This window comes from Jaculus jaculus, chromosome 2 (assembly GCF_020740685.1).
Source record: "Jaculus jaculus isolate mJacJac1 chromosome 2, mJacJac1.mat.Y.cur, whole genome shotgun sequence".
NCBI classification, from domain to species: domain Eukaryota; kingdom Metazoa; phylum Chordata; class Mammalia; order Rodentia; family Dipodidae; genus Jaculus; species Jaculus jaculus.
In genome coordinates this window covers 8,688,748-8,760,836 of record NC_059103.1, presented here as the reverse complement: position 1 = coordinate 8,760,836, position 72,089 = coordinate 8,688,748, and the positions used below count along the sequence as shown (strand labels likewise).

The 72,089-nt window shown below is 41.3% G+C and overlaps 1 protein-coding gene and 1 pseudogene across 1 annotated transcript; both read right to left on the bottom strand.

Annotated features, from left to right (window-relative positions):
- Positions 1–6,742: 6,742 nt before the first annotated feature.
- Positions 6,743–28,572, bottom strand: LOC123458520 (annotated as a pseudogene).
- A 4,490-nt stretch (positions 28,573–33,062) lies between these two features.
- On the bottom strand, positions 33,063–66,666 carry LOC101595472 (cytochrome P450 3A25-like). The gene is made up of 13 exons (XM_004666332.2): positions 66,516–66,666; positions 65,963–66,056; positions 63,445–63,497; positions 60,943–61,042; positions 56,890–57,006; positions 56,540–56,628; positions 53,707–53,855; positions 49,000–49,127; positions 47,963–48,023; positions 46,539–46,699; positions 44,988–45,214; positions 36,291–36,453; positions 33,063–33,627 (listed from the first exon to the last, which is right to left on the bottom strand). Exons 1-13 carry the CDS (start codon positions 66,587–66,589, stop codon positions 33,532–33,534), a joined length of 1,512 nt encoding a protein of 503 aa, XP_004666389.2. The 5' UTR covers positions 66,590–66,666; the 3' UTR covers positions 33,063–33,531.
- Between the last annotated feature and the right edge of the window lie 5,423 nt (positions 66,667–72,089).

Sequence of the window (72,089 nt, the reverse complement as noted above, 5' to 3'; positions counted from 1 at the left end):
CTGAAGATGTTTTATTTAAAAAAAAATTTAGTTAATGATTTTTTATAAAAAGCTTGTACTCTTATATTCCTTCTCCCCCACCCTAATTCTGTTGGTTGAGGGTCCTCTTCAGTGGGGTATTGGTATTCATTGTGGGTGCCAAGCAGCTTTTGTCTGTGCCTGTGGGGAAACAGACTGGGCACGGTGCCTCAGGCTGTTCGTACCCACCTCAAGGCTCTTGCAATCTTCCCACTCCTTCTGAAAAATCCCCTGAGCCTTGTCAGGCACGATAGAGATCCGATTGAGGGTGCAGCTCTCCGTAGCCTCTGGCTCTCGGTTTTTATGAGGTTTGAGTGACCGCAGTGTCTCTCGCCATCTCCCTGGAACTAGTTTTGAGAGCTACTGGGTCTGAGGTGGGCGTAGCTCATCTCATAGCCCTCAGCTCTCAATTTTATAAGCACTGATACATCCTGGGACTCCACGCTGCTCTCCGCAATCTGCGAGACAGAACAGATTCTCCAAGCGAAGGTGAAAGCAGTTTGAATTAAAAGCGACATTGTGTATGCGCATTCTTTACAATTAAAGAGCAGTGGAGCATACGCTGTCTGGAGCATATGAATTTCCTGTCCTAGGGCATCTGGCTTGGCTGCCAGAACTAGATATGAGTTCTCCCCGACTGAGCAGGTCTCATGTCCAATCTGTGAGCGGTAGGTTGCCTGCCTTGGCTGTGTGCCAGCATTGCACAAGTCTGTACTCTGAAGTCATTTGCCTGACTAAAATGTATCTCTTCGGTGTTAAGCGGTGCAAATAAAAAAAGAAGCATGTAGTACCTTTAGTTCCAGAAAAGGTAACAAGTTCAAACAGGAATAGATTTGAACTCTCAGAGGTGAGCCTCACAAACGCCAAATGACGCAAAAGGATACCCTGTGCCTTCGGCATCTAGTCTGCGTGTGCATTTACAGAACAGTTGCCTATATCTTTAGAGGTTTAAGTGATTAGAGTGCCCCATAAACTAACATCCAGACACTGATTGAAAGAGAGCCATCTAAGGAGAACATTACAGTAAAGCCAGGTAGAATTATTCACTGTGGTCTAAGTGAAGGGTCTATCTCCTTCCTGATGCTTCCTAAAATGTATCACAGTTGATTTTCAAAGAACATTCAGTTTAAGTGGGAAATTTACACATAGACTGAGTGGCATCAAAATCACCATTGGTCTCACAGACCTGTTCTTTTGTATAGACAGCCCAGATAGATGCTCTCAAGGAAAGTCTGCTCCAGGCTTCACTGGAATTCCTCATGGGTGGGGAAGCAGAATTCTTCCAGAATGATTTCAGTATTAATAAACTTACCCAATTCACTCTCTTAACTATGTGGAAAAAATATGTAGGTTTAGCCTTCTCTCCATTGCTATCCTTCTGATCAGTGCCCAACCTGACCTTCAAAGTGTGTGGAGCGAGCTAGCCTCTATGACGGGGGCTGGAGCCTGGGCAAGGCAGACTCCTCTTTGTCTCGTGTGCAGCGTTGGTGTGCACAGGACCAGGCCCAACAACATTCTTACACCATCGCAGGTTGGCTGGCTGTATCTCTGCTATATTCATGTTTAATCCTTAACATGGAATTAAATAATAAATAAATAAATAAATAAATAAAATGTTTAAAAATATTTTTAGAGATTACTGAATGTAAAATAATCAAAATTTCAAAAATATGTGAAGTGTGATATCATACTAGCTTTAAAAATCTAAATGCGTGGGACATCAGTGTACATGAGCATTCCACTTCCTGAAAGTTACACTAACTCTGGACACCTTCACTTGAACACAAAAATAAAAAACACTATTATTCAACTTCAAAAAAAAAAAAAATCTAAATGCACCTGACCAAGTAGACTTTATCCCAGAGATGCAGGGATGGTTCAATATATGCAAATCAATAAATGTAATACGTTATATACATGGGCTGAAGGACAAAAATCACATGATCATCTCATTAGACACAGAGAAAGCATTTGACAAAATCCAACATCCCTTCATGATAAAAGTCCTACAGAGACTGGGAATAGAAGGAACACATCTCAATATAATAAAGGCTATTTATGACAAGCCTACAGCCAACATATTACTAAATGGGAAAAACTAGAAGCTTTTCCACTAAAATCAGGAACAAGATAAGGGTGTCCACTGTCTCTACTTTTACTTAACATAGTACTGGAAGTCTTAGCCATAGCAATAAGGCATGAGACACACATAAAAGGGATACAAATTGGAAAGGAAAAAATCAAGTTATCATTATTAGCAGATTACATGATTCTATATATAAAGGACGCTAAAGACTCTACCAGCAAACTTAGAGCTGATAAACACCTACAGCCATGTAGCAGGATACAAAATCAATACACAGAAATCAGTAGCATTCCTATATGCTAACAACAAAGACACAGAAGATGAAATCAGAGAATCACTCCCATTCACAATTGCATCAAAGAAAATAAAGTACCTTGGAATAAATCTAACCAAGGAAGTAAAGGATCTCTACAATGAAAACTATAAAACACTCAAGCAAAAAATTGCAGAAGACACTAGGAAATGGAAAAGCATCCCTTGTTCCTGGATTAGAAGAATCAATATTGTGAAAATGGCAATATTACCTAAAGCAATCTACATATTTAATGCAATCCCCATCAAAATTCCAAAGGCATTCTTCATGGAAATAGAAAAAACAATCCAAAAATTTATTTGGAATCACAAAAACCTCGAATATCTAAAATAATACTGAGCAACAAAAATAAGGTGGGAGGTATCAACATGCCTGATTTTAACCTATACTACAGAGCCATAGTAACAAAAACAGCATGGTACTGGCACAAAATCAGACATATAGATCAGTGGAACAGAATAGAGGACCCAGATGTAAGTCCAGGTAGCTATAGCCACCTGTCATTTGATAAAGATGCCAAAAATACTCATTGGAGAAGAGACAGCCTCTTCAGAAAATGGTGTTTGGAAAACTGGATATGTATCTGTAGAAGGATGAAAATAGATTCTTCACTCTCTCCATGCACAAGAATTAAATCCAAATGGATTAAAGACCTCAACATCAGACCAGAAACTCTGATATTGATAGAGGGAAAAGTAGGGGAAACCCTTCAACATATTGGTCTTGGCAAAGACTTTCTGAATATAACCTCAATTGTTCAGAAAATAAAACAACAGATTAACCATTGGGTCCTCATGAAATTACAAAGATTTTGTACTGCAAAGGACACTGTGAATAAAGCAGAGAGGCAACCTACAGAATGGGAAAAAATCTTTGCCAGCTATATATCCTACAGAGGATTAATATCTAGGATATACAAAGAACTCAAAAAGTTAAATAATAAGAAATCAAACAAGCCAATTAAAAAATTGGCTATGGAACTAAATAAAGAGTTCTCAAAAGAAGAAATATGGATGGCATATAAGCATCTAAAAAAATGTTGTACATCCGTAGTCACCAGGGAAATGCAGATTAAAACTACATTGAGATTCCTGTCAGATTGGCTACCATAATGGAAACAAATGATCATAAATGCTGTCAGGGATGTGGAAAAAGAGGAACTCTTCTACACCATTGGTGGGAATGCAATCTGGTCCAGCCATTGTGGAAATCAGTGTGGAGGTTCCTAAGACAGATAAAGTTGACCTACCGTATGACCCAGCTATAGCACTCCTAGGCATATATCCTAAGGACTCATCCCATTTCCTTAGAAGTACATGCTCAACCATGTTTATTGACACTCAATTCATAATAGCTGGGAAATGGAACCAGCCTAGATGTCCCTGAACTGATGAGTGGATAATGAAGATGTGGCACATTTATACAATGGAGTTCTACTCAGTGGTAAAGAAAAATGAAGTTATGAAATTTGCAGAAAAATGGATGGATCTGGAAAGGATTATACTAAGTGAGGTAACCCAGGCCCAGAAAGCCAAGTGCCACATGTTCTCCCTCATATGTGGATCCTAGCTACAGATGATTGGGCTTCTGCGTGAGAAGGAAAAAACTCAGTAGCAGAGGCCAGTAAGTTAAAAAGGAGATACAAAGGGAAGAGAAATGAAGGGAGGGGGTTACTTAATAGGTTGGTATTGTATATATGTAAGTAGAAGAATAGATTAACAGGGGTGAAAAGGCCCAAAGTGAGGTCAGGGGAAGAGACTGAGTAAAGGAAAGGTGGAGGGAGGGCTAATCAAAATGTAAGAGGACTCAAATAAATCATATGGGATCCTCTGGTTTTGGACAATGGAACACTAAGGAGCCATAGATCGTTGTTAGAAAATTTTCAGTACCAGGAATGGGATACCTCCAGTGACTTGTTGGCCAGGGAGGACCCTGATGCCCCCAAACCATTATAGGCCATTGCTGAGGCCCTTGGTTTCCCACCAAGAATAGATGGTAAGACCCTATTGCTGAAGACTCCACATACTTGGGCTGCAAGGCCATTGAGAAATCCTGCTGGAACTGAGCTGATAACTTCCTCCATGTAGACCAACTGACAGAAAGCTGGAAGAAGCTATTCTACATGTAGTTCAGTGGGAGAAAGAGATACCACCAGTGAAGGTACTCAACAGTGGACACTGCAAGCCTTATAATTGGCCAGCCAGCCCAAATGAGCCAATGGGTGCAATAGTGGCACATCTTTCATGGTAGAAACCAACTGCCCTCTAATTGGACTGGAGGCCCTCTCCATGGAGGGGGGGAATACATCTCTGATACTGAAAACTTAAAACAAGGGTATTCATGAGCCCTGGGGATGTAACATCTGCTGATGTCTGGAAAAATATATATACTATGCTTATCAAACTGCCCAGTAAGCACTTCTCTTAATAGTCATACCCTTATATTAATGCTAGTCTCACTTTGGGTAGAGAATCTTCTCTTTTCAGATGGCAGTGACCTTGGGATGTCTCAGAAGGAATCATATTGCTGGAAAGAAGTGACTGGAGGGCTGGAGAGATGGCTTAGCGGTTAAGCACTTGCCTGTGAAGCCTAAGGACCCCGGTTCGAGGCTCGGTCCCCCAGGTCCCACGTTAGCCAGATGCACAAGGGGGCGCACGCATCTGGAGTTCGTTTGCAGAGGCTGGAAGCCCTGGCGCGCCCATTCTCTCTCTCTCCCTCTACCTGTCTTTCTCTCTGTGTCTGTCGCTCTCAAATAAATAAATTAAAAAAAAAAAAAAAGAAGTGACTAGAGTACTGAGTAACATCTCAATCACACCTTCCAAGGCTCAGGGTCTAATGTGGAAGAGGTGGTAGAAAGAATGTAAGAGCCAAAGGAAGGGTAGGACTCCTTTTAACATGCTCCTCCAGAAACAAAATGGCCTGGATATCCATGACCTTACAGTGCCTGACACTACCTACACAAGACCATCATAATAGGAGGAAAAGATCATGACATCAAAATAAAAGAGAGACTGATTGAGATGGGGAGGGGATATGATGGAGAATGGAATTACAAAGGGAAAAGTGGAGGGGGGAGGGAGGATATTACCATGGGATATTTTTTATAATCATGGAAAATGTTAATAAAAATTGAGAAAAAAATAAATAAAATATATTTTAAAAAATCGAAATGCAGAACTGCAGAGATGGCTTAGCAGTTAAGGCACTTGCCTGCAAAGCCCAAGGACCCATGTTCAAGTCCCCAGGTGTCACGTAAGCCAGCGGCACAAGGTGATGCGAACACAAAGCTCACACCTGTGCACAAGGTGGCAGAAGTTCTAGGGTTCAGTCACAGGGACTGGGGTCCCTGGCATGCTGAGGTTCTCTCTCTCCCATAAAAATATGTAAATGCAGGGGCTGGGGAGATGACTTAGGATACAAAACCCTCACTTTTCAAGTCTGAGTTTGATCCTACCCAGGCCCCACATAAAAAGCTGGACATAGGGCTAGAGAGATGGCTTAGCGGTTAAGGTACTTACCTGAGCAGCCTAAGGACCCAGGTTCGACTCCCCAGAAGCCATGTAAACCAGATACACAAGGTGATACATGAACACAAGATCACACATATGCCCAAGGTGGTGCACACATCTGGAGCTTGCCTGCAGTGGATAGAGGACCTGGCACACCAATCCTCTCTCTCTCTCTCTCTCTGTCTATCATTCTCTCACTCTCTATCTCTCTCATAAAAATAAATTAAAAAGCTGGATATAAACAGTTGAATGCCACAGTGAGGTTTGGTAACCCAAGATGCTGATGGGAAGGTGGGGGATAGAAACAGGAGAATTTCCTGGGAAGTTCACTGTCATGAGCTTGGCCAAGAACCATACCAGCACAGCGAACTCTAGAGAGAAACCTCTGCCTCAAAATGAGGTGTAAAGAGGAGAACTCACCAAAAGTTGTCCCTTGACTTCTACAGGTATGCCATGCACACTCTGACACACACTCTCACAACATATGTAACATGCCCACAAACACACACACAAATATCTATATCTATATAAATATGGTTATATAAATATAGATATATAGATGGATATGCTCCAAATGATCAAAATATTAGTGTGGTTTATATTATGTTTTGGATAGTTGGATAGACATATGTTATTTATTTTCAATAATCTAAGATTCCTGTATTATCAATTATCACTTTGTTATCAATATATTCAAGAATACACATATTTATGCAAATAAATGAAAAGTGACACATATGTCATCATTAGTGAGGGACACCATTAATATGCTTAGACTAGCCTGGTTGTAAGTGGCTTCCCGTTCCCATGGTCTTCTTACCTTTCAGGGTGGAACTCCTTGGGCTTTGGCCAGTACTTTGGGTCACGGTGAAGAGCAAAAATTGGAACTATCACCTCTGTGTTTTTGGGAATGAACACCCCATCAATTACAATATCTTTCTTACTGATACTCTGAATTCTGGTAGCAATTGGGTATAACCTGAGAGTTTCATTCACCACCATGTCCAGATACTCCATGTCTACCATGGCATCATAGGTGGCAGGTGCCTGGACCGAAATAAGCAGACTGGTGAATTGAGATTTGGACATCACTTTCCAGTCGACATATGTAGCACTGTTGACTTGTTGGAGGCTCCAAAATTAAATACAGATTACTAAGCTACCTTACCACTCATTAAATATTGTATCTGCTATTATGTATTTGACCTGCTAATGATCCATTGAAATGTGTAGGAAGAATATAGGAAACATTAAAAAAATTTGTTTATTTTTATTTATTTATTTGAAAGTGACAGTCAGAGAAAGAGGCAGAGAGAGAGAGAGAGAGAGAGAGAGAGAGAGAGAGAGAGAGAGAAAGAGAGAGAGAATGGGTGCACCAGGACCTCCAGCCACTGCAAATGAACTCCAGATACATACATGCACCCCCCTTGTGCATCTGACTAATGTGGGTCCTCGAATTGGGGTCCTTAGGTTTCACAGGCAAGCGCTTAACCACTAAGCCATCTCTCCAGCCCTAGGAGACATTTTAGACAAGGCCTGACCCTGGGACCAAAACAAAGTCTTTATTGCGTATTGCTTTTCTGTTTCACGTAAGAAGATATGGCTTATTCTGACATTCCTACTCAGGAAGAACAAACTATCTTATCACTGATCTTAAAGGAGAAACTTCAAGTTTATATCTAAGAAAATATAATGTGGAGAGTGACAAAGTTAACTTCAACTCAATTTGGAGAGCAACAATTATGCTAAGCAGAAATAGTATATTAAATTGATACTGAATAACTTTAGTAAGACTAAACTTCAACTCAATTTGGAGAGCAACAATTATGCTAAGCAGAAATAGTATATTAAATTGATACTGAATAACTTTAGTAAGACCTATTCACTTTCAGTCCCATCATAATAAAAAATGTTACATGTGGGTGCCATCTGGGCATACAATTAGAATTCTAGTGAAAAGTCCACTTAGCCACATACTTTGTTGTTGAACCAGCCTCCTACTTGTTGCTTCAGAGTCTGACAAAGATGATTTGTGCCTATCTCACTGCAAACCCAGCCACAAAGTCTGGGCAACCTCACATCCCCTAGCCTCTGGGTTTGGAAAGAGATGTGGCTGTCACTTCATGGGGCATTGGAAAAGCACAATGTAGTCATTAAGAGTTTGGTGCAGGAGTCAGACTCCCTGGTCCACACCTTACTTTGTTTACCTCTAGCTACATGACTGGAGAGAGGAAATGTGTGAGGCAAAGTGCAATCCAGCCAAGAACAGTCTCATCACGTTAACAAGCCAAGCTAAAGAAGTTCCAGTATAACACAGCTAATTATCAGGCACCTGAATGATTCATGCTTATTCGTCAATGTCGTTGACCTATTACAGATGTTTTGTGTGGTGTCTTTATGAGGCTAGATAGCGGATATACCAGGATAAATGCTCTGAATTACAAGGCTTTTATTTTCCCATGATCAGAATTCATTTCTTATGTTTTTCTTGCTTATGTTTTTAGATCCATTGTAAATATTGCTGAAAAAAGTAATGCCTACTCTCTTTGTAAGTTTCCAAGTGATGAGAAAATGCTCTTGTCAAGCCTTCACCTCTTTCCTCCATCTCTATTTCCAGGTACCGTGCACTCACCTTATTGGGCAAAGCCATATCAATCTCCTCCTGAAGTTTCTTCTGGACGCCAGGGTGAGTGGCCAGTAGATGTATAACGAAGGAAAGAGTGCTGCTCGTAGTGCATAGCCAGCAAAAATAAATCTCATTGATTGGGCCACCATCTCCAGATTGGACAGAGCTAAAAAGAGGTCAGACATTTCAGATAAAGTCAGTCAGGAGTAGAAGTTGGGAGATTAGGGACTCTAGCACTTTCTTGTATTTTCAAAAATTAAAAGAAATGCAAAATAAAACATAACTACCAGGAATGTGGAAGACAGGGGAGGGCCGAGGAACCTAATAGATAGAGCAGGTGAAAACAGAACTATTTAACTTTGTATTTATAAAAGAAGCAAAGCACACTGATGTAGGACACTAAGCAAAATGTCAGGGAGGAGCCGGGCGTGGTGGCGCAAGCCTTTAATCCCAGCACTCAGGAGGCAGAGGTAGGAGGATCACAGTGAATTAGAGGCCACCCTGAGACTACATAGTGAATTCCAGGTCAGCCTAGGCTAGAGTGAGACCCTATCTCTAAGTCCCCCTCCCCCCAAAAATGTCAGCGGGTGGGGCGGGGGGGAGACAATTTCCAGAAACACTGCAGGGCTGCAAACAGGAGGAAAGGGACAGCATTGGAAACTCCGGAGTCACAGTCAAACACTTCAAAATAAAGTTTAAGGTGAAAGATCTGCAACATACGCACAACACAAACTCCAGAGAAAGGACTCCTACCCTTTCAAGCTTGCTCACTCGTGCCATCTAGGGAAGTCATGCTAGGTGAGATCTTACAGTTAAAACTTCTCAGCTGTAGGGAGATCCTGTGTTTTCATATCTCCAAACCACTACCCTGCCATCTCAGTGAACAACCAGAGAATGGGTCAGTGTGGATGTAGGAAACTCATAATCACTTGGGATTCAGATACTAGACTCAGGTCTATTTGGAAGGCAGCTATGCTCACCACTATACCACCAACGCCTTGCTAGACCCAGGTCTATTTGGGTGGGTGTGCAAGCCTCACAGAAAGGGGAAGCTAAGGGGTGACACATTATAAGAGCAAAGAGGTCAGCTCTGCATCAATAGTAACAGGGATGTTAGGACCAAGAAGTGAGAGGCCAGTGCCCGCAGAACCAATCAGAGGAAGAAGCAAAGCGGAAAACATAAGACTTAGAAGAGAATAAATTTTGTGAGAGGAATGGATAAGCAAATGAGTATTTAGAAAGACTCATAGGTGTTCAACTCAGTAGGCTAGCATTTTTCTTCTCTCTTTAAAAACAACAACAACAAAAAAAAAAACCAAAAAAAACCTGGGCTGGAGAGATGGCTTAGCGGTTAAGCGCTTGCCTGTGAAGCCTAAGGACCCCGGTTCAAGGCTCGGTTCCCCAGGTCCCACGTTAGCCAGATGTACAAGGGGGCGCTCGCGTCTGGAGTTCGTTTGCAGTGGCTGGAGGCCCTGGCGTGCCCATTCTCTATCTGCCTCTTTCTCTCTCTGTCATTTTCAAATAAATAAATAAAAATAAACCAAAAAAACCTTTGCTTTTATTTATTTGAGAGAAGGGGGAGAGATAATGAGAGCACCAGGGCCTCTAGACGTTGCAAACTCCAGACACATGTACCACCTTGTGCATCTGGCTTACATGAATACTGGGGAATTAAACTGTATCCTTTGACCTTGCAGGCAAGTGCCTTAATCGCTAAGCCATCTCTGTAGCCCTAGACTAGCATTGTTTTTATGAGAGAGAGGGAGAGAGAGAGAGAGAGAGAGAGAATTGGTGTGCCAGAGCCTTCAGTCACTGCAGTCAAACTCCAGGCGCATGTGCCACCTTGTGTGCATGTGTGACCTTGCACCCTTGTGTTGCCTTGTGCATCTGGCTTATGTGGGATCTGGGAAAGTTGAACATGGGTCTTTAGGCTTCACAGGCAAGTGCGTAACTGCTAAGCCATCTCTCCAGCCCTAGACTAACCTTTTTTATGAGAAGGAAAGATGGATAGGGAAAGAGAGACCAGTTGCTCACACCTCTAGATATAGACATTACAATATTTCTATTTTTCTTTTCTGTGTAAATGGTTTTTTTTTTTTTAAAAATTTTCTTAGCTTTGCTTACTTAAAAGGTCTAAAATTAGAGCAAAGCAGAAGAAGAACAAAACGGAAGAGAACAGAAGGTACTGTCACAATTAACCTGCGTTTTTGGTTTCAAATTTCATCTCTCACTAAAAGAAACGAGGGGCTTGAGGAGTGGCTGATTCCAGCAATATCTATGGAAATTGAAGAGAAACCTAGAACTTTTTCACCAGAAAGCAAGACATTACTCACACAATGATAGTTGGGAAGGATACAGCAAAGTCTGAATGTTGTGATAATCAAGCAGGATATATGTTATTTGTCAAAATCCATTGAAGCTCAAGGACAGGATTGAACTTCAACTTGCAGTATGGACTTTGGTGATGATTGTTTCTCCATGTTCACTCATCAGTGTGTCATATGTACCACTTTAGTGGGGGGTGCAGACTGCTGGGGGGTCGTAGGAATATGTGGAGCAGGAGCCTAGAGGAAGTCTCTCTTATTTGACCTCAATTGAGTCATGAGATGAAAGCTTCTCAGACAATAACTTTCATTTCAGCAGTTAAAATTAAAGAAGGGGACTGGAGAGATGGCTTAGCGGTTAAGCGCTTGCCTGTGAAGCCTAAGGACCCCTGTTCCAGGCTCAGTTCCCCAGGTCCCACGTTAGCCAGATGCACAAGGGGGCACACGCGTCTGGAGTTCGTTTGCAGAGGCTGGAAGCCCTGGCGCGCCCATTCTCTCTCTCTCCTTCTATCTGTCTTTCTCTCTGTGTCTGTCTCTCTCAAATAAATAAATAAAATATTAAAAAAAAAATTAAAGAAGGAAAAAAGAATCACAAGCAAGGCACCCAATGAGAAACCTGAGAGAACAAGAAATAAAAAATTATAAAAAGACAATAGATTTGGGAATATGTAAGGTCAACCTGATAAAATAAACCAATTGATACTCTATGTTAACTGTTGACATATGTATGTATATATAAATATATAAATTATATATATGTATATATATGTATGTATGTAAAATGATGGAATTGCAATCATCACAGCATTAATGGATGAAAAAATCCAAGGATAATTAAAGCCCATGACAATGTGTAAAAGTATGAGGAGCCAGGCGTGGTGGCACATGCCTTAATCCCAGCACTTAGGAGACAGAGGTAGGAGAATTGCCGTGAGTTTGAGGCCACTATGAGAGTACATAGTGAATTCCAGTTCAGCCTGAGCTACAGTGGAACCTTACCTCAAAAAAAAAAAAAAAAAAAGTGTAAGAAGGCAGTATTAAAGTCACGGTGGATTATCCTTGAGCCTGAGTCATTATGAAAGGAAAATAAATCCTTATAGTATTTTAAAACAGTGATCACACTTCCACTGAGTACTGCGTGAGCATCACTCTCTTTGGACCCTGCTCCTCCTGACTGGAAGCTCCTGAGGCAAATTTCTAGACCAAGGTTCTGATGCAGTGGGTCTGAATGAGGCTGAGAACCATCACTTGTTCTGAAGAAGATGCCCACACATTGAGGACTTTGGGGCATGAAAGGTATGCCCTGCAGGTTTTGAGCATGCATATACTGCTTGCTTCTAGAAAGTTTCTCTGGCCACTGTTTAAAATCTTTGTCTGGTTCTGTAATATGGGAAGGCTCCTCTGCCTTGAAAAACCATCTAAGCATTTCCATTTCAGGCCCCTTCTCTGTCCTTCCCCATCTGTAAACCATAATGCATCCTTGCTTACCATTATGGGACTCCATGTCCTTGGGATTCTGGGTGTTCAGCACCAGCTGAAGAAAATCCACTTGGTGCTGAAAGACCAAGATTTCCAAGGTAAGTCAGCTGTGACGTCAGCAGGGAATAAGGAGGGCAGAATCTAATGTCCTTTCTGAGAACATTACTCCTTCAAGGCCCGGATCTGGCTGGGGATTGTCTGAGTCACTGAATAAAAACCAGTCATCTGCATATTCCAAACTTCTGGAGAGCAAGAAGCTCTCTGAAAGAAGAACAGCTTTCCCTGAAAGAAGAACAGCTGTCAGCTGTCGTGACCAGACACTTGCTGCCTTAGCATCTCTGGCTTCTGAACAGACTTCTAGCCATAAGGGAGCCATCTTCCCTCCTCTCATACCTGGACATATATAAGTCTTGAACATCCATCCATTGTTTCATCTTAGGCCTTATGCTTAAGTGGTGGTTAATCTGCTGCCATTTCCAGAGTTTGTTGCCATGTTTATGTGAGCATCTGCTAGCACTCCAAATCCCCAGAACACTACAAAATTCTCAGTGACACCTCAGGTGTCCCCCTTATCCCCCCACTCATGAAATCTCCCCTTGTCAGCCTCTGGGCCACAAGAAGGAGAGCAGGGCTATCCAGGGGGCCATTTCACTGCTCAAAGAAGACCTTGCTCTGGTTTCAGGTTAGTTTAACACACAAAACCTCACCATGCTCCCTAACAGGGCCTTCTGATGGAAAATGTGTGACTGTCTAGGAATTGAAATATTCCCTGTCATATTTTATCTCCTGATTAGTTTCAAGATGATCTTTTTTTGGGTCCTTTTTACAACGTTTTGGAAAAATGTTGTGGCATCACTTGAAAACACGGAGATGTTCAGTTTGTCATATACTCGGTAAAGGAATGGAAAGGGAGCTATGGGGAAAGTTACAGAACTCACAAATAAGTGAAAATTAACCAGTGCACTCTCAGATAATGCTGAAAGAAAAACCAAGATGGTTAGAGAAATTCTGGTAATATCAATGAAGCTGCAGAAACAAAATTGTGAGATAAATATAAAATGGGCCGGGTATGGTGGCGCACGCCTTCAGTCCCTGCACTCAGGAAGTAGAGATAGGAGCTCAGCCTACATAGTGAATACATAGTGAATTCCAGGTCAGCGCAGGCTAAAGAGAGACTGTACCTCAAGAAACAAACAAATAAAAACAAAAAAATAAGACAAAGTGGTGCCCAGAGACAATTCATAGCTATAGTTTCTTTTTCAAGGTAGAACCTTGCTCTAGCCCAGGCTGACCTGGAATTCACTATGCAGTCTCACTCAGGCTGGCCTTGAACTCACAGTGATCCCTCTATCTCTGCCTCCTGTGGCCTGGGATTAAATGTGTGCACCACCATACTTGGCTAAAGTTTTTTTTTTAATTTCTAATATATATATTTCATTTATTTGCAGGGAAAGAACTCTATATGTATGCCCCACTTTGTGCATCTGGCTTTACATGAGCACTGGGGAATCAAACCCGGGTTGTTAAGCTTTGTACGCAAGTGCCCTAACCATGGAGCAATCTCTTCAGCCCCAGCTATAAATTTTTAAATAGCTCAGATGACATAAACAGTAAGCTATCCTTTAAGCTCACATAGAAGGAAAGTAACAAACTGGAAGCGAATGAAATTCAGAATAAGGAATGGAGCAAGTATCTCTATAGTAAAGTGTAGAGTCTTTAGGGTGTATGCCCAGGAGTGGAATAGCTGGGTCAAATGATAAAACTATTTTTAGGCTTTTGAGAAACTTCTACACTGTTCTTCATAGTGGCTGTACAAGTTTTCACTCCCACCCACAGTGGATGAGGGCTCCTTTGCCCCCACACTCCCACCAACCTTTGATTTCTTTTTTAAAAAATGTTTTATTTTTATTTATTTGACAGAGAAAGAGGAAGGGAGAGAGAGAGAGAGATTGGGGATGCCAAGGCTCCAGCCATTGCAGACAAACTCCAGACACATGCATCCCCTTGTGCATCTGGCTAACGTGGGATCTGGGGAATTGAACTTGGGTCCTTTGGCTTTGCAGGCAAATGCCTTAACCGTTAAGCCATATCTCCAGCCCTGATTTCTTTTTTTCTTTAATACCATTTTTTCTTTATTAGTTATGTACATCCTTATCCTCATCCCTGTCCTTCCCCCTCAGCAGGGACCCTCCTTGTTGGGGATGACAGTTATCCCCATAGGGTCTGTGGGTCATGCATTGTCGGGGTAGCCATCAGTTACATTGCCTCTTCCCCATAACTGATGGCTACCCCCACAGCATTTGATTTCTTGATGATAACCATTGTGACTGGAGTGAGATGGAATCTCAAAGTCGTTTTACTTTGCATTTCCCTGATGGCTAAAGATGTTGAACATCACTTTAGATATTTATGGGCCATTTGTCGGAAAAAGTACATCTTGGTAGCAAAGCTGCGTTAGGCCAGCCCTCATAGTCCAATTATAATTCTATCAACTGTGAGTCTGGAATGCAAAGAAAGACGCAGGTTGGCCTTCTCCATATTGTTTCTGTCTGTGCTAAGGAGATTCCACTATTTGGGTTTCTAGTTACAGAAGTTAAGATGTTAGACCAATACCTTGCACTGATTTTTTTGTTTTAGATTTTAATTCTTAAGCTCATGTCTTAGCCATGTTTTTAGTGGTGATGTTATGTTAATAAATTCAGTCGTTCCAGGTTTGTGAAAAAAATACAGTAAATCAATACAGCCCAAAGTAGATACTATGAAAATACCACCATAATTGGAAAACTTCCATACGTGTTCACCAAGAATAAAAAGAGATAATTCAAATATATAGCATCTGAAATGAAAGAGGAGAAATAACTGTTGGTATTTAAAATATAAACATGATTATAAATGACTTCTGTTGGCAATGATATCACTATAACAGTGGTGCAAGTTAAATAACTTATATGAACTGGACAAATTCCTAGAGACTGACTCAAAGAGAAATACAAAATGAGCATGGCTATAATATGAAATATTACAAAACCCTAAAAGAAAAACTCAGCTCCAGATGGATTCAGTGTGGAATTCTACCAAATACTTAAAAAGATATCTAAGAGCTATTTATCACAAGCATGCCCAAAACCTAAAAAATGAGCAGAATTTTTCAAATTTTCTTCTTTAAGAAGCATATTGCTCTGTTACTAAAACTAGAACATATCATGAAAAATAAGCTATTGAAAATGCAACTTATACCTATGGATACAGCAATAATCAGCAAGACACTAGAAAAGAGAAACCAGGAACATCTAAAATGAATCATATGCCATAACCACACTAGGGTTACCTAGGGATGCAAGAAGGTGTGAGACAGCTTGTTACTATGATAGAAACAAGGATCATGCAAGCTGAATGAGAGATGGAAGAAAAAGAATTGAGAAAAAAATTCCAACATTCTTTCATCATTAAAATACTCAGAAAACTATGAATAGAACATAATTCCCTTGACGTGGTGTAAAACCGTGGTGTGAAAGCCCAGAGCTAGCACTGATTCCAACTGTGTAAAGCTTTCTCTGTGAGTTCTGTAGCAAGAAAGCAATCGCTCTGTCTCCACTTCTATCACATGTTCAAACAACAAAAGAGGTTCATGTGTCTTACAGGGTCAGTACATGAAAATGAACTGCAGCCAAGTTTGGTAGTGTACACTTGTAATCCTAGGACTGAAAGACTGAGCAGGAGGGTCCTCAGTTCAAGGCCAGCCTAGGCTACAAGACAGAGCCTGTTGGAAATGAACACAGCGTTTTGTCATGTTGCAGGGGCTGCCCACAGCCTTGCATATGCAAGACAAGGGCTCTACCATTGAGCTACAGTCCAGACCTTATGTTTTTTAGGCAAAGTCTTGGTATGTAGCCCAGGCGTCTGCTTCATAAATTGTGGGATTATGGGCATGCTCCACCCCAACGACATCAAAATGTTCTGCTCAGTGGTGAGACCCTACGCCTGAGCATACATGTATCCTTCAGGTGCCAGATAATGAGAAGTCAAGCTGGAACTGAGCTGGAAGCCTGCCCTCTGCTGGCTGGCTGTCACAGTGCTAGAAAATATTAGGCAGGCTGCTGGGGGAGAAAGTTAATCAGCAGTCTTAACCAGGAGTGACCCTGCCAAGTAAAAGGAGGACAGGTTGGACAGAAGGGATTCAAAAGAAGGGGGCGGGGGGGAAAGGGTCAAGAAGGTAGGGAGGGGCTTATGATCAAAATACATTATGCACATGTAGGAAAATTGTCAATAAAAAAGTTAAAAGCATTTTTAAAAAGCTTAAGAAATGTTCCTGACTTAAGTATACTCTTATACAAGGCAACTAGCAAGCCCAAAGTGAAAATTGATAAAATAATTCCATTTACAATAGCATCAAAAACATAAAATTAACCTTATTTTCAATTTCTGTGTAATTTTGCAAGGCTGTACAATCTGTGCTGGTGCAAACCTTTTACAGCTCAAGAGGACAAATGCTTATAACTGTAAAAAAAATTAAAACATTTATGAATAAATTTAAGATCAATATAAGACATCATCATCTGAAAACTAGAAAACATTATATGAATGAATTTCAAACATTTTAATAAATGGAAACAATATCCTAGGTATGTGGATCAAAAAAATCAGTGTTGTTGAAACACAGAAATTAACTTTCTCCCCCAGCAGCCTGCCTGTATGACTATATGAAGATTCTTATGAGTCAACAACACAGTCATGAGACATCAGCTGTACATGAATAAAGGACCTCATCATTTGTCTAAAAGAGGTTGTAAAATACCTGACAGTGTACATTATCATTAGCACTAGGAAAATGCAAATGAAAACACAGTACTAGAGTTCTTCATACCCACTATGGTGGCTGTAGTCAGAATCATAAGAAACCAAGTACTGGATGGCATATGGAGAAGCTAGAACTGTTATTCCCTCCTGGAGGGTATTTAGAATCCCTGATCTATTGGCAAAATCATTTTCTTTAGTTGTTAACTTGTGTAATATCCAGTAACTTTATGGCTCAGGAATGCTGCCCTGAAGATGAGTGATCAAATACTGTCCCTAACAACATTTTTTTTTTTTTTACAATAGGTACAATGTAATGTTAACCTTGAATGCCCAACAGCTCTACAAAACATTATTTGTTCGTAGAAAATGAAGTATAATCCACTTGGAAATATATTGATAAGTAAAAGAAGCCAGTCACAAAAGCCTACCTATCCCATGATTCCATGTTTATTAAATGTCCAGAGCATAGAAATCTACAGACCCAGAAACGCGAGTTAGTGGTTGTTTGAATCGCGGTTCTGAGGTCGTAGTACAGAAAGCCAAATGCTCTCAGTGGGCAAAAGCACTCTGTGATTGACCATGGTGATGACAGACATGTTGACCCATCTTTGGATGTGTGTAAAACTGTGAGGTGATATTGTGAGGGAAACAAGGAGAGTAGAAGTAGCGTACATACCTAAAGAGAATAACAGTGGATTGAAAACACCAAATTTTGTGAGCTTCCTAGCACTTTTCACGAAGGGATCCTGTGTATTGTTGAGGGAATTGACGTTCACTCCAAACGATGTGCTAGTGAGCACATCCACGCTGTAGGCTGCAAAGATGCTGGAGAGAGAGAGAGAGAAAAAAAAAATGAGGATTTAGCGTCTGCACTTGTTCCTAGTCATTCTGTTGTATTAGCATGATGAAGTGTGAGGTAATTCAGAGGTCTGGGCTAGAGAGGCAGAGCCATGTACTGCCAGAGCCCCCTGCTGGAACATCTGGTGAGGTCCAGGCACTCAGCACATTCAACAAGAGACATGAATCAGGGGCCACTAAGGCAACTGCCCTAGCTGTGTGGGGGATGAAGACAAGAAGGAGAGTTGTTTTGCACTCAGGCCTCAGTCACATGGGCCATAATTAGCGTGGTGGAGAGCAGAGGATGACACTGGCGTAAGCGCTGTGCTTTAAAAAGGATCGAGTGTCTAGCTGTTTGTCACATTTCACGCTAAGTCTCCAGTCCAGGATTCCTGGGTTGGAGAGATGGCTTAGCGGTTAAGCGCTTGCCTGTGAAGCCTAAGGACCCCGGTTCGAGGCTCGATTCCCCAGGACCCACGTTAGCCAGATGCACAAGGGGGCACACGCATCTGGAATTCATCTGCAGTGGCTGGAGGCCCTGGCGAGCCCATTCTCTCTCCCTCTCTCTCTCTCTCCCCTCTCTCTCTGTCTGTCGCTTTCAAATAAATAAATAAAAATAAACCAAAAAAAAAATTAAAAAAAAGAGGATTCCTCTTCAGAAGTTTATAGAAGAGGAACACCTTATTCTGGTTGCAGAAGAACATCATCTGTCTTCCACACCTGCTCAGCCTCCTAAGACACCTTCATTTCCCCAACTCCAGGGAGCTGAGTTGTCCCGAGGGAAGAGATCTTTTTTCTGCCAGACACCCTGCCTTTCCTGGGAGATGATCCTTTTAAGGTGACTCATTGAAGTTGTAACACCACATACCTCCTTTCCTTGGGACCCTGGGTAACTGAACACTGGGAACATCAGCTCCCTGGCAGGTAAGTGGCGGCGGGGGGGGGGGCCCTTGGCAGAGCTCAGAACCGAGCAGCTGCCCCAGTACCCACTCTTTCATGCTGGCGGGCTTGCCTTTGGCTGCTCCATGCTTCAAGTGCTCCACCAGCGTATCTCTGTACTGCTCAATGATGGGGAACATCTGAGCAGAAAACACCTCCGGGAAGACCCAAGTCCCGGAAGAATAAGATTCCTCTGGTCAGGAAGGTAGTCGTGCTTTAAAATAGCTTTTTAATACTACACGTTTTAAAAATAATTTTTATTTTATTTTTTATTTAAGAGAGATAGAGTGAAAGAGGGAGAGAGAGAAAGAGAAAGAGAGAGAATAGGTATACCAGGGCCTCCAGTCACTGCAAACAAACTCCAGAAGCATGTGCCGCCTCGTGCGTCTGGCTTTCGTGGGCCCTGGGGAGTGGAACCCGAGTCCTTGAGTTTCATAGGCAGCCACCTTAACCACTAAATCATTTCTCCAGCCCATATAGGTTTTATCTAAAAACATTTTATTTTTATTTTATTTGTGAGAGATAGAAAGAGGCAGATAGAGAGAAGGAGAATAAGCACGTCAGGGCCTCTAGCCACTGCACTCTACTGCACAGCACTGCAAACAGATTGCAGATGCACGCGCCACCTTGTACATCTGGCTTGATGTGGGTTCTGAAGAACTGAACTTGGCTCCTTAGGCTTCACAGGCAAGTGCCTTAGCTGCTAAGCCATCTCTCCAGTCCAATACAATAGGTTTTAAAAACATATTTGTTTACTTAGAGAGGGGGAGGGGGCTTGGGGGAAAAGAATAGGCATGCCAGTGCCTCTTGCTAATACAAAAAAAAATAATAAACTCCAGATGCACGTGCCACTTTGTATATCTGTTTATGTGGGTACTGGGAAATTGAACCCAAAATATCAGGCTTTGCAAGCAAGTGCCTGTAACTGCGGAGCCATCTCTCCAGCTCAATATTATAGTTTTTTGAGATTTTATTTTCTTTTTGCTAATTTCTTATATGCAAATGACATATTTTGATCTTACTTACCCACTATTTTCCTGTCTTATCTCCCTTCCATTCCTGCTGGAGGCATTCTTTGTCCTAACTACATTCATGCTTTCTGGTGTGTGTGTGTGTCTGTGTGTCCCACTGAGTCTAATTACAGGGTTTTTTTTTGTATGGGATAGGGGAGGAGTTATTGCCCAGAAATGGGTATTTTACCAGTGACTAAACTACTACAGAATATGTGTACCCATTCCTCCCACATCCATGAACTGTCAATTGCTTTTCTGGAAGGAGTGGGGTGTCATGAGACCCTTTCCTCCACTGATGGGCCATTGCAAGGCTTAACCTGTGCAGGAAACCACAGCCATTGTAACTTCATTGGTGAGTTTAGCAGCCTTGTCAAGTCCAGAAGGCACTCTTCTACAGCACTCCTCCCCATCCTCTACCCACACTTCCGTGATGCCCCCTGGTGCTTGCAAGGGGTGGTAATCGAAGTCCTGTTTAAGACTGAGCAATCAAGAGTCAACTATTCTCAGCACTTTGACTAGATGCATGTCTCTGCATTGACTGTTACCCACTACAAAAAGAAGCTTGTCTGATGAAGGCTGAAAGCATCACAAATCTATGGGTATAAATACAAATATTCAGAAGGCAGCTTGACCATAATGAATTCTTGAATAGATTGACAAATAGCATTCTTGGGAAGTTCAAACTCAGAAAACTACATCTTGGAAGGAAAGTGTCCTATTAGCTTCTATATAGCCCAGATGTCTTCTTTTCATTCCTAATTAAAAGTGATTTTATTTTCTTACACTCTTCAATCTTCCCTTGGTGCAGGCTGGAGACAGCAATGCTCGCAATCTCTTCCATTCTTCATCCTCAGATATGTGGATGGCTTTTTTCAAAACTCCAACTGGACCAAATGACTAGAGTCCAAAGAAAAGCTGCTGTCAGCCTTTGAATGTATGGAGAGCTCCACAGTTGCAAACATCATAAAGCAAACATCACTTTAGTGACATTTATCTGCTAGGTGAAAAGCCTCATGTTAGACATTCAGTAAACATTTATTAAGGTTGTCTTGGGCTGGAGAGATGGCTTAGAGGTTAAGGCACTTGCCTGAAAAGCCAAAGGACCCAGGTTCGATTCTCCAGGACCCCCATAAGCCAGATGCACAAGGTTACACATGTGTCTGGAGTTTGTTTACAGTGGCTGGAGACCCTGGTTTGCCCATTCTCTCTCTGTCTGTTTCTACTGCTCTCTCTCTGTCACAAATAAATAAAATATTTTAAAAAATTTCAAAAAGTTCCCTCAATTTATAAGAATTGAGGGGCACACAGCCGCCTCATGTGGGATTTTTTTCCTTTAGATAAAATTCCCTCTTGTAGAGGAAACTGTTCTTATAGGAAATAGACAGGGGCCAAGCCTAACACATCCTCTAAGGCTATGCAGAGTGAAAGGCATTGATGACAGACAGATGGCAAGTTGTCAGCTTCAGAATGATTTTGCATTTACTTGTATCCCAAGCATGAACAATTTCAAAAAGTCATGCTTTGATGTGTGATTTTGTAAATAATAGCTTATATGTAAAGGAGTTGATACTTATTTGTTATTTTGAAGGAATAAGGCAATAATGTAGAAATTCTATTTCTTTAATTCTTCATGGGAGGACATGGACCAAAAATGAAAGAGAATTCCATTTTCCTGATAGAGACTTTCTTCTAACTTTTAGGTCTATTTTTTGATTCTAACATGTAATCTTTCAGATTACAGATGCACAAAGTGACACACGAATTTGGAGTTCCTTTGCAGTATCTGGATGCTCTGGTGCACCCATTTCCTCTGTCTCTCTCTCCTCTCTGTCTCTGCTTGCAAAGAAATAAAAAAATTTAAACAAACAAACAGCAACAACAAAAACAAATGTCTACTGGTCGGTTTGTGAAAGCAGAATGACATTCTCTCACCAGCACTTTCTTGATGATGTCTGGGTCTGTGAGAGCTAAGACAGGCTGTTGGTCCTCATGCAGCCTCTGTTGGGGAAACAGAGCTGATTAAACATGACAAGGCACATTCTGCAGCTGAAGCCACAGCCCAGAATCCAGACTTCGATGTTGATGCCACATAAGCCGAACCTCATTGTACAGCCAACAGTAACACAGGCTCCTGGCTCAACCGAGGGATTCTGACAACAGAAGACACTGGTGATGTCATGAGGCAAAGGGCCATATAGATCAAGCAGGGATGCTTAATGGCAAAGTAGCTCTTCAAAGACACCACAGTTAGAATTAACACTGGGATTTCAGTTAAATCTCAGTGTGTGTACGTGGAAATTGTCCATACCATTCTTCAAAACTCTTTGTAAAAAAAAGCCGCGCTTGGTGGCGAATGTCTTTAATCCCAGCACTCGGGAGGCAGAGGTAGGAGGATCACCGTGAGTTCGAGGCCACCCTGAGACTCCATAGTGAATTCCAGGTCAGCCTGAGCTAGAGTGAGACCCTACCTCGAAAAACCAAAACCAAACAAACAAACAAAAAACAAAAAAACAAAAAAACCCCACAACTCTTTGTAGGTTTAAAGTGTTTCAGTATCTGGGCTCAGTGTATAGCTAGGTGGCAGAGTACTCTCCAAAATGTAGGAGACTATAGCTTTGTATGCTACAAAATAAATGAACAAAAGTAATAAAATTATTTACATCAAAGATATTCAAATCAGTGAAAAATTCAAGACAAACTATCACAGGCTGACAAGGATAATGTTGCAAGGAGCAGTTGCTTTGGGGCCTTTAGATGCACAGCGCAGCAGGTGCTGGGCAGTGGGTCACGTGGTCCGCATGAGCCACATCGGCAGTGAGTCACGTGGCCCACATGAGCCACATTGGCAGTGGGTCACGTGGTCCGTATGGGCCACATCGGCAGTGGGTCACGTGGTCCGCATGGGCCACATCGGCAGTGGGTCACGTGGTCCGCAGGGGCCACATCCTCAGTGGGTCACGTGGTCCGCATGGGCCACTTCGAGGAGAGGCGGGAATAGGCAGAGAGCCTCCTCCCACCTGCTTGCGGCTCACAGCACAACGGTGACACCCATTCCAAGGCTCTCACTAGCACCCAGCAGCTCTGACTGCAGCAGTTCAGTCATAAAGGACATATGCCCAACATGATGTTTAAAAATAGCCTGTTTCTTTCCTTCAAGGTCAGTAGTATGTGTTCAAAAAGGGAAGACTTGAGTACGCTCCTGTTTTGAAATGTTGGCTTGAAATAAAACATACACAAAACAAATGGCAAGAAACCCTAGCATGCCAGTATTCATTCTCTCTGTGTGTCATAAATGACTAAAAATATATATTTTTTAATCTTAAACTAGGGCTGGATAGATGACTTAGCATTCAAGGCACTTGCCTGTGAACCCCAAGGACCCAGGCTCAATTCCCCAGTACCCATCTAAGCCAGATGCACAAGGTGGTGCACGGTTCTGGAATTCATTTGCAGTGGCTGGAGGCCCTGGAATGCCCATTCTCTCTCTTTTCCTCTCAAACAAATAGTCAAAATATTTTTTTAATTAAAAGAAAGTTAAACAGAAAGAAAAGTCAGCAGGGTATATACACCTCTAATATCAGCCTCTGAGTTCTAGGACAGCTTGAGAGACATAGCAACTTCCAGGCCAGCCTAAGATACAGCGACCTCATCTCACAGAACAAACAAACAAACGAACAGGGCTGGAGAGATGGCTCAGTGGTTAAATATTCTTGCTTGCAAAGCCTGATAGCTTGGGTTCTACTGTCCAGCACCCAGATGCAAAGCCGGATGCACAAAGTGCCACATGTGTATGGAGTTCATTCGCAGCAGCAATAGGCCCTAGCCTTCCCATTCTCTTTCTTTCTCTTCCCCATTCTCTGTCTCCTTCTCTCTCTCTTAAATTAATTAATAAAAAAAACAAAGTTAAACAAAAACTGAGCAGAAATCTGATTACTTATTTTCCTGCTAATTCATTATCACAAAACAGATGTTAAATCAAAAAAGGTGCAGTGGTATTTTTGCTTTTAGCTAATAGTGTATCAGCATGGGAAAGGAACACTGCCATGAACTCAGGTGCACATATTAGATGCATCTCCAGTGAGACATTTCATGCAATTTAAAGGGACCTAAGGAAAGAGATGAAGAGGTTTGCAACACATGGGACAAAAGTAAGGTTCAGAGTCCCTGCACCTTCAAAGCCTGGTGAATCCTTACTGGATACATTCTCAGTCCAGTGGACCTGAACATCTAGTAACATGGGGAGCCCTTACAGGATGAGCTTCTGAAAGCTTTATAGCAGACAGAAGTATCCAAGAAAGTCTGGGCTCACACAGTGCTCACGCAGTGGGATGCATACTTATAGAAGTTTCCAGAATACTCACCCCCACATTTTTCCATAGTTTTCATGGCACTCTATGTCAAATTTCCATATACCCTGAGAAGTGAAACAGAGTGAAATGCATTACTGTTGTAAAAGTATGTAGCCATCTCTAATTGGGACACAAATAATTCAAACCCCAGGAACTCAGACCAGCTATGCCTCACTGGCAGTTAGAGACAAGTTCTTATTTAAAGTTATCTGAAGGGAAGGAAGAAAATGCAGGAGATATCTGAAGTGGGGAATTTGACTACACTCTTGAATTTTCTCAGTCTATTGTACATGAGAAGTAAGCAACTCTTTCTTCATCTGAGGTGGCTTTCTGGTGCCTGTATAGTCACCAAGGAAATAGGCAAAGACTGAGGTAACCTGGGATGTACACAATTTATTGCCTTCTATCTCAGGGTCCATTTCATTCTCCTGACGTCTTCTGTTGAATTCTGGTGTCACCGGGAAATTGCAGACACTGCTGGCCCCTATGTTGTATCAGGAGTGTGCAATGCTCTTTCACACACAGCACACAGAACATCGACTTTTAGTTTCACTGTTCATCTCTGAAACTTAAAACAAATGTGCCTGATGGTTAAGTTGAGTTGTCAATTTTTGTTTTCAGAGACAGAGTCTCATGTGATGAAGGTTGATCTTGAATATGCTGTGTAGCAGAGGGTGACCTTGAACTGATCCTTCTACCTCTATATCCTCAGTGCTGGGATTGTGACCAGGCCTCACCATATTTATGTGGTGCTGGTAGGGGATCCCAGGGCTTTATACTTTCTACCGAGTGAGCTACATCCTGTTTCTCATGGATCTTTAAGTGTACAACCATGAGTCTTATTTCTAGAAAATGTGTCTCATCTGGTAGATTGTGTGCCAAGCACAAAGCCCTTGCTGTGATTCTCAGCATGGAATAGAGCAGGCATGACTGTGTTGGACTGTAATTTCATAACTCAGCATATGGAAGCAAGGTGATCAGGAATTCACAGCCATCCTTGGCTACACAGAGAGCTTGAGGCCAATACGGGCTGCATATGACTCAATCTCAACTCCTCACCCCTTACCTGGAGTAGGGAAAGTGGATTTCAGGGCACATACTCTAAAACAAAAAAAAAAAAAAAAAGAAAGAAAGAAAGAAAGAAAGAAAAAGAAAAGAAAATAGGATTTCTTGGAGAGTTAAACATTTTCAGATGGGGAAAAATTAAAAAGTAAGAGATTCTTAGGTTAATGACTGATCAGTGAGTCCCACATTTGAGCAAATGAGAATCTGCCAAGTAAACCTGGAGTTTTGGGAAAAGGAAGTCTGGGCAGACAGCAGCCTAAACTTGGGCATTGCTGCTGCCTTCTGGACATGAGCTTAGGACTGACAATCCAAGAACCTGTCCTTTTTTACAAAGCACTGGGCCTGTATATCCATAAAGGCTTGTCGTAAATTTACACTCTATGTGGTACACATTCCATTCCATTTGTGTAAATTAACTTTCTTCAGCTTTGTCAAATCACCCTTTCTCTAGTGATTTTGAGTAATGATCGTGATTTGGTGAGAAAATAAAATACTTACAGCTAAATGTCTGAGGTTCATAGAAACAAATATCCCTTTATGTCATTTATTCCTGTTCTTCTCAGACTCACACACAGGGCTCTTCTATGCAGGAAAAGAAAATGTTCTTGTTGATCTCTCAAATCCCTCGAAAGGTGTCATTTGTGGCAAAAACTCGGTTAGAGCCATGGAAATGATAACAAGGGAAGTGGTACTTCTAGAGAGAATTCAAATATAAGCATGGGTCAGAGCCATTCAGCAGAAGGGGAAACAACACGTTCCTGAGATCTGACATGAAAGAAACATCGGAATCTAGAGTGCACAGGTTGCTGAGGTGCCATTCAGTGTTGAAGTTACTTCTCAGTAATGGGACAAAGCACCAGCCCAAAGCAGCTGATGGCAGGAAAGGATTTATTTTGGCTTCCAGTCTGTAGGGGAAGCTTCATGATGGTAGGGGATAGCCTGGCACGAGCTGAGGCTGGACATCACCTCTGTCTTGGCAGCAGCAGGAGAGTGAGTCAATTAACACTGGAAGTCTAGGAGCTAATAAACCTCAAGGTCTCTTCCTGGCAGCATGCCTCCTCCAGCAAAGCCCCCACCTTCCAAGTTGCTATCAAGCGCTCAGAACATAGGCATGTGCGGAGGACATCTGACTCAAGCCTTCACAAACACACTGGCTGCTAAGGTGTCACTCGGAAATCTTTCCATGCATTTTTCCAAATGCTATGTACCTTCTGGAATTGTTACTGGAAATGAAGCAAAATCCTCTCCTGGTGTTCACAATGTGTACCTATCAATTGATGAACATCAAGTGATGAGGTACCAGAGATCTGGGCTTTTTATCCTATATTCCAAACACTTGACAACAAAATGGCAAGTTTTGGTCATGATCTGAGTTTGGTGCATCTGTGAGCACACACGTGCACAATTTTTGAAAGTTTGAAGCAGTAGCATTTCCTCCCAAGGACTTTGTACAGATGGAACTGAGCCAGAGCTGACAGTCACAAGAAGTAAAGCAGGGGCTTCAGACAACACTCACCTTCAGGTAGGCAAGAAGTGTCCCAAAGAAAGGTAGAGGTTTGGGGCCAGAAATTCCTAGCTTCCAAAAAGTTCCATGTGAAGAGGTCCCATAACTAAAAGATGAAGGAGAAATTCAGGTCACAGGAATATAGATATGCATATATATTCATGAGTGAACATATATAATTCATATATATGAGTCTTTGACTTTGGAACTAGGACAGTGAGGTAAAAAACCAAAACCTCTAAGAGCAATTATCACATTCTACTCATCCCATATTTCATGGAATGAGAGACTTCTTAAAAAATTTACAAAGATTATATAAAAGCAAATAATGTGGTTTTATTGGTAACTTTTAATAAGAAAGAGAGAGAGATAGTTGGCTTGCTAGGGCATCCAGCCACTGCAATTGAATGCCAGACACATGCTTCATCTTGTGCACATGTGTAACTGTGTGCTTGCGTCACCTTGAGTGTCTGGCTTACATGGGATCTGGAAAATTGAATATGGGTCCTTAGGCTTTGCAGGCAAGTGCCATACCTGTTATACCATCTCTTCAGCCTGCAAATAAAGTTTTTATGAATCCTAATCATAGAGCTAATACTTGTTAATAATCCTCTAACTTGAATTTGAGTGTTTCTGAAGGATTCAAGAGAAACTTTTTCTAGGCATTTTATTGACTTATGCCCATAGAAGAAGCTGACTATTGCAATAAAATGGTATTCTCAAGTCACAAGGATATTCTCTTCTAGTGCTCCAATGAAAAAAAAAATAGTATATAACTCTTTCTAGTCTGTGACACAGAGCAGTGGAGAGCCCATGTCATTGCAGCTTGTTTGGAAGCTTGTATAAGTTTAGCTTACCTTTAGCCCATGAGTATCTTGTATAGTCCTAGCCCATCTCAAATTCTCCTTCTCTGGCATAACCTGGGGCTGTCCATGGTGTTCTTATGTATACAATAGTTGTATTGGTGTCATAGAAATCTGAACACCTTTCTGAGACCTTTCATCCTCAGCTGTCAAACAATCTGCTTGACTTGAGCCATAGCAAAGCCAGATTCCCATGAGACCTTGCCACAGGGGATGAGTCCATACCTAAAGCATCCTTTCCCAGAATACTTTTTATAATGGAATATGGACTTTCAACCAGAGAAAGTCACCCAATGAACACAGTGCCATCCAGTTTCATATTTACCAAGGTGATCATCCACCCAGAAGTTAGTTTCTTGATACTATAGGCTAACTCATTTGTCATGGTTCCAAAACCCATTGAGGTGAGGGTGAAGTTTGGTCTGACTATAAGCAAACCTAATGTGTCTTAGGCGGACCCCCCACAGCTTGGGTTCCAGGTCCATCAGACCTCCCCATTCCAGACAAATGGCAGATTAGAGAAAGAAGACAGGCTGACAGAGAAGTTGCTGGCTATTGTCTCAGGCTTCCTGCTGAAGGACTCACAGGGTCAGCAAACAGCAAAAGTATGGCTTGAGGCTTGTCAGCTGAATGGCTCTGTACCCCAGGAGTGTTTTCAGCTCTAACAATCCCCACTTCCATGATGGAATGTCTTATGCCTTTGACAGGTAAGGGAACATGGACCTGTGAATCACCCAGCTCTAGGCACACAGAGGTCAGGACCCTGGACAGTTACTCACAGGTAGAGGAGCACCAGGCTGGTGGTCATGAGCACCCAGGTCTCCACAGAAAAGTCTGGAATCATGTCCATTGCTGTTTTCCCTCATCAATCCTGTCCTCTGACTTCCTTGCAGCTGAGGGTCCTGCCTTGAACAGCTGGGTCAGTAGACACCCCCCCCCCTCAGTGCCCAGCTGTGAGTTGGTGAGGCCAGGCTGAAGTGCTTATATGCTAGAAAGGAGGTGGGGCCTGGGCTGCAGCCAGTAGAAGGAATATGAGTGCACTATCTGGAGTGGATGACTTGGGTGCATTCACCACTTTAGCAGTTCACAAAGTTTCATGCTCACAGTTTAGATGCCATCATGGTTAATTATCCATAAGAAATCAATAAACGTCCCAAGAAATGTTAATATAAAAGATAAGAGTTTATTGACACTTTCACAGAAATTCCAGTGGAATCATTGGCATTAAATCTTCATGGCCACTCTCATTGAAAAAACCTCCTTACAAACAAGCTATTATCTATAGATTTTTATTCTTTCTAGATACCTATATGAACCCTGGAAGATGACATGGCATGTATTTCATAACATAACTTTCCAAAAAAAATAAGTAAAACAAAACAAAGTCTGGAGAGATGGTTTAGTATTTAAGGCACTTGTCTATGAAGCCTAAGGACCCATGTTCAACTCTCCAGGTCCTATGTAAGCCAGGCACACAAGGTGATGCAAGAATTCAAGGATGCATATGCACACAGGTGCACACTTCTGGAGGCCCTGGCGTAACAATTCTCTCTCTCTCTTTCTATCTCATAAGAACAACAAAACAAAAACAGCACCAATCATTTCCAATGAATAAAAATTACTTCCTACCCTAACAACCTGAATGAATCTCATACTCTACTCTTTCTACTTTGGTCCTCTCTTCTGCCTAATGCAGTTGATAGTTTACAAGCATGATTCCCTTTATCATATTGTAAGATTATTAAAGAAATTGCTTGGGTATTACTCAACATTATTTTTCCAGTCTCTAGAAGAAAAGGCATCCAGGTGGGTTGGCTGAATTGAATTGGGCATGATTATTTAGACTCTATAAGTCCTTTCCACAGGACACTAAAAGAGCTGGTGACCATGAATTACAGAGATGATGACTTCACTGAGCAAATCAATGCTGCTCTTTGGGGAGTCCCTAAAGGCAAGTTACACTATTCTGTACAGAGGAATGGCCCCATCTCTCTGAAACACTGTATGTCTGAGAGCACATGGGTGTGTAAAGACAGATGAGAACAGCAGCCTGCATAGGCAGATGGGCGTCATACACCTTGGACAAATAGGGTGTGACAGATAACATGCAGTGATGCCATCCCTGTCATCCATGAGCTCATAGCGCACTCCTGATGGGGAGATCCAGTCACCAAGGAATTAGAAATCATGCAGGATCCTCATGATCGCTCTGGTATGTGCTCCGTGTCTGCTGAGCCTGATGACTCAAGGGGCATGGGAGTGGTGGTTTGAATGTAAAGTGTCTCCTATTGTCTCTCGTGTTTGTGATTGATTAAGCCTCAAACTTAGTCCCCAGCTGGTGGAGTCTCTGGGGAGTGGGGCCTAGATGCAGGAAGCGTGTCACAAGGGTGGGCCTTGGGGGTGTTATAGCATAGTCTTGCCTTCCACACTTAGCTCACCCTCTATACTTGCTCCTTGCTGTTGTGGAGTTGGCACCAGCTGTCTGCTCCGGTCATGCTTTCCCCACCACGATGAATAGGAAGGCAGCAAAAAGACAGTAAGGACCATATGTTGGGAGGGAATATCCAGAGGCATCATCCCCCACAATGACTGCTGCTCTCACAACTCATGACCCACAACCCCATGGTGAACACCAGCAATCCCACTGAGGAGGGCCCTCAGTGGAATAAGGAAAAAGGTGGTACCAACACATAATGTGCCCACACAAAGTTTCTATTTCACACACACATGCCATATGTGTGTGTGTGTATATACATATATATATATATATACATATATATATATACACACACACACACACACACACATATACATCCATGTACATACATACATAGATACATATATGTACATATACATATATATGTGTATGTATATATATCCAGCTTCTTCAGGTTTCTGCAGTCCTGTCCTACCCAATGTGATGGGCTGTGACTTTAAACTGTGAGCCAAAATAAACTTCTTCTTCCTCAAGTTGCTTTCGTCTGGTGCTTGTCACAGCAATCACAAAACAAAGTAACTAAACAGAAATTGGTATTGACAGGTGAGGCCATTGTTGTCATAAATGTACCCATGTGGTTTGAAAGCCCTTGGGACTTGTTTGAAGGTGGGATGTGGAGACAAGTTTGGAACTTTGTGTTAGAAAAGACCTACTACAATGCTGTAAACAAAGCTGTATGGGCCATTCAGGTGGGAGTTTGGAAGATCAGAATGGCAAGAGAAAATTGGACAAGGGAAGGAAGCCCAGCTTGTGACGTTTCAGAGGGAAACCAGGGCTCTATTGGGAACTTGTTATTGGTGTTCTGTGTGTCTAGGTTCTTTGTATCTTATTCCAAGAACTAAAACATTGTATGCACATAGCAAACCAGCAAGCAATTTTACTGGAGGGTAATGTGGCAGTATAAAGAGGTGTTTTGTTGCATTCTCATTGCTGAGAACAAAATACCTGATCATTAGTAGCTTATGGAGGGAATTGGGTTTAATTATTAATTAGGCTTGTAGTTTCAGAGGGTGGTGTCCATCGTGGTGGAGAAGACATGGCAGGATGAGGAAGCAGTGTCATATAGTCACACTGACAAGGAGGAAACACACACACACACACACACACACACACACACACACACACACACACATGCAGAGAGAGATTGAGAGAGAGAGAGAGAGAGAATACCAGATGGGACCCCTCCAGGGACATGCTTCCTCTAGCAAAGCTCTACTTCCTAAAGATTTACAGCCTTTGCAAACAATGCCACTATTAAGTATTTGAATGCCAGAGCCTATAGGGGCCATTTATATGCAAAGTACCACAGGGGAATGCCCTGCAAGACAGCAGTAGACTCCTTGAGCTAGACTGGCTAAAACAGCAGTGTATTAGTTTTGGGGCCAAAAGATGTGGTTTACTTCTTGTTGGGGTGGGGGGTTGGCAGAAGGAAAAGCTGGGCCATAGGGGGTATAGTTTGGGTGGTTCTCTGGGTTATGCCTATGTATAATTGAGCATACATGTTATTAAGATCAGATTACATCATGGAAAAGGACATGTGTAGTAGATAAAAGTTTATACAGCACAAGGTTATCAATCAAAACAGAAGGCCTGAAGTTGATTGGGGACCCCAACAAGGTCGCAGGATTTTTTCTTTTACCATATTGTCATTTCTTATACTAGCTTGCATATACTTCTAAAATTAACCACAGGGCAAATTTTGCATAATAGTTTTGTACTAGTTACTTCTGTTATTGAAATGTTACAGGAGCTAGACAGTTTCCTTGGCTAGGCAGACAAGTAGGAAAAAAGGTCCCTTGCTAGATGACTGTGGTAGTTTGATTGAGGTGTCCCCCATAAACTTGTGTTCTGAATGCTAGGTCCCTGGCTGGTGGCAATTTGGGAATCGGAGCCTCCTGGAGGCAGTGTCTTATTGGGGGGTAGGCTTATGCATGTTATAGCCGGCTTCCCCTTGCCAGTGTTTGGCATACTCTACTACTAATATTGTCCATCTGATGTTGGCCAGGAGGTGATCACACCCTCTGCTCATGCCATCATTTTCCTCCTGCCATCATGGAGGCTCCTCTTGAGTCTCTAAGCCCTTTCCCCTCACAAGCTGCTCTTTGTTGAGTGTTTTCTCACAGCAATGTGAAGCTGACTGCAACAGGAACATTGGTACCAGGAGAGGGGTCATTGCTGTGAGAAACCTTATTGGGTGGTCTTTGGACTTTTGGAACAGATTTGAAGGAGAAATGTGGAAGGATTTGAATCCTTGACCCAAGAGACATCTGGCAGTGCTGCAAGTACAGCTTGATGAACCATTCTTGTCAGAGCTGGAAAACCTGAATGCAGTAAGAACTATTGAGTCTGAGGCTTGGCTTATGAGGGGGGAAAAGAACTTTGTGTGGACTTGGCTAAAAGCAGTTGGTGTGGAAGGCTTGCTGCTCTGCCTGTGTCCTGAGAATTTGTTCAGGCTTGCATTGCATAGAAATGGACTGGTGTGGGCAAATGAATATGGCACAGATGGAAAAGGAAACCCATGTAGCTGCAATTGTGTGAGAGATTACAACCATTGAGATTAAATCAGCTGACCCGCATTGAGACAACAGGAAGAATGCAGATCCCCTTTGGAAGGGCCTGAATGCAGAAGGAGTTCCCTGTTCCTCAAAGTCTTCACTATCCCACCCCCCTTGAATTAACAAGTTGGTATCCAACTTGGTACTATGGAGTATAACAAATACAGGAAAGAGGGTCATTTAGATTGCAACCCATTTTTATTTTGTGGAAATGGCATGGGCAATGTGAAGTTCCAATCCAAGAACATGGGATTGAAACTTTCAGTTTCCTTCTTAATGTGCATAAAGACATCACACAGTTTTTGCTTGTTGTCTTTGACGTAAGGTTTCACTCTAGCCCGGGCTGACCTAGAATTCTTGGGTTGGCATTGAACTCATGGTGACCCTCCTAATTCTGCCTCTGAAGTGCTTGGATTAAATCTCCACACTAATATCTGTTAACATCAAAACAATGATAAAATTACAGAAACGTATTTACACCATGAAAAGATAACATGCTGGAGCTAAGCAGGGGTGGAGGAAGGTGGCCCCATGAGAACCAGGGGAAGTGAGCCCCCATGTCTGTCATTGATGATCATTTCCCTTACATCTTACAGTTGGTAGAACTCAGTACTTGTTCTGAAATGCTAACCATCCACTAAGACAGTAGGTTAATAAGTACATCGTCATCTCAGTTTTACTCAAAACTAAATCAAACTCTAATTTTCTGGGACACAGCCACCTCCTTGATTGACTAGGCAGACATCGTGAGGGAAATTCATGCTCCAGTTTGAATCCCATCTCTTGACACAGCCTTTAGTATGATAGGCTTTTCTGGTGCCAGAAGTGTTTTCTTGCTAAGTATCATGGGGACCTGTGACAACAAAATAAGCACATTGAAAAGAAATTAATGAACCACGCCAACCACAGGAAAAACTAGCAAAACAGTACATTTTGGATGATAATGTTTTACAAACACACAAACACTACTTTCCTTCATGTAATAAGAGTTACTAATTCACTTTTATTAAGTGGTGGCAAGATTGTATAGCAGAAGTATTCATCCAAAAATTCATTTCATAGAATTCTTACTGAATACTTACTGTGTATAGGGCCTGAGAAGAGATCATGTTGACTCTTTTCTATCTATCTATCTATCTATCTATCTATCTATCTATCTATCTATCTATCATCTTTTTTTTTGTTCTTAGAGGTAGGGTCTCACTCTAGTTCAGGCTGACCTGGAATTTACTCTGTAGTCTTAGGCTAGCCTCGAACTCACAGCAATCCTCCTACATGTGCCACCACCACGCCCAGTTGCTTTTCTTTATATTTTTGATTCATTTCAATTTAAGCAAAGAAGTTACAAAATGTAACCCATGGGCTGAGGAGGTGGGTCAGTGGGTAAAAGTGCTCCCTGCACAAGCATAGGTACTTAAATTCAACGCCAGCACCCACATCAAAAAGCTCGGTAGCCATGCATGCCTTTAACGCCAACACTAAGGTGGGCAGAACAGGAACATCGTTGGACTTGCTGGTCAGCCAGTCTAAATGAAAAACAGTGCAAGATCCCGATTCAGTGAGAAACCTTTCCTCAAGGAAATAAAGAAGAAAGTGATCCAGGAAAACACCTGATACCCTTCTGTGGCCTCCACCTGTGTGTGCATGTACATAGGGGACATGCACTTGCCCACATGTGCACACACTGCATGCACACACACACACACACACACACACACACACACACACACACACACACACAGTGCAAACACCCCCCCCCCCTACACACAAAGTTTTTATAAAACCACACTTGTAGACATGACGGCATACTATTTTGAAAAGTAATGTCTGTTGAAACATGCATATTTTAGTTGCTGCACATCTCAGGTCTGTGGGCAGTCCATACCTTCTAAAGAGTCTTTCTCCATACCCAGTTTATCCCATTGGGCTTCAAGACTAAGAGGACATCAGGAAGAGTTGTGCTTTTCCTGCTTTTCTAACCTCTACTCTGGGCTTCCAAAGTGAGTGAGCACACACAGAATTGTGAGACCCACTGTGATCTTGGGGATGGTTCAGCCCCATTCTCTCAGAATCTGAGGGGGAACCACTAACAGAGCCATCTCTGGCCTTGAAAGAGGGAGGGACAAACAAACTTCTGTGGACCTTGAGCAGTGCAAGCTGACAGCTGACCAGAGCTCTCAGAGAAGATTTTACCCAGTCCTAGGCATGACAGGCTTACCTTCTTCAAAACAACACCCCCAAGGGTGCCTGCTTATAGAGCACCCACACTGTTTCCAGGAGGTCCCCCAAATTAGGGGAGAACCCCCTGTGTCCTCTTGTCTTTCCATGAAGAAATACTGCTGCTAGGAAAGAGCTACATGGTAACTGTATGTGAAACTACGTGTTAACTGTACTGGGCCTTGCTGCTTTTGAATCAATGACTATTATCCTTTTACAACTGTGGAGAATTCAATTCTTTCTCTGTAAGTACTATCTTATTATTTTAAACTATCAAATATCATGTGCGTGCTTTCTCTGGAGACAATAAAGAAGATGCACACTCACTCATATGCACAGATAGAAATGATGTTTGTTACACATCTAAAATTCAGATAAAATGTGTGTGAAGAAGCCCAGAATAACTGAAAAATCACAAGCAAACACTGGGGGCTTTCAATTGATAAACTAGCCTGAAGAGCAGCACTGGGAGTTTACAGAAGGAATAAAGTGAAATGATAGAGGAAGAGGGGGCAGTCTTCTCTTAGAGAAAGCACAGCCAATCAAACTGGTTGTTTTAACATAGGTAATAAGAGCAGACCACAATAACCAATCACAGCAGAGCCGTCAATAGTCCTGACAAGCCTGGAGGGACTTGTTCCAGGGCTTTGGACACTGAAGTAGCCTTGAACACGAGACATAATCGGGGCAGAGGGACGACTCATGACTCATGATATGTAAAAGGCACTCTGCGTAGAGCAGAGCTCCTGAATTGAGAAGTTAAGTAGTCACAGGGTCTTGAATGTTCAGGGTTTTCTCTGTCCTGCAATAATCCTTTAAAACAATGATTCTCCACATTGGCTACAAATGGGAACCCCACACTTGGCTTGTAAAGGCACACTCGGTGCATTATCGTAGGATTTCAGTCATGACCAGGCATGATGAGTTACTGAAGCCCCTCAGTGATCCAGGGTCCCGCAGTGTTGAGGACGTGGTCCCAGGAGGGCCGCTGTGAGCTCTGGTAGAAGAGATCCCCGCAGCCCACGTGACGGGGTTGTCACTGCACAGCATGTCCTCTCTCCGCACACATGAACTGAAGGCTCACCTGCACGTCACCCACCAGGCAGGTCAAGCATGCTCATGCGCACTGACTCCTCAAGGTGACATATTTACACACACACAACCCAAGGCTCCTCCGCTCATACCTGGCTCCAAATAGTCGACGAGTGAACACATTCTTTTGTATAAATTTCTATTCAGTTGAGAATAAAGACTTCCCACAAAACATTAGGAGTACCGAGAGATTTATTTTTGCCTCACCTGTGTTTCATTGCAAACTTGGAAGGAAAAGTTCTGCAGGATCCTGACGATAGCAAGTTTCATGCTCAAGAGAGCAAACCTCATGCCGATGCAGCTCCTGGGTCCAGTTCCAAAGGGCATGTATGTGTAAGGATTGATGCTGTCCTTGTTCTTCCTGCTAAACCTGGTGGCACCGCAGCAGAGGAAAGCAAGTTATGAAACACAAAGTGTCCCAGAGCCACATACTCAAGGTTGTCTGCCAGGCACCTGTAACTGCTTATGAAGCAGCTCCTGCAGGAATTTGGTTTGAAGAATTCCACATGAAATGTCTTTGTAAAATAGCTACCCTGTTGGGAAGATAAAAAATGAGAAAATGCTGTCTGAAGGTCAGTGGGTCACAGGGGCTGGGCAGGTGGATCAGCAGGTAAGAGAGCTTGCTGCACATGAGGACAGGCGTTCAACTACACCATCCACATAAAAATGTCCAGGTGTGGCTACACATGTGAAAGTAGCACTGAAGTGGGCAGAGACAAAAGCATCACTGATTTGCACAGGTTTGAACAAAGCATAGACAACTATGGTGTCAGCAGGAGATTCTGTCTTGGGGGGAAAAGGGTGTAAGGCTGAATGAAATAGGAGGACACCTCTAAGCTCTGCATGTGTGAGCATGGGCATGCACATCTGCACACACAGGAATGCATGTCCCCCACACACAGCAGAAATGTAGATGTGTCTAAAACAATAAAATTCCTTTCAGGATGCTAATGTGTTGTCATTCTGAAAGGTACATGTAAATTGGACAGGCTGCAGGAAAAGTAGGTTCATGACTCACACTGACATTGGCCACTTGCTCATTGAGGCATGAAAAGAAAATCTCTGACATTATTGTCATTTTCCCTCCTTTGTCCCTTCCCTTCTCCCCTTCTTTCTTCCCTATGACATTTTTCCTCTTTCTTTTGCATAGTTCCCCTCTTGTCTCTCAAAAGTTCTCTCCTTTCCTTGCCCAAAGAATGGACGAGGTCAGATAACCTCTTAGGTGACAGGATGTTTCTCAATAGTATTTCATGGAATTCCTTGTCTGTCAGCACTCACTAGGCTAAAAATCACTGAGAGTTTAATTAAGAATTTATTCAAATTTGGTAACTCCACCATAGGATAAGGTTAATGAAAATATGTTGACTTAGGGAGAGTAATAAGTATGTCAAAGTTATTATCAGATGTATTTTGAGCCAGTATTGGGACTATGGATCCATAACAAAAGTAGCCCATAGATATGGCACTGATGAAGATTGTGTGCATATAAAATATTCTCTATATAGTTTTTAATTGTATTTAGATTTCTAGCTGTGTGGACCATTCCTAATACAGAGCAGCACTGTTTGGTGACATCTGCACTGAGAGGACTATAACTTGTGTTCCAGAGTCATAGCTGTTTGAAAGTTCAAGGATAGAAGTGCTGAGCTTGGAGAAAACATAGGAGTACTCTGGCCAGAAACCTAAATGATGGGTCAAGTAATTGACTGCTTCACTGACTGCTATGTGTAGACTATTTATGAGCATGAGGGCTGCCACAGTCAAAAATGCTGGGTGAATGATGGCATATCAGGAAGGGCCCATTTAAGGGCTGATCAATGAAGACACTGTCCCCAAACACTTCATTTTCTATTTGTCTTACCAACATAGCAATAAAGAAATAACCAACTCGACTTCCGGTTAAGATGGCGGCGTAGGTACCACGCCAAAGCAGCCTAGGGGGGAAAAAGACCAAAAAAACTCAGCAAAATACACACTTTTACTAAAAAGTGAGGTGTATAGGAAATTAAAGCTGCAGCGGAGAAGTAGAAGAGTTATAGAGCATCCAGAGCCTGCACAGGCGGGAAAAGCGGCTCTGGCAGCTCGGCGAACCGCCGCGGCGCAGCAGAAAACCGCCAGACTCGGCTCGAGCCGCAGGAAAAGCCAGGTGCGGGATTTTCCCCTCACACCGCGCTCTCCGCAACTCGGAAACGTGAGGGGAGAGCGGCAGCGAGCAGCGGAGGAGCAGACCGCGAGGTAGAAGAACACGTGGAGCAGCGAGACAACCAGAGCAGCCGCGGCTCCCTCCCCTCCCCCACTGCCTGAACCCAGCTCCAGCAAACAGAGCAGCAGCCCGGGACCCGGCCACGCCAATTGGGCTGACAACGGGACCCAAGCAGGAGCAGAGTTTGGGAGCAACATCAGTGGCTCCAGCACCGGTAGCAGCGGCCCCAGCAGCAGCAGACCCAGGAGCGGCAGCAGCGGCAGATACCGCAGCAGCGGCTTCAGGGGGAGCAGCGGCAGTGGACACAGCAGCAGCAGCTTCAGGAGCAGTGGTGGCTCCAGCAGTGGCAGCTACAGCAGCAGCAGAGGCAGCAGCAGCGGCTCGGTTTGCCCTGTAGGAAAAGCAAGTGCCCAGCTCCAGAAATCAGAACAGCAGCCCGACAACCCAGGCAGCAACTTGACTGAGACCAAAATCACACAAGGTAACTGTGATTACACCAGGGAAGGGTCTCACTTGGCCACAAGCTGACTTGGATCCCTCAACAGACCAGAAATCTAAACCTCTTTGTTGATAGAGGATCTGGTCATTATAATAACTACTCTTGCATACATACTCGGGGCTGTTTTTGATTGAATGTGTACAGTGTTTAGTTAAATTTTAGAATCTACCTGTATTTTATTCCACTCAGCCTGCTTGAATACTCCTATAGCAGGGAAACTCAACCCCTAAGAACATCTCTGTAGATACTCTGAGAGTCTTAAGAGCCACACCTAATACCTTAAGGTCCTACCCTGAAAATATATTACATCAAATCAATTGATACAGCTAAGAATACACAGCTAGCTAGAAAATCCAAGCATTCACTTAATCCAAGATGCAAAAATATATACATTATAACACAAGAAACACTAAAAAGCAAGACGATATAAATCCACCTAAAAGTATTAATGCATCAGAAATGTCCTCCAGTGAGAAAGAGTTAGAGGAAATGCCTGAGAAAGAGTTCAAAAGAATAATTATAAATATGTTCAAAGAGGTCAAAGAACACATGAGAACAATCAAAGAGGAAATCACAGGAATCAAAGAAGAGGCAGGACACCAATTTAATGAAATAAAGAAGGCAATACAAGATATAAATAGGGAAATAGAAATAATAAAGAAAAACCAGTCAGAATTACTAGCAATGAAGAACACAGTTAATGAAATAAAAACTCTGTAGAAAATCTCACCAGTAGGATGGATGAGGGAGAGGACAGAATATCTAAGCTAGAAGACCAGGTGGCAGACCTAATGCAGTCCAACAAAGAGAAAGACAAACTTATAGAAAAGTATGAGTGGGAATTTCAAGATATTAGGGACACTATGAAAAGATCCAATATAAGAATTCAGGGCATAGTAGAAGGAGAAGAACTCCACTCCAGAGGCATAGTAGGCATCTTCAACAAAATCATAGAGGAAAATTTCCCCCAAATTGGGAAAGAGGTGCCAATACAGATACAGGAAACCTTTAGAACCCCAGCCAGACAAAACCCAGAAAGAACCTCTCCTCGCCATATTATAATCAAACTTCCAAACACACACACCAAAGAAAAAATATTGAAAGCAGTTAGAGAGAAAAATCAAGTTACCTACAAAAGCAAGCCCATCAGGATTACAGCAGATTATTCAACACAAACTTTTAAAGCCAGAAGGGCTGGGAGTGATATATTCCAAGTTCTGAAAGATAACAACTGTCAACCAAGGTTACTTTATCCTGCAAAGTTATCCATTCAAATAGATGGAGAAATAAAGACTTTCCATGACAAAAGCAGGTTAAAGGAGTATTTGAAGACAAAACCAGCTCTACAGAAAATACTTGATAGAACCCTCCATGCTGAACAAAAGGAAAAGCACACATATAAGGAACCTAGAAAAAACAAGCTATACTCAAATAGCAGTTAACAGAAGAGAGCACAGGTAGAACCAGAAACACACACACACAAAAAAATGGCAAACATAAATACACACCTTTCAATAATATCTCTTAATATCAACGGTCTCAATGCCCCAACGAAAAGACATAGATTTGCAGACTGGGTTAAAAAGCAGGATCCTGGGGCTGGAGAGATGGCTTAGCGGTTAAGCGCTTGCCTGTGAAGCCTACGGACCCCGGTTCGAGGCTCGGTTCCCCAGGTCCCACGTTAGCCAGATGTACAAGGGGGCGCACGGGTCTGGAGTTCGTTTGCAGAGGCTGGAAGCCCTGGTGCGCCCATTCTCTATCTCTCCCTCTATCTGTCTTTCTCTCTGTGTCTGTCTCTCTCAAATAAATAAATAAATATTTAAAAAAAAAAAAAAAGCAGGATCCTACAATTTGTTGTCTCCAAGAAATTCACCTTTCTACAAAGGATAGACATTATCTTAGGGTGAAAGGTTGGAAGACGGTGTTTCAAGCAAATGGGCCTAGAAAACAAGCAGGGGTTGCTATCCTAATATCAGACAGGGTAGACTTTAGTCCGATGTTAGTCAAGAAAGATAAGGAAGGTCACTTTATATTGATTAAGGGCACACTCCAACAGGAGGACATTACAATCCTAAACATATATGCACCTAACATGGGGGCTCCCAAATTCGTCAAACAAACACTATTAGAACTAAGGTCACAGATAACACCAAACACAGTGGTGGTGGGTGACTTTAACACCCCACTCTCATCAACTGACAGGTCATCCAGGGAAAGAATAAACAGAGAGGCATCTGGACTAAATGAGGTCATAGAAGGAATGGACCTAACAGATATATACAGGACATTTCATCCAAAGGCTGCAGAATATACATTCTTTTCAGCAGCACATGGAACATTCTCTAAAATAGACCATATATTAGGACACAAAGCAAATCTTAACAAATTCAGGAAAATTGAAATAATTCCTTGCATTCTATCTGACCACAATGGAATTAAACTACAAATCAGTAGCAAGAAAGGCTATAGAGCATACACAAAATCATGGAAACCAAACAATACACTACTAAATGATGAGTGGGTCAATGAAGAAATCAAAAAGGAAATCAAAAAATTTATAGAGTCAAATGATAATGAGAACACAACATACCAAAATCTCTGGGACACAATGAAGGCAGTTCTAAGAGGTAAATTTATAGCCTTGAGTGCCTATATTAAGAAATTAGAAAGGTCGCAAGTAAACGACCTAATGCTTCGCCTTAAAGCCTTGGAAAAAGAAGAACAAGGCAAACCAAAAATCAGTAGACGGGAAGAAATAATAAAGATTAGGGCAGAAATTAATGAAATAGAAACAAAAAGAACAATCCAAAGAATTAATGAAACAAAGAGTTGGTTCTTTGAAAGGATAAACAAGATTGATAAACCCTTAGCAAATCTGACCAAAAGAAAGAGAGAAGAGACACAAATTAATAAAATCAGAGATGAACAAGGTAACATCACAACAGATTCCAGAGAAATTCAAAAAATTATAGGGACATACTATAAAAGCATATACTCCACAAAGTATGAAAATCTGAAAGAAATGGATGATTTCCTTGATCTATACGACCTACCTAAATTAAATCAAAATGAGATTAATCACTTAAATCGACCTATAACAAACATGGAGATCCGAACAGTTATCAATAATCTCCCAACTAAAAAAAGCCCAGGCCCGGATGGATTCACTGCTGAATTTTACCAGACTTTTAAGGAAGAGCTAACACCATTGCTTCTTAAGCTTTTTCAGGAAATAGAAAAAGAAGGAATTCTACCAAACTCCTTCTATGAGGCCAGCATCACCCAAAAACCAGGCAAAGATAGAACAAAAAAAGAAAATTACAGACCAATCTCCCTCATGAACATAGATGCAAAAATTCTCAAAAAAATATTGGCAAACAGAATACAAGAGTATATCAAAAAGATCATTCACCCTGACCAAGTAGGCTTTATCCCAGAGATGCAGGGATGGTTCAACATACGCAAATCTATAAATGTAATACATTACATAAACGGGTTGAAGGACAAAAATCACATGATCATCTCATTAGACGCAGAGAAAGCATTTGACAAAATCCAACATCCCTTCATGATAAAAGTTCTACAGAGACTGGGAATAGAAGGAACATATCTCAATATAATAAAGGCTATTTATGACAAGCCTACAGCCAACATATTACTAAATGGGAAAAACTGGAAGCTTTTCCACTAAAATCAGGAACAAGACAAGGGTGTCCACTGTCCCCACTTCTATTTAATATAGTTTTGGAATTCTTAGCCATAGCAATAAGGCAAGAGACACACATAAAAGGGATACAAATTGGAAAGGAAGAAATCAAGTTATCATTATTTGCAGATGACATGATTCTATACATAAAGGACCCTAAAGACTCTACTAGCAAGCTGTTAGAGCTGATAAAAACCTACAGCCATGTAGCAGGATACAAAATAAATACACAGAAATCAGTAGCCTTCATATATGCTAACAACAAACACACAGAGGATGAAATCAGAGAATCACTCTCATTCACAATTGCATCAAAAAAAATAAAATACCTTGGAATAAACCTAACCAAGGAAGTAAAGAATCTATACAATGAGAACTTTAAGACACTCAAGCGAGAAATTGCAGAAGACACTAGAAAGTGGAGAAACATCCCTTGTTCCTGGATTGGAAGAATCAATATCATGAAAATGGCAATCTTACCTAAAGCAATCTACACATTTAATGCAATCCCTATCAAAATTCCAAAGGCTTTCTTCATGGAAATAGAAAAAACAATCCAAAAATTCATTTGGAATCACAAAAAACCTCGAATATCTAAAATAATACTTAGCAACAAAAAAGAGGCTGGTGGTATCACCATACCTGATGTTAACCTATACTACAGAGCCATAGTAACAAAAACAGCATGGTACTGACACAAAAACAGACATGTAGATCAGTGGAATAGAATAGAGGACCCAGATGTAAGCCCAAGTAGCTATAGCCACCTAATATTCGATAAAAATGCCAAAAATACTCATTGGAGAAGAGACAGCCTCTTCAGCAAATGGTGTTTTGAAAACTGGATAAATATCTGCAGAAGGATGAAAATAGATTCTTCTCTCTCGCCATGCACTAGAATTAAGTCCAAATGGATTAAAGACCTTAACATCAGACCGGAAACTTTGAAACTGCTAGAGGAAAAAGTAGGGGAAACCCTTCAACATATTGGTCTTGGCAAAGACTTTCTGAATACAACCCCAATTGCTCAGGCAATAAAACCACAGATTAACCACTGGGACCTAATGAAATTACAAAGATTTTGCACCACAAAGGACGCAGTGAAAAAAGCAAAGAGGCAACCTACAGAATGGGAAAAAATCTTCGCCAGCTATATATCTGATAGAGGATTAATATTTAGGATATACAAAGAACTCAAAAAGTTGAATAATAAGGAATCAAACAAGCCAATCAAAAAATGGGCTATGGAGCTAAATAGAGAGTTCTCAAAGGAAGAAATACGAATGGCATATAAGCACCTAAAAAAATGTTCTACGTCACTAGTCATCAGGGAAATGCAGATTAAAACTACATTGAGATTCCATCTCACTCCTGCCAGATTGGCCACCATCATGAAAACAAATGATCATAAATGTTGGCGGGGATGTGGAAAAACAGGAACCCTTCTGCACTGCTGGTGGGAATGCAATCTGGTCCAGCCATTGTGGAAAACAGTGTGGAGGTTCCTAAAACAGCTAGAGATTGATCTACCATATGACCCAGCTATAGCACTCCTAGGCATATATCCAAAGGACTCATCTCATTTCCTTAGAAGTACATGCTCAACCATGTTTATTGCTGCTCAATTTATAATAGCTGGGAAATGGAACCAGCCTAGATGTCCCTCAACTGATGAGTGGATAATGAAGATGTGGTACATTTATACAATGGAGTTCTACTCAGCGGTAAAGAAAAATGAAGTTATGAAATTTGCAGAAAAATGGATGGACCTGGAAAGTATTATATTAAGTCAGGTAACCCAGGCCCAGAAAGCCAAGCGCCACATGTTCTCTCTCATATGTGGATCCTAGCTACAGATGACTGGGCTTCTGTGTGAGAATGAAAATACTTAGTAGCAGAGGCCAGTAAGTTGAAAAGGAGACATAAAGGGTGGAGAAAGGAAGGGAGGAGGATACTTAATAGGTTGATATTGTATATATGTAATTACAATGAATGTAATGGGGAGGTAATACGATGGAGAATGGAATTTCAAATGGGAAAGTGTGGGGGTGGGGAGGGAGGGAATTACCATGGGATATATTTTATAATCATGGAAAATGTTAATAAAAATTTTAAAAAAATATATAAAAAAGAAAAAAGAAAAAAAGAAATAACCAACTCTTTTTGGATCTCAACTGTCATGGAGGCAACCTCCACCTTTATGTACACTCCAGAGGGTGCAAGCGGATAAATCTAATCAAATGAGCAATGAAAATATTTCCTAAAGGTTTTCTAGTGGTTCACTTAAATAATTAAAAGGAATACCCAAGAAGCCCTGCCCAAGATTTGTGCAAGTTCCATAATAATTGTTACTTTCTATTTAAAAAATCACCATTCCCTGATTAAAAGACATACATGCTAGTGAGTGCAAAGCCCTGTGGAGGTTATCAGTGAGAGATATCAGAACATTGCACTAGAATGGTTCAGGGTGGGATTACTTTTCCATGGTATCTATACCTTTCAGGACAAAACTTCTCAGGCTCTGGCCAGTGCTGTGGGTCTTGCTGAAGAGAGTAGGTCGGTACCATCACGATTGTCCCTTTGTGGATATATACACCATTGACCTCAACATCTTTTTTACAGACCCTCACAATTCTGTTACCAACTGGATATAATCTGAGATTTTCTTTGACTACCATATCCAGATACTCCATCTCTACCAGGGCATCATGGGTGGCAGGTGCCTGTGAAGAAAGGAACAGATTTTGGTAAAAAAAAAAAAAAAAAAAAGATTGGAAATTAACTTGCAGCACAGTCTATGCAGTGCTACTACACTTTTAGGAGCTGTGACATTGAACTTGTGTTGATAAAGCTTATTATCATTAGCAAAATATTTCAAAGAAAACCATGAATGTAGCAAAATCCTCTCTTCCTAGAGCTCCACTATTTTTAACTGTTTTTCTGAAATGGAGTCTTGCTATGTGGCCCAGACTGGGTTTGTAGTGCAATCCTCAGATTTGACCTCCTTGATAGCTGAGATTATAGTCATGTATCATCGTGACTGGCTTAAAGCAAGCTTTTTAATGGATAATTCATGATTGCTAACTCATAACATCATATAATTAGAGAGGAGATAAGTAAATGAGAGATGATAGATACAAAGATGTGATTATAGATATAGGTATTAAATATAAATGATATAGATGTAATTAGAACAGGACAGTACTAGATGAACACTGTGAATACTCTAGTCCCTTATATCCCATCATGATAAAAGTGGTTCATGATTGGATGCTAATTGGGCACCCAGTGTCAGTTCTAGTGACAGTTCTACTGAGAACAGGAGCTCACACTTAGTCCCGTCTCATTATTGAGTCAAGTCTGCTGGTTGTTTGTTCAGGTCTTGGTGGTGGGCTCTGAGGAAGACACTCTGTGTCCACCTCAGGGTCAAACCAGGCAGCTCCAGGGTCCATGTAATTTCCGATACTGTAGGCTTCCAGGCTCAGCAGAGTTGTGAAGATGGTGTGTGAAATATGTGCCCATTGTCTAATGTGATATTGGAATAAATGTAACATTGAAGACATACAGTGTGATCCAGGAGACAGATCTGGCTCACATTCTTGCATCATCGCCTCTAGCTAACATGACTAAAGAGAGATGTATGGGGTTTAGCTGAGTCAGTCTTCCCAATTCAGCTAAACTCAAACTTTCTCAGTCAACAACCAGGCCAGAGCAGGTCCAGCAATATCCCCCATAGCAGATATGTAGGTACTTGAGTATTAATGCTTATTCTTCAATGCCACATAAGTTTTGTGGACTTTTGTGTGCTGTTATTGTGATGACAGATAATAATCATCAGGGCTAGTACTATGTTATGTGGATTTCACTTTCCTGAGAGTGGAATTGAGTTCCTCTGCTTGGTCTTTTGTCACTTTCTTATATCTTACTGTGTTGCTGGGGAAAGAATCAATGCTAACTCTCTTTGTAAAAATTCTCATGCAAGTGATGAGCAGGCATTCTCCTTCAGGCTTCACATCTTCTCTCCTTCTTCTGGACACATACACTCACCTTAGCAGGCAAAACTCTATCAATCTCCTCTTGCAGTTTCTTCTGAATGTCTGGGTGAGTGGCCAGTACATGCATCAGAAAGGAAAGGCTGTTGCTTGTTGTTTCATAACTAGCCATAACAAAGAGAACTATTTGGGTTATAATCTCCTCATCAGAAAAACCTATGAGAAAAACAGATAATTCATATCAAAGTGAAACATCCAAGGTTTGATAGGAAAAACCCAAATGAAGCTCCAAAATATCTAAGGATAAACATCTCGAAACAATTCAGTCACCCTGAAACTTGCACATCCAGAAAAAGGCATAAGCATTATATCTAGGCTCTCCCGGGGTTGATAATATTCATGACCTTCTGTTCCTAATTATGAAAACCTTGCCCCACAATAAGTGGGAAATTCCCAGAGATCACATACAGAGTTATCATTCTATGAATTAAATAATTATTAAAGTACTTTAATTATCCATAAGATGTGGGATGGCATTTTCCCACAGGAAAAAAATATAAGCTTTTGAGATAAAATATGGATAGAAGGGCTAGACAGATGGATTAGCACTTAAGGCCTGCAAAGACTAAGGACCCATGTTCAACTTTCCAGGTCCCACATAAGTCAGATGCTCCAGGTGACATAAGTGTGCAAGGTTGCACATGTGCACAAGATGGTGCACACATCTGGAATTCGAGTTCAGTAGCTGGAGGCCCTGGCATGCCAATTCTCTCTCTCTCTCTCTCTCTTTTGCTCTCTCTCCTAAATGAAAACAGCCCACTCTGTTGGGCTTGCCTCCAAAAAAAAAATACAGCTAATAAGCTGAGAGAGCTTGCCTTGGCAAGGTTTCATCATATATAAAGTTCAGTGGTCTTTCATTTAAACATGTTTGTGAGAGCTAATTGGATCCATGCTGGGTTACATAGAAACTCTTTGCTGAAAGACTAGTCCATAGGACAGTACCATCTGCGGACTTCTTAGAAACACACAGTGTCACACTCAACAGATTGAGTTTATAAAACTTGTACTTTCATTAACTGCAGAAATCTGTGTGTACAACTTCTACTGAGATGAAGGGAATATAAATTTGAGATTTGTCAGGTAGGTGAAGTCCTGGGGCACAGGATTAACAATGGATAATCTCAGTTTATGCAAAAATTAGAGATCAGGAAGTAAAAACATTAGAAGAGAGCTGACTCATCCCAGCATAATGAATTATATTGAGGGAGCAGAAGAGTATCTTTGATAGATAGCCATTAGGTATGAAATATAGGAAGATAGGATCCAGTGATCATTACTGGACTTGGTCCTTTTGATGCACAGAACTAGGGAATCAAGGGTATCCACCCAGTGGTTTAATGCAGAATAGAAGTCAGTACACAGTGCGTGGAAACCTCCTGTACTTGTGCAGAATGACCCTCCCTTACAGACCATGCTTACCTCTATAAGGCCCTTTGGATTTCTGAGTGTTCATAATCAGTTGAAGAAAATAATCTCTGTCCTGGAAGCAGAAAGAACAATTTTCTAGAGTGAATCCAGAGTAAAGAATTTAACTTCCCCTCTTAGAATGTGGCCTGCTTGTGTCCACAAGTATGACTGGTGGCATTCCTTGAGTCATCAGTGGACAAAAACATCAGCTAACATGTGTTCAGAAATAAGATACTTCCCTGAGAGAAATACAGCTATTGCTACAATTGCTTTTGGTCTTCATTCTCCCTGAACTTCTCTAGCTTCTGAACACAGACCCTAGACAGAGAGCTGCAAGGCTTCGTATGCTTCCCACCACTGTCTCAGGAAGAAGTCTTGGACTTGGATTATTTGTTTTCCCATCTTAATTCTTAACCAATGGTCAATCTACTTACATTTGCAGATTTCAAAACATTCTGTGTATCTTCAAATATCTTGCAATAGTACATTATTCTAGGAAACATTATGGTTACTCAGCCTGTCTCCTTGACTTGCAGAGAGCCTTGTATTATCTTCAGGCCATATATCACAATACTCAGCTAGCAGCCTGCATGCCCAATGCCCAGACAACACCTCTACTCACTAGAGGCCAAGAAAGGCTCAAATATAACATAGACCAGACTTCACCAGCCTGACTAGAGCATGCCTTCTCATGTAGAACCTGTCAAATTAGAGGCTTTGGACTGAAATGATTCCTTGAGAATACTCACCCTGGGGAGTAATTAAATTTGTAAATGGTAATTTTTATTCTTTGAAAGATTTGAAGGGAAGGAAAGTGAAACATTATGTCCTCAATATTGTGCCCAGGCATTCTAGTTTTCATTCCTATGGACTAATGTTCATCTGTCTCTCTGACACTTTCTCAACTGACTTTCACAGATTTGATGCTCCTCTCTATACAGTATACAAACTTGTTCTCCCCCTACCATTATGAAAATCCTCAAAGGACACATGCACAGCCCAGCATATTCAAGTAAGAATGCCCTCATGACACCACCACCATATTTTACCTTTTTTCTAGAATCAAGGTGACTTTTCTTTATTCTTGTTACAAATTGTTTGAAAGATTGCAGAGAATCATTTGGTAAAATGAAGGTCTTCAACATCTCATATATTGGGACAAGAGGTGGAAAGAGTACTAGACAGAAAAGGCAAGAATAAAGTTGATAAAATTGTAAAATTCTCCTTAAAGCAATTGCACTTTTCTGAAGCAATCAATAGATTAACAGCCACCCATGTCTCAAGCAGAAGTCAGTGCCTCTGCGGACTTCAGGCCACTGGCTGAGAAAGGGCAGATCACACACAGGTCTGACACCATACAGAGACACCAGTGGATCCTTCTACGCTTTGGAGTGACTGAAGGAGCAGCGTTACATTCCCTGACTTCTGGATCTTCTATCTATTTGGGAAAAAAAATCTTTTGGACACAACCAATCCATTCCTATAATTATTTCCATGGCTCAGGAAAGAGCAGTCAAATTAGAAGTAGCACATATCTCCTCAACTGCCATGGGGTGAAATGAGAAAAACAGTAACACGAAGTCACTTGCAAATTTCTCAATTATGTGCAAGTTGAACTTTCTACTCTTCAATAACCAATGGGTCTAAGAACTCAAAACTGCAATTGAAAACTATTGAAATGAGTCTTAGATATAGTTCTGTGGTTGAGTTTTTCCTAGCATTAATGAAGTCCCGAAATTAATCTCTACATGAAAACAAAAGAAATGAATACAAGGAAAGTGTAGAAAGGAAAAAGAATATAGACAATCTGTGGGGTGAATATAAATTGAGGGCATGGTATAGTAAAATTATCAGGAGAAAAGTTAGCATTCAGGGGGGGATTTGTACTGTTATTTTTTAACTTTTTTTTAAATTTATTTGTGTAGCCTGATGTTTTTAATCTCAAGTAAGTTTGCAAATTTGACAATACAAACCACTAAAACCTAAAATTTCATTAAGACAAGCCGAAGGAAAAAATAGACTAAATTAAACTCTCACAGAATCCACAATAAAGAACATTATTATTATAGAACGCCAAAACCAAAAGGTAATTATGTACCATGGGATATTTTTTATGATCATGGAAAATGTTAATAAAATTGTGAAAAGATAAAAAATAAAATAAAATTAAATTAAAAAAAGGTAATTCTGTGCAATTTTCAGTATAATTAGCAAGACTGTATAGATAGGTTCATTGGTTAAAGAAAGAGAAAGAACCCTATAAGAACTTATCCAGATTAAGATACCACATATAGCTACTGATCTTGAAAAAATAAAAAAGATTATAAGCCAATTCACTCAAGTTGTATCATTACAATGACCACACAAAGTAGATGATTTAAATTCAATGGGTAAAATCCTACAGACAGTAGTACAGAAAGAGGCAAAAAGAAATACAAACATAAACAGACCTAAAACACACAAAAATACAATCTAAACATATCCTCAAATATATCCTTAGTGGTGAACTCTACCAAACTCTTAAAGAACAATAAATACAAATTCTTCGCATCACATGCAGACATTAGAAGGCTAGAAGAAAATTTTAAGTTTATCCTTTCTGGGGAATATTACCCTTATACTAAAAGTAGACAAACATATCACAGAAGAGTGAGACTTATAAATATGGATGCACAAATCCTTAAAAAAAAAAAAAAAGCACCTGCAAGACAATTCCACAGACACACAAAACAACTTGTGCATATAACCACTTGGGTGGGTGCTGCCCCTGTTCACAAGGGCATGTGATATGATAATAAAAGCAAACACAACACAAGCATCTCAAGGGATGGAGGGAAACTACTTCCCTAACATCCCAAATCTAAAATCACTTTGGGACACAAATTCCCATCCTACCAGAAGTAGCAGGGAATTCCCTCAAGCTCCTGAAAGCTTTCTATAACAATCTGGATGAGGTGTTGGGGGCCTCTGGGTCTCTGGATCTCTGATTTGGTTGATTTTGTTGATCGCCTTCACCCTTGTGCTGGTACCTGGTTCATCACTGAAGCAGACCAAAAATCAACCCAACATGGCTCAGGGAAATTTGGCGGAAGAGGGGGCGGAAAGAATGTCAGAGCCACATGTTGGGTCATGATATGCAGAGACATTTATTGTACCCATAACTGTGGGCTAACTCCACAATGCATGACCCATATACCTTAACAAGGAGGGTCCAGTGGGGAGGGGTTAGGTCACGGATGAGCCTAATAATGGTACCAAACTGACTGTATTTGCTGAATACAAAACTAATAAAAAAATAAAAACAAAATAAATAATAAGGACTTCAAAAAAAGAAAAAAACAAAACAACAATCTAGTGAGAACACTGCACCTGATTTCTACAGGTTCCCCCAGGAACAGAAGAAAGATCAGGGCACTCGTTCATCACCTCTGTCCCCTTATGGCAACGGGAAGTGAAAGCATGCATCAATGCATGAAAATCATTTTGAAGTCTGTGCAATGCTGACTATGGTTTTGAAAGTATTCTAAGATTTAAAATAGGTGTAAATTCACAAAACAATAAGACATATATTCTAAAAACCAGAAAACTTTGTAAAATGTACTGAAGAAGACAAGTGTGAAGGAGTCTGATGCTCATACTTCAAAGAAATTAATAGCATTGAGGTTCCTCAAGTTGATCTATGTATTTGACACCTTCTGCAGTAGAATTATAAGTAGCCATTACATAGAAATCGGGCAGTTGTTTTGAAAATTCTATATGGAGTGTCAAAGGACTCTAATATCCACCACGAGTCCGGAAAAGTAACACGAACGCTGTGGAACTCATGGTTTTAGGCTGAAACATTCACCCTAAAGCTAAGATCATCAAGGGCATTTGGAATTGATGTTAGGAGAGACATGTAGATCAGTGGGATGGAATTTAGAATCCAGAAGTAAACTCCCTATAGGTTTTTGATTCTGGTGTCCATTGTAGACTCATGTGTTCTGAATGCTTAGGTCCCAGCTGATGGCAAAATTTTGAGACTTGGAGCTTCCTAGAGGCAGTGTGTTGTCGAGGGCAGGCGTAAGGGTGTTAAAACCAGCTTCCCCCTGTCAGTGTCTGTCACACTGTCCTGCTGCTTACCATCATGGAGCGTCCCCTCAAGTCTGTAAGCCAAAATCAACCCTTTCCTTCCACAAGCTGCTGTCAGACAGGAGTTTTCTTCCAATGCAAAGTTGACTCTAACACTCATGGATGCTTTGTCCACTGAATTGTAAAAAGAGCATCATGGAGAAAACAAGTAGCCCTTTCATAAAATAACTAGACCTGAGATATTTGGATAATCACTGAAAATAGAGCAAAGATCTGAATATAAGAGCTAAACTGTACAACTCTTTAAGCCCACGGAACTAATTTTCACATCAGGTTTGGCAATAGATTCTTAAAGATTAGGTCAAAGCACAAGTAACAGGAGGAAATGCATCAATTGTATATTATCAGAATTAAAACTTTTGTAGTCAACTGGCATACGCTTGTGAAAAGACAGAAGGAAAATTCTAAAAGTCATAACTGAGAAGCTAATTGTATAAGGGTATGTAAAGAAATCTTACAACTCAAGAAAAATATAATTTACCTATAGCAGACCTAATTTTTATATAAACATGTTATTAAAATTTTAACCTTATGAAATATCATTAAAGATGGGTGCAGTGGTGGGCACCTTTTATCCCAGCATTTGGGAGGCAAGGTAGGAAGATTAGTGTGAGTTCAAAGCCTGCCTGGGAGTACAGAGTGAATTCTAGGACAGCTTGGGCTAGAATAAGATCCCCACATCAGAAAAACAATAACAACAAAAAATTACATCCTTAGTAGTTAGAAAATGGGTCTAGAGTAATTGTCCAGTGGTCAAGGGCACTTGTTTGACAAGCTTTTGATTCCCCTGTACCAACATAAAGCCAGCTCCACAAAGCGACACATGCATCTGGAGCTCATGTGCAGTGGCAAGAAGACCTCGTATGCTCTCTCTCTCTCTCTCCTTACAAATAAATAAAAATATAAGAATTATAGAAATGAAAATCAAAACCACAGGTCTATAACATGATACACCCATTAGAGTAGTCATAATCCGAACCATGGACAAAGGAAGTGTTGGATGGGCCATGGAGGACAGAGCCCTCCTGCATCCCTGTTGGGAGGATATGACATGGCTGGTAGATTGGAAAGGATTTTCTCAGTTAATTAATATGTTTAAAATAGAATTACTTTGTAACTCAGCAATGCTACATCTGAGTATGTACCCAGAAAAAAATGAAAACAAGCATTCAAATACAATGCTATGTGCAAATGCTCACAAGAGCAAAATGAACAATACTAAAATGGAAAACTTGGATGTCCATCAACCAGTATAAAACATTATTGGTCCATACAAAAGGGAAAGAGTGATGCTTGGGTCACTTGGAAACATATTGGTAGCTGAAAAGCCACATATTCTATGAGTTCACTTATTTGAATTGTCTAGTATAGATAAAGGCAGAGACAATGGAAGAGTGGCTGTGCAGGTCAAGGCTAGTTGGCTGGTGATGGTGAGAAGGTACAAGGTTTCTCACTGGACATAAGTGCTTTACAGTGAACACTGATCTTGACTTTGTTAGCATTAGATATTGACCTGTGCATTGTAAGAGGATGACTTACATGGCAGGTGAATTTATAAATCGATTTGGCTGTTATATTTGGGGAAGAAGGGAAGAAGATAAAGGGAGAAGAAATACTGTACATACCACTTAAGAGTAGGAATGGATTTAAAGCTTTTGATATGAAGGTATTCTTTACTTTCTCCATGAATGGGTCCTTTGGGTTGTTGAGGAAATTGATGTTCACTCCAAGTAAAGTAGCAGTGGTGACATCCATGATGTAGGCTCCAAACATGCTGGGTAGAGGGACATGGAGATTTAACATATGCACCCTCTCTAACTTCTCTCTACATGTGCACAGGAAGTGCGGGTGCTTTATCCACTGGGGAAAGAAGCAAAGAGACTTGCAGTATCAGTGCTGGGATATCCAACATGTTTGTCGCACCATCAACTCACTCATGTCTATGTCGGGAACAATAGCGCAGGCACCCTTGTTCTATGTGAACTGGGGACACTGAGGTAAGTTAGGCATACCTCTAAACCAAGGAGCTTACTTTTAAAGAAAGAGATTAATCATCCGACAATTCAGGAATGTATGTGGCATGTGCTGGAAAGAGGTGGGAAGCACTATGCTTCCCAAGGACAATGGTGGAAAACTGATTGCTCATATGAGAGTCTAGAAAGGGCACATTGCAGCCAGGTCAAACGTGTCCACTTGGCAATAGTGGCATGTCTGTTATGGGAGAAAACAAGTTCTCTCTGATTGGACTGGAGGCCTGGTCCATGGGAGGGAAGACATGCCTGTTACTGAAAACCTAGTGAAATGCCCATGGCTGGAGAGGTCATACACCCCAGGGGAGGAATGTCTACTGTTGGCAGACTAACTGAATTATACTGTACTCACCAAACTGCCCTCTAAACACTTATATTTATGCCTATATATTAAAGCTACTCTCACTCTTGGGTAGAGAAGCTTCTCTTATCAAATAGTAGTCACCAGTGGAGTAACTCAAAATTTACTGGAGTGCTTAAAAGAAGTGGCAGTGGAGTGTTGAACACTTTGTGTTGAACACTAAGGGAGACATCTCTAACACACCCTTGAAGGCCCAAGGTTCGCTGTGGAAGAGCTGGCAAAAGAGTGTGAGAGCAAAAGGAAGGGGAATACTACTTGCCACACAGTGTTCCAGACACAAGATGGCCTTGATACTCACTGACCTCAAAGTGCCTGGCGCTTCCTCCGCAAGATCTGCATTTGAGGAGGGGAAAATGGTGATATCAAAATAGAAGAGAGGTTAATTGTAAAAAATGGATCCATGGAGGGGGGGAACTACAAGAATGGAAACAGAGGTAGTGGGAGAGAATTATCATGTTTTTTTTTTTTATTGTCTGTACTCATGAGAGTTGTTAATAAAAAGTTACACAAGCAAAGGTATATTAATTTAGGTTTTTCTATGCTCTGAGCTGATTACACATCAGTTTGTTTACAGAAGAACTACACTCTGTTCTGAGCAGTCAGGCACATGAGTCCAGGACAAAATCAGGTTTTCTCCTGCATAGATATAATCAAAATGCCCAATAGCTAGAGGAGTTGGTGCACATCTCTAATCCCAGCGCTCAGGGGCCTGATGCAGGGTGATTGGGAGTTCTAGATCAGCAAGTGTTGACCAGCAAGTTTCTGTCTCAAAAGGCGTGGCACAGCATAAGCTGGTGAGAGTAGTGAGAAGTGACCATGGTGTGCTCATCCCTAAAGAGGGCATCTTTTGGCACCTCCCCCCCACCCAAGACTCAGAGGACATCAGAGAAGAGAAGATGGCAAAACCGTAAGCTCAGGGGAACAGGGAGGAGGGCTGTGGGATGCCATCTTCTGGACTTGACATGACATGGCCATCGCACTCATGAACTCAATGTAGCTGTGGTTTCCCACACAACGTCGAGACCTCCTCAGCATCCAATCTTGGATGGGGAGGGCATCTGGAGATCCCACTCCTCATAGCTAAGGGAGGGGTAGCCAAGTTCTTTGGCGGTACACCCATTAGCAAACTGAGCATTGTCCAGTAGATAACATCCCAACCATGCTTATACAGCAAACCTGACTTTCTCCCTGCGGGTCAAAAATAAAAATACATGAAAGCAGGAAGGACATTAGGTGGGAGGCAGGGGTTTAGTGGGAGGAGAAAGGGGACAAGGGAAAATACTAGAGGGCAAAAATATATTATATTTGCATAAAATTGTCAAAAATAAATTACTTTTAAAAAGAATAAATGAGGCTGGAGAGATATCTCAGTGGTTAGATTTGCTTGCTTGCAAAGTCTGACAGCCTGGGTTCGATACCCTAATACCCCTGTAAAGCCAGATACTCATAGTGGTGTGTGGCTGTGGGGTGCATTTGCAGTGGCAAGAAGTCCTGACATGCCCATTCATTCTCTCTCTCTCTCTATTTTTGCAAATAAATGTATAATAAATACATAAATAAAGACAATAAATGATATTGGAAAACAAACGCAATCCTGTAACCATTTAAGTAATAAAAGGTTGTTGTACTTATAGCCTTTAATACTGCTCTCTCTCTCTCTCTCTCTCTCTCTCTCTCTCTGTCATGAAGACTTGTAAGTTGCTCCAAGGACCACATTGCAACTTTCTTTCCCAACCCACTGATTCAACATATACTCAGGATATTCTTCAACTACCATTCCCACCCTGTATACTCACAAGTTAGGTGTGATCAGGGTTTTTCTATTCTAACTATTTATTTTGTCATCTAATTAGATTATAATAGGTGAGAATTAAGTGAGTAAACTAATTTGGTTGAAAGTCATAGAAGACTCTTCTCTCCCAGCTGTTCGGTCCTGTCCTGGAAGTGACTCCATAGTTAGTGGGCCATTGTAACACCACACTGCTGCTTCTAACACAGCCTTTGGAATTGCAGCTCCCTGAGGGGCTCCTGACAGCTGACAGTCCCAGAAGATGTCTTGCTACTTACTCTTTTGTGTTGACAGGCTTGCCTTTTTCTGCCTCTCCTCTCAAGGTCTGAACCAATGTATCTCCATACCATTGAATGATGGGTAACATCTAGAAATGAAACACAAAACCATGCGTACTTAAGTTTAAAGACTTCAGTCCCAGAAAGACAAGCTTTTTGAAATAATGAATTCACAAGAGGTGTTATAATGAATCGCATAATGAGTCTCATTTGACATTAAGACAGAAGATCATTTTTAGGAAGTTCAAGCTCAGAGGACTACACCTTGCAAAGGGACTGTGATCTCGGCTGCTCCCAGCCTCCTATTTCATTTTCCAACATTCCTAAGAAGAGTCCTCTGATTTTCGTACCTCCTTGAGTCTTCCACTGGTGAAGGTGGGAGACAACAGCACTCGATTTCTCTTCCATTCTTCATCTTTACACAAAGCAAGAGATTTTTTCATACAGTCTTTCACAGGACCAAACACCTAGAATCCAAAGGAAATAGATTGCTCTTTATGTAAGTTTGGAGATTCTTCATAGTTGTAGAAAACAGTCTGAGCACACAGCATTTGTTGATACAACATTTAGTAACTACCTACTGTTTGGCAGACCCTATGCTTGGTATTCACTGCGAGTATTCACATTCATATTGCCTCCTGGTGTATAGGAATCAGGGCGATTCTGTGATCTACGCCTTTACATCCTAGGCTCCTTTGAGATGCAAATCTCTTTTGAGGAAGGGAAAGTGTGCTTCCAGCTGACTAGACAGAATGAGACCCAGGACATTCTCCAGGGCTTTGCAGAGTAGAAATGGTTGGATGACAAGTACTAGGTGACCATGGGACATTTTTGTCTCCAATTAATTCTGCATGTAAATTATATGTAGCATGAATTGGCAAATGACATGTAGATGCTTTGATTATTTTTTTATAATTGTGATTTATGCACTTAGGATTTATTATTTGTGTGTGATTGTGAAATAATAAGGTAATGTTAGAAATACTTCTCCCTTAAATCTTTATCACTGGCACAAGGAAAAGGGAATATTATTCAACTTTTGTACTGGGAACTGTCTTCTCTCTTTCATACCTATTAAATTCCATGCCTATTAAAAAAGAGAATAAATGATATTGGAAAATAAAAGCAATCCTGTAACCATTTAAATAACAAATGGTTGTTTTACTTATAGCCTTTACCACTACTCTCTCTTTTTCTTGATTTGGAGGAAGATGCTGAGGAAAAACATACTCTTTGTGATATTTTGCTTGTGCCTTAACAACTCATGTAGAATTTTCAGTTGCTCCAAGGTCCAATAGACCTAATGTGCTACTGTTGTGAAACTTTCTATCACTTCATCATAAGCTGAGCATATCATTTTCAGATTCTGATCAGTTAAAAATATCTGCTCTTACCACTTGTATTCATCATACCCTGGAAATCCTAGCTAGTGGAATAAGATAAGAAAATGATATAAAAGACATAATAATCACATATCAAAAATGTAATACCTAGCCGGGCGTGGTGGCGCCCGCCTTTAATCCCAGCACATGGGAGGCAGAGGTAGGAGAATTACCATGAGTTCAAGGCCACCCAGAGATGACAGAGTTAATTCCAGGTCAGCCTGGACCAGAGTGAGACTCTACCTCGAAAAACCAAAAAAAAAAAAAAAAAAAAAAAAGAAAAGAAAAGTAATACCAGGGACACCATTTTTTCATAATACCTCAAAGAATATGCCAAATGTTAAGAAATGTTGAGTTTAGTATGTTGTAGGATATAAGGCAAACACAAACTATGTAGTAACAGTAGTTTGTGAAAATATTAAGTACCCAATACCATTTGCATAAGCTAAACCCAAAGTAAAATCATGTGGAAAATCAAACAAAATATGTACAGTGTCTCCAGGATATACACTACAAAATGAAACAATGAAACCTACAGAAATGGAAACTGTTCATGTTTTGGAAGCACAAAGTTTAATATATATGTGTATATATATATATATATATATATATATATATATATATATATATATATAATGTTAAAAACTATTTTTATTCAAATCTCTGCAATATATTCACATACAAGCTTATGGCAAATTTGCATGGGAAGGCAAAAGGCCAAAAATAGCTAAACCTAATCACTAATAAAAATACACTTGGAAACCAGATAGATGCACATGGTGGCACATGCATCTCGAGTTCCTTTGCAGTGGCTAGGGGCCCTGGTGTGCCCATTCTCTCTCTCTCTCTGTCTCAAATAAGTAAATAGGGCATGAGGGCGATCTGGCTGTGACATCCATCGCCCCATTGATCGCCAGGGTTGATTCAGCTGATCTGGCTGGCTGGGTGGGTGTTCCCTCCCTCCCTCACAGAGCCATGTGCGTCCCTCCAGAAGCTGCACTGGGTGGAAGAGGATGACCTTCCCCAAATGGAGAAGGACTGGTGTTCAGTCAAGGGTATACAAGTAGTTGCGCTCCCCTGCTAGAACCCCCAAATAAGCTCTCAAATAAAATTAATTAATTAATTTAAAAAATAAAAAAAAATACACTTGGGGGCTGGAGAGATGGTTTAGCAGTTAAGCATTTGACTGTGAAGCCTAAGGACCCCAGTTCGAGGCTTGATTCCCCAGAAGCCACTTTAGCCAGATGCACAAGGGGGCATATGTGACTGGAATTTGTTTGCAGTGGCTGGATGCCCTGGTGAGCCCATTCTCTCTCTCTCTCTGCCTCTTTTTCTCTGTTGCTCTCAAAATAAATAAAAATAAAACAAAAAAATTAAAAATACACTTGGGGGGGCTGCAGAGATAACACAGCAATTAAAGACACTTGCTTACAAACCTTGTTGGCTACAGCTCGATTCCCTGTTACCCAAGTAATGCCAGATGCACAAAGTGGCACACGCATCTGGAGTTTTGTTTATAGTGGCAAGAGGCCCTAGCATGCACATGCTCTCTCTCTATCTCTCTCTATCTCTTGCTTCCTTTCTTTCTCCTCTTCTGCAATAAACAAATAAAATATTAAAAAACACACTGGGAGGAATCATTCCAATAATCAGGAAAATGAGCTATTGGAGGAAGGACAGTTAGAGTGATCAATGAAAAAATTAGAAAATGTGCTGGAGAGATGGCTTAGTGGTTAAGGCATTTGCCTGCAAAGCCAAAGGATCCAAGTTCGATTCTCCAGCACCCACATAAGCCAGATGCAGAAGGGGGTGCATGCATTTGGAGTTCCTTTACAGTGGCTGGGGACCCTGGTGCACCCATTCTCTCCCTCTTTCTCTCTCTCTCTCTCTCTTTCTGCCTCTTTCTCTTTTTCAAATAAATTAATTAATTAAATTTATTTTTAAAAAAACATGAAAATGAGCCAGGTGTGGTGGTGCACATCTTTAATCCCAGCACTTGGGAGGCAGAGGTAGGTGGATCACCATGAGTTCAAGGCCACCCTGAGACTACATAATGAATTCCAGGTCTGGACTAGAGTGAAACCCTACCTCAAAAAAAAAACAAAAAAAAAATTAAAAAATAAAAAGAAAGACGGAAAGAAACGAAAATGAAAAATGAAGCCAAGTATGGTGGTGCATGCCTTTAACTCCAGCACTAAAGACACTGAGGTAGAGGTATTTCCAGGAGTTTGAGTCCAGCCTGAAGCTACAGTGTGAGATCCAGGTCAGTCTGGGCTAGAGTATGAGACCCTTCCTTGAAAAAACTAACCAACCAACCAACCAAACAAACAAACAAACAAACAAACAAAAAAACCAGATTCATACAAAAGACTTAGCCAATGTTTTACAATAGTGCAAGTGAAATTCCAAAAATTCAACAGTTTTCCCCATAATGGCTCTGGAGTAACTGAGCATCAATGGTCCAGTAGAACAAACATTGAATCAACAGGCCACAAATTAGCACAAATAAGCCATATATTTAAATGTAAATCTTATAACATCTACACCACAAATACCAATAGGAAGATAGGCAATGACATTCAGATTTGACACCTTGAATTACAACCTGTAATAGGAAAAGGCAGCGTTACACGTGGTCACCAGTGGACTGCCAAGAAGCAGCTTCATGGTGACGGGATCATCTGTGTTTGGACTGCATTGGTAATTACACAGATTTGCATGTACAAATCTAGGCCTAGAGCAAAACACACTCTCTCTCACACACACACAGATAAGGACCCACAAAACTGAGGGAATGTGAATACACTCCAGGCTGTATCAATGTTAATATCCTATTACTAAATCACTAGGAATACACGATGTTTGTACACATGCAAGAGGACATTATCATTAGGAAAATCTGCATGATGCATCTACTTTCCCTGCACATTGTTTGGTAACTACTATGAGTCTATAATTATTTCAAGTTGAAATTCATAAGTAGGGAAGAAAAGTTTGCTTTTTCGAACATGAGATTCTTACCTGCCGGTTTGTGAAGGCAGAATAACATTCCTTCACCAGCACTGCCTTGATCATGTCTGGGTCTGTGATGGCCAACATGGGCCGTCGACCCTCATATATCCTATGTTGGGAAAACAGAACTGATTGAACTTAACACATCAGATTCTGAAGCCAAATCCACAGCTAGGGATCCAGATCCCTGATTTTATATAGTCCACACCGCAGTTGTACAACAGACAATAACATGAGGTCCTGGTTCCACTGAGGACTTCTGACCACAGACACCATTGGTGATGTCATAAAACATAAATGAAGGTCAATGTGGCTAAAGCAGAGGAGAGACACTTAAAGACCAGAGACCTCATAGTTACAACGAACACTGGAACATTCATTAAGTCTGTGTATGCATCTATGGGAATTGTCTTTAACATTCTGAATGAGTTTTACACATTTAAAATATTTCAGTATCCAGAGCTGGAGAGGTGGCTTAGCAGTTAAGCACTTGCCTGTGAAGCCTAAGGACCCTGGTTTGAGGCTCGATTCCCCAGGACCCACATTAATCAGATGCACAAGGGGGTGCACGTGTCTGGAGTTTGCAGTGGATGGAGGCTCTGGCATGCCCATTCTCTCTCTTTGCCTCTTTCTCTTTCTGTCTGTCACTCTCAAATAAATAAATAAAACAAAAAAAAATTCAGTATCTGGATTAGGGATGTAGCTCAGTAGAGGAGTTTATACCATGCCCTGGGTTTGAATCCCAGCCCTGCAAATTAAATAAACAAACAAATAAATAAAAATATGTATCTTAAATAAAATAACTCATTATGAGATGATAGCAGAGCAGAGAAATGTTAAAGGCCAACTATCAAGGACTCACAGGTAAAACTACTAAAGGGAGCGGTTGGGGAAAAGACATGGTTGATCATCAGTGTGTGCTCTTGTCATAGGATCACATGATCTTTATGTGACCTGTCAAGTCAGCAGAGCCTGGGTCCATTCCTGGGGTTCCTGAGATGCAGAGGCGGGAAGAGGCAGCGGCTCCTCCGCCTGCTTGTGGCTCACAGCAGTGGTGATTGCTGCGCTCTTCCCAGGCTCTCACCAGCATCCCGCAGCTCTGATGGAACTCCCCAGCTGCTGTTGGCTCTGCCCCCTACCAAACCATGAAGGACACAAACCCCAGGAACACTGTGTTTAAATATACCCTGCATCTCCAAAGTCAATTCGGCTAGCTAGCAGGAGGCAGTCACACTCACGTCCATTAAAATCTTTGTTGAGGGCTGGAGAGATGGCTTAGCGGTTAAACGCTTGCCTGTGAAGCCTAAGGACCCCGGTTCGAGGCTCGGCTCCCCAGGTCCCACGTTAGCCAGATGCACAAGGGGGCGCACGCGTCTGGAGTTCGTTTGCAGAGGCTGGAAGCCCTGGCGCGCCCATTCTCTCTCACTCCCTCTATCTGTCTTTCTCTCTGTGTCTGTCGCTCTCAAATAAATAAATAAATAAATAAATAAATAAATAAATAAATAAAAATAAATCTTTGTTGAAAAAGATCTTGGCTTAAAGTAAAACATAAGGCAAGACTGTACATCTGTACAGTGTGTTTGCTAAAGAAAGAAAATACTAGGTCTAGGCATTTCCCAAATGATTACCTGTTATCTCAGTGTATTTTTTTATGTTTGCATATAGGGAGCATTTTAATCTTTTCTTCATTAATGAGAAAGAGGGACAGAGAGAGGGAGAGTGAAGTCCACCAGGACCTCTTGCTACTGCAAGTGAATTCAAGATGCACATGTTACTTTGTGCACCACATTGTTTGCCTGGCTTTGTGTGGGTCCTTGTAAATTGAACTTGGGCCTTCAGGCTTTACAATCAAGCTGCTCTAATCACTGAACCATCTCCGCAGCCCCCAGCCTATCTTTCAAGAGGACATGGTAAGCCGGGCGTGGTGGCGCATGCCTTTAATCCCAGCACTCGGGAGGCAGAGGTAGGAGGATCGCCATGAGTTCAAGGCCACCCTGAGATGACAGAGTTAATTCCAGGTCAGTCTGGAGCAGAGTGAGACCCTACCTCGAAAAACCAAAAAAAAAAAAAAAAAAAAAAAAAAAAAAAAAAAAAAAAAAGATGACATGTTAAATTCAAAAGTAGTAGTAGAAATGGAATTTATCTTTTAATGTGAAAGTGAATAAACATGGCAAGATGATGATGCCATGCACTTGTGACAGCGTGTTAGAAAGACCTGGAATGATGCATTTTGTACAATTTAAGAGGAGCTAAGGAAGGAGAAGTGGAGAAGAGAATGATAGCCAAATACTAGACAAAGAGTATGCTGGAAGTCCATGGACCAATGAAGCCTGGAGAACATTCATGACCTGCAGTGTTGCCAGCTTCATTCTGAGTTGACGTCTGGTGGCACAGGACTCTTGGGGCACAGCTCTCCAAAGGCGTCCAAGAATGCTGGGGTGGCATTAGCCTCATGTAGTGGGATGCCACATCCTAACAAGTCTACTTGGTAGAAGTTTCTGGAATACTCACCCCCACATTTTCCCATACTTAATGAAACACTCTTGATCAAACTTCCATATGCCCTGGACAGAAAAATAAAATAAAGTTCATTATTGTTGTATATTCACTCACCCATCTCTCATTAGGACGTAAGTCGATCCTACAAATTTGGGATTACTATCTCTCACTGGTAGGTCGAGCACAAGTTCTTAATTCAGAGACATACGAAGGGATGGAGAGAATAGAAGTGATATTTGACATAGAGAACTCTTGCATTTCATCAGGGCACAGTGTATGGAAGGAATTATTCTTGTCCATCTATACTAAGCAACTATCGCCCTGAGTCCTTTTGGCTTACTTGTGTCTGTATCTCTCTGAGATCCTAGCATACTTTTTTATTCTCTCCATGCATTCATGAGGAAATCAAAGGCAAGAACAATGAGATTCCCAGGATCCTGAACACGTCTGTGTCCTCACTCAACATCTTTTCTCAAAGGAGACACATGATGCAGAGCGAGAAAGCGAGGGAAGCACGATGTGAGTTGAGAGAATGAAGAAGAAAGTGACGATGACACTGACGGGACTTCCAGCGTTCTGAGGAGGAACACTGAAAATCACAGCCTTGCTCACTTAAAAAAATTATTTTTATTTACTTCTTTGAGAGCGACAGACAGAGAGAAAGAGGGAGAGGGAGAGAGAGAGTATGAGGGAGAAAGAGAGAGAGAGAGAGAGAATGGGCACGTCAGGGCTTCCATCCACTGCAAACGAACTCCAGATGCGTGCGCCCCCTTGTGCATCTGGCTAACGTGGGTCCTGGGGAATCGAGCCTCGAACCGGGGTCCTCAGGCTTCACAGGCAAGTGCTTAACCACTAAGCCATCTCTCCAGCCCCTTGCTCACTTTTTACTTTAGAACATTTAACTGTTCCTTGGGGTAACTCACAGTTGTGAAGTTTTATATATGCCCCCCCCCAAAAAAAAAGAAAAAGAGAAAAGGATTTCAGGGCTGGAGGGATGGCTTAGTGATTAAGGCATTTGCCTGCAAAGCCCAAGGACTAAGGTTTGATTCCCAGGACCCACGTTAGCCAGATGCACAAGGGGGCACAAGTGTCTGGAGTTCATTTGCAGTGGCTGGAGGCCCTGGCACACCCATTCTCTCTCTCTCCTTCTTTCTCTGTCAAGTAAATAAATAAAAAATTTTTTTAAAAAGATTTCATGAAGGATAACATGCATTAGAGTTGATCTGGGTCTGTTTTTCCTTTTTCATATTAGACGGAAACAAATTGTGGAAGTTTTCATCAGGAACTGGGCAGCCAAACCCTCTGTTGTAAGGATTGGAATGTAGGAAGTAAGCGTAGAATCTTCAGGAGAGAAAGTGTGAGCAGAGGACAGCCCACAAGCACGCCTTGCTACAGCCTTCTGAGCGTGAGCTTGGGAACGCCCATCCAGGAGACATGCATGAGGCTAGGTTAGCCACAAGTGCTCAGCCTGCATGCACACTCCATTTGTCACTGGCTAGAGTTGTTGGACTTGGAGCTACAGGGTTTGATGTTTGCCCCGGTTGTTTTAAATCTTGCATTGGTTGAATATTTCTTTGCTATGCCCAGTGCCCTCTTTTGCAGTATGTATGAATGTTTATGTTGTGCCAATATGGGTTCTGGATAATGAGGATGTTTGAGCATCATTAAGATTGATAAAATATATGGGGATTTTAAAAGTTGGACTGAATGCATTGCATTTTATATCATGGATGGCTATTAGTTTATGAGGGCCAGGGGTGGAATGTGGTGGCTTGATTCAAGTGTTCCCCCATAAATTTACGTGTTCTGAATGCTAGGTTCACAGCTGATGGAGACTTGGGAATTAATGTCTCCTGTTGGGGCAGACTTTTGGGTGTTATAGCCAGGTTCCCCTTGCCAGTATTTGGCACACTCTCCTGTTCCTGTTGTCCACCTAATGTTGGTCTGTTCATGCCATCATTTTCCCCTGCCATGTTGGAGCTTCTCTTTGAGTCTGTAAGTCGAAATAAATCTTTCTTTCCCAAAAGCTGCTCTTTGTTGGGTGATTTTTGCCAGCAATGCAAACCTGACTACAACACATGGAAATAACCACATGTAGAGAATTACAGTGAACGCAAATTCACTAGAGGTACAACCACGGAATTCCCGATGCAGGGGTGTTTCAGAGATACTGAGCAAGAAGGGAAGAAAATGCCCACGGATTCCTGTTGCTACAAATTGAATTGAGTGTGTATAGGTTGTTGACCTGGAACTGGTGAACCCCTTCCTTTTTTTCTCCAAATACCAAGTATAGCAATTACCTGAAATTTTCATCAGGAAATGAGCAAAACCCTCTTGTGGTCCATGAGCTGAGTTTCAAGCCAATGTGTCTGAGGACTGTGGTTCTTGTCTGAGAGGCACAGCAGAGCCTCACAGGAGCCTGCCATGCTGGCTGTGGGCACATGCCGCTCCTGGAAGTGGGAAACCCCAAAATTTCCATCCATGGAAACTGAGCCAGAAGAGGCAAGAGAAAAGCTCAGACGGTGCTCACCTTTCTGTAGGACAGCAAATTTCCCACGAGAGGTAATGGCGTGGGCCCAGGGATTCCCATTTTCTTAAAAGATCCGTGTGTATAGGTCGCATATCTGTAAAAGGAGGAAGAATGCCAGGCCACCCAGATTGTGACTGTCCCTCTATGCGGTCTGCCAGTCACTGCCTGAAGATCAGCAGTAGGACTTGAGAAATGGCTTAGGTGTCAAGTGCTCTTCCTCCACCCCAAATCCACACCTTTGGGCTGGATCCCAGAGTCTGCCCCACTGACCCCCTCCTTCAGCTGGGCTGGAGACCCAAGTAGCAAGCTTAATAAAACATGTGAGTCTATGGGGTACATATACTCACATTCACATACTGCAGCCCTTTATTAGTCAATGGTGGAGTATGACTGAAGTGTGGAGAGCTACATGGTTCAGTGCACAGCAACATTGTTTTTAGCTACAAAAATGTGGACTTTCCTTGAACTGCAACCTTTGATTGTTCAACTGACTGGACCTGAGTATTATCCCAGCTCCAGGGCTACCGAGGGGAGGACCTGGACCTTTACTTACAAGTAGAGAAGCACCAGGGTGGTAGCAAGGAATATCCAGTTTTCCATGGAAATGTTTGGAATCAGGTTCATCATTGCTTTCCTTCAGTGATTCTGTCCTCCGATGTTTCCTTCCTGCTGAAGGTCCTGTCCTTTGGCCACAGTCACCGCCCCCAGACACAACCTTTAATGTCCAATTGAGGTTCAGAGATTAAAGCCTGAAGTTTTTATGCACTGGGAATGGAGGTGGGGCCTGGTCTGCAGCCAGGAGAAGGACACCCAGTCCATTGCTCAGACTCAAAAGGACTGAGCTACAATCCTCACCGTGACAGTTCACAAAAGGTTCATTGTAGGGCTGGAGAGATGGCTTTGCGGTTCAATGCTTCAACGGTGCAGTATGACTGAAGTGTGGAGAGCTACATGGTTCAGTGTACAGCAATATTGTTTTTAGCTACAAAAATGTGGACTTTCATTGAACTGCAACCTTTGATTGCTCAACGGACTGGACCTGAGTATTATCCCAGCTCCAGGGCTACCGAGGGGAGGACCTGGACCTTTACTTACAAGTAGAAAAGCACCAGGGTGGTAGCAAGGAATACCCAGTTTTCCATGGAAATGTTTGGAATCAGGTTCATCATTGCTTTCCTTCAGTGATTCTGTCCTCCGATGTTTCCTTCCTGCTGAAGGTCCTGTCCTTTGGCCACAGTCGCCCCCCAGACACAACCTTTAGTGTCCAATTGAGGTTCAGAGATTAAAGCTTGCAGTTTTTATGCACTGGGAATGGATGTAGGGACTGGTCTGCAGCCAGGAGAAGGACACCCAGTCCATTGCTCAGACTCAAAAGGACTGAGCTACAATCCTCACTGTGACAGTTCACAAAAGGTTCATTGTAGGGCTGGAGAGATGGCTTCACAGTTAAGCGCTTGCCTGTGAAGCCTAAGGACCCTGGTTCAAGGATCAATTTCCCAGGACGCACGTTAGCCAGATGCACAAGGGGGTGCACACATATGGAGTTCATTTGCAGCGGCTGGAAGCCCTGGTGCGCCCATTCTCTCTCTCTCTCTCTCTCAAATAATAACTAAATAAAAATGAACAAAAGAATTTTTAAAAAAAGGTTCATTGTAACCCTTCTTCAGGAGCAGATCACAAGGTAGAAGAACACGTGGAACAGCGAGAGAACTAGAGCAGCATCAGCAGCTTCCCCTCCCCCACTACCAGTGCCCAGCTCCAGCGAACAGAGCAGCGGTCCAGGGACCCGGCCACGCCAACTTGAACCAACAGTGGGACCCAAGCAGGAGCAGAGGTAACTGGGATTACACCAGGGAAGGGTCTCACCTGTGCACAAGCTAACTTGGAACCCTCAACAGATCAGAAATCTTAACCTCCTTGTTGTCAGGATTAAGGGTGTGGGTGGGGCACCACACACCCTAAGGGATAGTTAGAGGATCTGGTTGTCATAATACCTACTCTTGGATAAATACTCTGACAGTCTTGAGAGCCACACCTAACGCCTTAAGTGCCTACCCTGAAGTTATATAACATCAGATTGTCTGATACATCTAATAATAGCCAGCTAACTAGAACATCCAATCATTAAATAATCCAGGATGCAAAAATATATATATTATAACACAAGAAACACCAAAACTCAAGACAATATAAATCCACCAAAAGGTATTAATACATCAAAAATGACCTCCACTGAAAACGAGTTAGAGGACATGCCTGAGAAAGATTTCAAAAGAATGATTATAAATATGTTCAAAGAAGTCAAAGAAGAAACCAAAGAGGAAATCAAAGGAATCAAAGAATATACAGGACACCAATTTAATGAAATAAAGAGGTCAATACTAGACATAAATAAGAAAATAGAAATAATGAAGAAAAACCAGTCCGAATTACTAGCAATAAAGAACACAGTTAATGAAATAAAAAACTCTGTAGAAAATCTCACCAGTAAAATGGATGAAGGAAAGGACAGAAAATCTAAGCTAGAAGACCAGGTGGCAGATCTAATACAGTCCAACAAAGAGAAAGACAAACTAAGAGAAAAGTATGAGTGGGAATTTCAAGATATTTGGGACACTATGAAAAGATCAAACATAAGAATTCAGGGCAGGGCTGGAGAGATGGCTTAGCGGTTAAGCGCTTGCCTGTGAAGCCTAAGGACCCCGGTTCAAGGCTCGGTTCCCCAGGTCCCACGTTAGCCAGATGCACAAGGGGGCACACGTGTCTGGAGTTCGTTTGCAGAGTCTGGAAGCCCTGGCGTGCCCATTATCTCTCTCTCCCTCTATCTGTCTTTCTCTCTGTGTCTGTTGCTCTCAAATAAATAAATAAATAAATATATAATTGACAAAAAATATTAAAAAAATATTTTATTTAAAAAAATAATGATTCAGGGCATAGTAGAAGGAGAATAATTCCACTCCAAATGCATAGTAGGTGTCTTCAATAAAATCATAGAAGAAAACTTCCCCCAAATTGTGAAAGAGGTGCCAATGCAGATACAGGAATCCTTTAGAACACCAGCCAGACAAAACCTGGAAAGAACCTCTCCTCACCATATTATAATCAAACTACTAAACATACAAACCAAAGAAAAAATATTGAAACCAGTCAGAAAGAAAAATCAAGTTACCTACAAAGGCAAGCCTATCAGGATTACAGCAGATTACTCAACACAAACTTTAAAAGCCAGAAAGACGTGGAGTGATGTATTCCAAGTCCTGAAAGATAACAACTGTCAACCAAGGTTACTTTATCCTGCAAAACTATCCATTCAAATAGATGGAGAAATAAGGACGTTCCACGACAAAAGCAAGCTAAAGGAGTATTTGAAGACAAAACCAGCTCTACAGAAAATACCAGAAAGAATCCTCCATGCTGAAGAAAAAGAAAAGCACACATATAAGGAACTGGGAAAAAACAAACAATACTCAAATATTAGTTGTCATAAGAGAGCAAAGGAAAACTGGAAGAACTACAAAAAATGACAAAAATGAATACACACCTTTCAATATTATCTCTTAATATCAATGGCCTCAATGCCCCAACAAAAAAGGCATAGGTTGGCAGACTGGGTTAAAAACCAGGATCCTTCAATTTGTTGCCTCCAAGAAACCCACCTTACTACAAAGCATGGACACTATCTTAGGGTGAAAGTTTGGAAAACAGTGTTTCAAGCAAATGGACCTAGATAACAAGCAGGGGTTGCTATCTTAATATCTGACAAGGTAGACTTCAGTCCAACATTAGTTAAGAAAGATAAGGAAGGTCACTATATATTGATTAAAGGCACCCTCCACCAGGAGGACATTACAATTCTAAACATATATGCACCTAACATGGGGGCTCCCAACTTCATCAAACAAACACTACTAGAACTAAGGTCACAGATAACACCAAACACAGTGTTTGTGGGTGATTTCAACACCTCACTCTCATCAATTGACAGGTCAGCCCAGAAAAAAATAAACAGAGAGGCATCTGGACTAAATGAGGTTATAGAAGGAATGGACCTAACAGATATATACAGGACATTTCATCCAACTGCTGCAGAATATACATTCTTTTCAGCAGCACATGGAACATTCTCTAAAATAGACCATATATTAGGGCACAAAGCAAATCTTAACAAATACAGGAAAACTGAAATAATTCCTTGCATTCTATTAGACCACAATGGAATCAAACTACAAATCAATAGCAAGAAAGGCTATAGCGCATACACATAATCATGGAAATTAAACAACACCCTGCTGAATGTTGAATGGGTCAATGAAGAAAGCAAGAAAGAAATAAAAAAAATTTTAGAGTCAAATGAAAATGAGAACACAACATACCAAAATCTCTGGGACATAATGAAGGCAGTCCTAAGAGGTAAATTTATAGCTTTAAGTACCTATATTAAGAAATTAGAAAGGTAGCAAGTAAACGACCTAATGCTTCACCTTAAAGCCTTGGAAAATGAAGAACAAGGCAAACCCCAAATCAGCAGATAGGAAGAAATAATAAAGATTAGGGCACAAATTAATGAGATGGAAACAAAAAAAAATAATCCAAAGAATCAGTGAAACAAAGAGTTGGATCTTTGAAAGGATAAACAAGATTGATAAACCCTTAGCAAATCTGACCAAAAGAAAGAGAGGAGACACAAATTAATAAAATCAGAGATGAAAAAGGTAACATCACAATAGATTCCAGAGAAACTCAAAAAATCATAGGGACATACTATAAAAGCATATACTCCACAAAGTATGAAAATCTGAAAGAAATGAATGATCTTCTTGATTTATATGACCTACCTAAATTAAATCGAGATGAGATTAATCACTTAAATGGAACTATAACAAGCATGGAGATCAGAAACAGTTATCAATAATTTCCAAGCTAAAAAAGTCCAGGCCCACATGGATTCACTGCTGAATTTTACCAGACCTTCAGGGAAGAACTAACACCATTACTTCTTAAGGTTTTCCATAAAATAGAAAAAGAAGGAATCATACCAAATTCCTTCTATGAAGCCATCATCACCCTGATACCAAAACCAGGCAAAGATAGAACAAAAAAAGAAAATTATAGACCAATATCCCTTATGAACATAGATGCAAAAATTCTCAACAAAATATTGGCAAACAGAATACAAGAATGTATCAGAAAGATCATTCACCCTGACCAAGTAGGCTTTATCCCAGACATGCAGGGATGGTTCAATATATGCAAATCTATAAATGTAATACATTATGTAAATGGACTGAAAGACAAAATTCATATGATCATCTCATTAGACACAGAGAAAACATTTGACAAAATCCAACATCCCTTCATGATAAAAGTCCTACAGAGACTGGGAATAGAAGGAACATATCTCAATATAATAAAGGCTATTTATGACAAGCCTACAGCCAACATATTATTAAATGGGAAAAACTTGAAGCTTTTCCACCAAAATCAGGAACAAGACAAGGGTGTCCACTGTCCCCACTTTTATTTAATATAGTTTTGGAAGTCTTAGCCATAGCAATAAGGCAAGAGATGCACATAAAAGGGATACAAATTGGAAAGGAAGAGATCAAGTTATCATGATTTGCAGATGACATGATTCTATATATAAAGGACCCTAAAGACTCTACCAACAAACTGTTAGAGCTGATAAACACCTTACAGCCATGTAGCAGGATACAAAATAAATGCACAGAAATCAGTAGCATTCATATATGCTAACAACAAACACACAGAGGATAAAATCAGAGAATCACTCTCATTCACAATTGCATCAAAGAAAATAAAGTATCTTGGAATAAACCTAACCAAGTAAGTAAAGGATCTCTACAATGAAAACTATAAAACACTCAAGCAAAAAATTGCAGAAGACACTAGGAAATGGAAAAAGCATCCCTTGTTCCTGAATTGGAAGGATCAATATTGTGAAAATGGCAATTTTACCTAAAGCAATCTACCCATTTAATGCAATCCCCATCAAAATTCCAAAGGCATTCTTCATGGAAACAGGAAAAAAACAATCCAAAACTTCATTTGGAATCACAAAATTTCTCAGATATCTAAAATAATACTGAGCAACAAAAATAAGTCAGGA

Coding starts and splice junctions, on each gene's coding strand:
- LOC101595472 (XM_004666332.2), bottom strand. CDS start 66,589: ATGATGAACCTGATTCCAAACATTTCCATGGAAAACTGGATATTCCTT. Junction 66,057..66,515: donor ACCCTGGTGCTTCTCTACTT/GTAAGTAAAGGT, acceptor CTCCTTTTACAG/ATATGCGACCTATACACACG. Junction 33,628..36,290: donor AAGTTTGCAATGAAACACAG/GTGAGGCAAAAA, acceptor TTGTTGTCACAG/GTCCCCATGATACTTAGCAA.